General features: G+C 41.3%; 2 protein-coding genes across 3 annotated transcripts; both read right to left on the bottom strand.

Moving 5' to 3' along the window:
* Positions 1-30,655: 30,655 nt before the first annotated feature.
* Positions 30,656-35,527, bottom strand: LOC120439094 (P2Y purinoceptor 14-like). Of its 2 annotated transcripts, none has more exons than XM_039609795.1 (4): positions 35,471-35,527; positions 32,286-32,400; positions 31,916-32,175; positions 30,656-31,718 (listed from the first exon to the last, which is right to left on the bottom strand). In XM_039609795.1, the coding sequence occupies exons 2-4, from the start codon at positions 32,388-32,390 to the stop codon at positions 31,052-31,054; spliced, it is 1,032 nt and encodes a 343-aa protein (XP_039465729.1). In that variant the 5' UTR covers positions 32,391-32,400; positions 35,471-35,527; the 3' UTR covers positions 30,656-31,051. The 2 variants fall into 2 exon arrangements, with proteins under 2 accessions (XP_039465729.1, XP_039465728.1); XM_039609794.1 differs by having other exon boundaries at positions 32,286-32,415; positions 35,471-35,510.
* A 22,513-nt stretch (positions 35,528-58,040) lies between these two features.
* On the bottom strand, positions 58,041-69,199 carry LOC120434533 (P2Y purinoceptor 14-like). Its single transcript, XM_039602763.1, has 5 exons — positions 69,151-69,199; positions 59,253-59,366; positions 58,893-59,152; positions 58,618-58,699; positions 58,041-58,565 (listed from the first exon to the last, which is right to left on the bottom strand). Exons 2-5 carry the CDS (start codon positions 59,337-59,339, stop codon positions 58,041-58,043), a joined length of 954 nt encoding a protein of 317 aa, XP_039458697.1. The 5' UTR covers positions 59,340-59,366; positions 69,151-69,199.
* Between the last annotated feature and the right edge of the window lie 2,890 nt (positions 69,200-72,089).

The raw sequence follows: 72,089 nt of genomic DNA, 5'->3' as shown, positions 1-72,089 counted from the left end.
GCTACTTCACCTGTCCCTCCTGCACTTTCCTGCTCATTGTGTCAGATGTTTAGTTACCCCGGCCTCCTTTAGCAGTAATGATACCTGTAACAAATGTAGCATATTTGCAGCTCTGGAGGCCAGGATTACTGAATTGAGACTCGGCCGCACCCTTCATTCACCCGTAGCTAGCCAGGCCCCTGTAGCTGGTGCAGCCGAAGATAGCGAGGCCCCGCTAGCTGTTCCCCGGCAGACCCCAAGCGGCTGGGGAAAGAGGGCGGCTGGGTGACGGTGAAGAGGAAGCATAGTCTTAAACAGAAGCCCCAGGTACACCACCAACCTGTTCATGTGTCTAACCATTTTTCCCCACTCGGCGACACACCGCCGGGGTCAAACTCTGGTAATTGGTGATTCTGTTCTCAGACATGTGAAGCTAGAGACACCGGCAACCATAGTCAATTGTCTTCCAGGGGCAAGAGCAGGCGACATTGAAGGAAATTTAAAACTGCTGGCTAAGGGTAAACGTAAATACAGTAAGATCATAATTCACATCGGCAGTAATGACACCCGTTACGCCAATCGGAGGTCACTAAAATCAATATTGAATTGGTGTGTAACTTTGCCAAAACAATGTCGGACTCTGTAGTTTTCTCTGGTCCCTCCCCCAATCAGACCAGGAGTGACATGTTTAGCCGCATGTTCTCCTTAAATTGCTGGCTGTCTGAGTGGTGTCCCAGAAACGATGTGGGCTTCATAGATAATTGGCAAACCTTCTGGAGGAAACCTGGTCTTGTTAGGAGAGACGGCATCCATCCCACTTTGGATGGAGCAGCTCTCATTTCTAGAAATATGGACCAATTTATTAAACCCCCCAAAATATGACTATCCAGAGTTGGGACCAGGAAGCAGAGTTGCAGTCTTACACGCCTCTCTGCAGCTTCTCTCCTCCTGCTACCCCCCCAAAAACCCATCTCCATTAAGACTGTGTCAGCTCCCAAACAGACAAAAAACAAACCAAAACCCAACAATAAACAACTTAAACATAAAAAAATCACAAAGAAAGAACAATACAGTATCCACATCTGAACCAAAGAGTAAAACAGTGAAATGTGGATTATTAAATATTAGGTCTCTCTCCTCCAAGTCTCTGTTAGTACATGACTTAATAATTGATCAACAAATCGATTTACTCTGCCTTACAGAAACCTGGTTGCAGCAGGATGAGTATGTTAGTTTAAATGAATCAACACCCCCCGAGTCATTCTTTTTTTTTTTTTTTTTTTTTTTTTTTTTTGCCTGTCCCATTTGGTTCTTAAGTCATTGTGAATTGTTGTCTGAAGACCAACAAGGATACCAAATGGATTTATTTTGCCAAATGGATCATCATGGCATTGCCGTATTGGTCCATTTGATCAAACTTTGTTGTTATTATTTATTTTCTTTTCAGTTGTTACAGATGGGACAGACATGACTGGGGGATAGGAAAGGGAGAAAGAAAGAGAGGAAGGAAAAGAAAAAACAGAAGGGAAAAGGGACAGTGAGAAAGGGCACTTACAAAGACAAAGAGAAAGGAAAAAAAAAATCTCCTGGATCACCTGTTGAGAGAAAAAGAAGAGAAGACAAGCAAAAAAAACCAAACAAAAACAAAGCAACATACTAAACACAACACCATCACGTTAATCTAGCTAAGTGTGAACAGCAGTAAATACTAAATATTGAAAGTTGTTGTGCAGCACGCAGGACAGACAGCGCACAATGTGCTTTGAAGTAGCAGCTAAGAAAGGTGTAGTTTATGTCTACGAACAGTGAACACCCGTGTGCACACCTGTGTGGATCAACAAGCTTGTATACAAAAGGTTTCCCCATGTAACAGTCTGCTAGAGGGTGTGGAGGCCCATAGCCCCGTCCCCCAGGGCATGAAGCAGGCATGGAGGAGATCCAGGCTCCAGACATCCAGAGGCCCCAGAGTGCGAGAGCCCAAGGAGTACCACCGAGGGGCATCCGTGCCACCTTCCTGGGAAGGGCTGAGGAGATCCCCAGACGAGGGGTCACCCAGTAGCCACGGAGCAGAAGCCAGAGGGGTTGCACCGGCGTGCCCGCCGGCTCTGCCGGCAGCCAGCTGTGCCAGAGTGAACCGAGTTGCAGGCCCTGAGGCCGGAGGCCCGAGGGCCCCCTTTGCCCCGGAAGAGGCCTGACCGAGCGACAGGCACCAGGCCCCGCCAAGTAGCCACCGGGAGTGAGCTGGTGCATACCTGAGCGCCCAGCCCCGGACACCAAGAACCACCAATGCACCAACCCCTGAGGGCATCAGTTACCAGCAGGGAGTGTGGTGAGGGGAGATAGGCCTCCACACTTGGAGGGCCTGGGAGTACCCAGGGAGGTGGAGTGTAAGACCCGACCTGACATATAGACACAGACAAACAGGCACACACAGACATAAACATGCTTTCCCACCCTCATGCACACATATACAAACACTCAGCACTCACCCAACGTAGGGACAGACATACATAGACATGTACACACAATCATACTCCCCAAACATACCCCCGAGTCATTCTAACTACCAGAAATCTCGAAGCACAGGCCGAGGGGGCGGTGTGGCAGCAATTTTTCACACCAGTCTATTAATTAACGAAAGACCAAGACAGACTTTTAATTCATTTGAAAGCCTGATGCTTAGCCTCGTCCACCCCAGCTGTAAAACTCAGAAACCAGTCTTACTTGTAATCATCTATCGTCCACCTGGGCCTTACACAGAGTTTCTCTCTGATTTCTCAGACTTTTTATCTGATTTAGTGCTCAGCTCAGATAAAATAATTATTGTGGGGTATTTTAACATCCATGTAGATGCTAAAAATGACAGCCTCAACATCGCATTTAATCTGTTATTAGACTCAATTGGCTTCTCTCAGAATGTAAAAGAACCCACCCACCACTTTAATCACACTCTAAATGGTAAATGGCCTGTATTTATATAGCGCCTTTGTAGTCCCTAAGGACCCCAAAGCGCTTTACATATGCAGTCATCCACCCATTCACACACACATTCACACACTGGTGATGGCAAGCTACGTTGTAGCCACAGCCACCCTGGGGCGCACTGACAGAGGCGAGGCTGCCGGACACTGGCGCCACCGGGCCCTCTGACCACCACCAGTAGGCGTAGGGTGAAGTGTCTTGCTCAAGGACACAACGACCGAGACTGTCCGAGCCGGGGCTCGAACCGGCAACCTTCCGATTACAAGGCGATTACAAGGCGAACTCCCAACTCTTGAGCCACGATCGCCCCACTCTAGATCTTGTTTTAACATATGGCATAGAAACTGAACATTTAACAGTGTTTCCTGAAAACCCTCTGCTGTCTGATCATTTCCTGATAACATTTACATTTACAATAATTGATTACACAGCACTGGAGAGTAGACTTTATCAAAGTAGATGTCTTTCTGAAAGTGCTGTAACTAAGTTTAAGAATATAATCCACCCACTGTTATCATCTTCAATGCCCTGTACCAACATAGAGCAGAGCAGCTACCTGAACGGTACTCCAACAGAGGTCGATTATCTTGTTAATAATTTTACCTCCTCACTACGCATGCGACTCTGGATACTGTAGCTCCTGTGAAAACTAAGGCCTCAAATCCAAGTACCTGACTCCGTGGTATAATTCTCAAACACGTAGCCTAAAGCAGATAACTCGTAAGCTGGAGAGGAAATGGCGTGTCACAAATTTAGAGGATCATCATTTAGCCTGGAGAAATAGTTTGCTGCTTTATAAGAAAGCCCTCCGCAAAGCCAGAACATCTTACTATTCGTCACTGATTGAAGAAAATAAGAACAACCCCAGGTTTCTCTTCAGCACTGTAGCCAGGCTGACAAAAGTCAGAGCTCTGCTGAGCGAACAATCCCTTTAACGTTAACTAGTAATGACTTCATGAACTTCTTCACAAATAAAATTTTTATCATTAGAGAAACAATTACCAATAATCATCCCACAGATGTAATATTATCTACAGCTACTTTTAGTACCATCGATGTTAAGTTAGACTCTTTTTCTCCAATTGATCTTTCTGAGTTAACTTCAATAATTACTTCCTCCAAACCATCAACGTGTCTTTTAGACCCCATTCCTACAAAACTGCTCAAAGAAGTCCTGCCATTAATTAATTCTTCGATCTTAAATATGATCAACCTATCTCTAATAATCGGCTATGTACCACAGGCCTTCAAGGTGGCTGTAGTTAAACCTTTACTCAAAAAGCATCTCTAGACCCAACTGTCTTAGCTAATTATAGGCCAATCTCCAACCTTCCTTTCATATCAAAAATCCTTGAAAGAGTAGTTGACAAACAGCTAACAGATCATCTGCAGAGGAATGGCTTATTTGAAGAGTTTCAGTCAGGTTTCAGAGCTCATCACAGCACAGAAACAGCTTTAGTGAAGGTTACAAATGATCTTCTTATGGCCTCTGACAGTGGACTCATCTCTGTGCTTGTCCTGCTAGACCTTAGTGCTGCGTTTGATACTGTTGACCATAATATCCTATTAGAGCGATTAGAAGATGCTGTAGGTATTACAGGTACTGCACTGCAGTGGTTTGTATCATATCTATCTAATAGACTCCAATTTGTTCAAGTAAATGGAGAGTCCTCTTCACACACTAAGGTCAATTATGGTGTTCCACAGGGTTCAGTGCCAGGACCAATTCTATTTACATTATACATGCTTCCCCTAGGCAGCATCATTAGAAGACATAGCATAAATTTTCACTGCTATGCAGATGAGACGCAGCTCTATCTATCCATGAAGCCAAGTATCACAGACCAATTAGTTAAACTGCAGGAATGTCTTAAAGACATAAAGACCTGTATGGCCGCTAACTTTCTGCTTCTTAATTCAGATAAAACTGAGGTTATTGTACTCGGCCCTGAAAATCTTAGAAATATGGTATCTAAGCAGATTCTTACCCTGGATGGCATTACCTTGGCCTCCAGTAATGCTGTGAGGAACCTTGGAGTCATTTTTGACCAGGACATGTCCTTCAATGCACATATTAAACAAATATGTAAGACTGCTTTCTTCCATTTTGCGCAACATCTCTAAAATTAGAAATATCCTGTCTCAGAGTGACGCTGAAAAACTAGTTCATGCATTTATTACTTCCAGGCTGGACTACTGTAATTCTTTATTATCAGGATGTCCTAAAAACTCGCTGAAAAGCCTTCAGCTAATCCAAAATGCTGCAGCAAGGGTACTGACAGGGACTAGAAAGAGAGAGCATATTTCTCCTGTTTTGGCTTCCTTCATTGGCTTCCTGTTAAATCCAGAATTGAATTCAAAATCCTGCTCCTCACATACAAGGTCTTAAATAATCAGGCCCCATCTTATCTTAATGACCTTGTAGTACCATATCACCCTATTAGAGCACTTCGCCTCTCGCACTGCAGGCTTACTTGTTGTTCCTAGAGTATTTAAAAGTAGAATGGGAGGCAGAGCCTTCAGTTTTCAGGCCCCTCTTCTGGGAACCAACTTCCAGTTTGGATTCGGGAGACAGACACTATCTCTACTTTCAAGATTAGGCTTAAAACTTTCCTTTTTGCTAAAGCATATAGTTAGGGCTGGACCAGGTGACCCTGAATCCTCCCTTAGTTATGCTGCAATAGACGTAGGCTGCCGGGATTCCCACGATGCACTGAGTTTTTCCTTCCAGTCACCTTTCTCACTCACTATGTGTTAATAGACCTCTCTGCATCGAATCATATCTGTTATTAATCTCTGTCTCTCTTCCACAGCATGTCTTTTATCCTGTTTTCCTTCTCTCACCCCAACCGGTCGCAGCAGATGGCCCCGCCCCTCCCTGAGCCTGGTTCTGCTGGAGGTTTCTTCCTGTTAAAAGGGAGTTTTTCCTTCCCACTGTCGCCAAAGTGCTTGCTCATAGGGGGTCATATGATTGTTGGGTTTTTCTCTGTATTTATTATTGTGCTATCTACTGTACAATATAAAGCGCCTTGAGGCGACTTTTGTTGTGACTTGGCGCTATATAAATAAAATAGAATTGAATTGAATTGAATTGAATATAATTGAATCACGGAGCACCACTTTGAAACGCAGCCTGTCTGGCTGTTGAGAGGGGCCGGTTGTCTTTAAAGTGCTTCCAGGTAATTAAGAAGTGAGCGCAGGGTTTTATACGGTTCTGTGGTGATTGTCACAAAGTGAACAAGGTCTCATGGTTTGATGCTTATCCCATGCCCCGTGTTGACCCGGACTGTATAAGCACTGCTTGTTTTTTTATTATGCTACATTTAACCAACGCCCACTGGCAGATTCCCTTGTGTGCAGAGTCCACAGACAAAAACGTCCTTCTCTACTCTGTATGGTTCGTATCAATTCATCACACTTCTGTTTGCCTTGGTTGAAGCCCGACCATTTTCCAGCACCTCGTGGAGCGCTAGCTGCGTCCTCACACTGCATATGCTGTTCCTTACCTGGATGGTGTTGTCATTCATAGTGATACCTCGGTGGATCATGTGCAGTGGTTGGTCACAGTCCCGGAGTCCACGAGGCAGGCAGGGCTGATGGCAAACCCAAAGAAGTGTGTGGTTGGATGGAGGGAGGTATAGAGTTTGGGTACTAGTGATGTGTCGGTCACGAACGAAATGGCTCTTAGAGCCTGATCTTTGACGTGAACGACGCGTGCTGGCTCCTTATCACGAGCCGTGGGTTTTTTTTGCTTTTTGGTTTTTTTTCCTCTCACCCTCTCTCTCGCACTTTTTTTCAGCTTCACTCCGCATGCAAGCCTTGTGCTTTGCACTGGGAAGAGGGGGGGAGGGGCGGTAGTTACACTCGCAGTAGCACAGGAACAGAGCGGGAGGGAGAGAGAGAGAAAGAGAGCCAGGGACAACAACGTCACATTAGAAAGGTATAGTAATCATCCACAACTATTTTCAGTTGCGGATGATAAAGGATTCAGAAAGTTTATTCATGCAGGCCCATATGACAGAGAATGTGCATCTTCTTTTTGTTTTCATATTTAAATTTATATTTAATTGTGTTGTGGTTTGCAGTGTTTTGTGTTGTTTCACTTTAAATTTGTTTAAAAGGAAAAAGCTGAAAATTTAAATAGTTAAAAATTGAAATGTGAATAGTTGGTTTTTGTATTGTATGATTTATTTATTACATTTTATGTGGAGTGAATAAATAAAAGTATATTTACAGTGGCCCCTAGAGACAAAGCACATACAAACTTCAAAACAGTTACAAACTCCAAAACACGTAAAAACTCAGAAGCAGGTAAAAACTCCAAAACATGTACAAAAGACAACAGAAGTGCTCCAGGATGCTAGGCGCAGTGTTGAGCTTTTGTTTTTAAATTATTTTAATATATATGAGTGCTTGTGTATAAATACACAAACAATACACATATGCTTTCAATTGTGTAATTTAAGTGATCTAGGTAGCTCTGTTTTGGAATTTCAGTTAACGCTAGAAATGTGTTTTGGAGTTTGTACGTACTTTGGCTCTACGGGCCACCGCATATATTTATATATAAACATATATAAATAAAACCACTTTTTTTACATTAGTAATTCCTTTTGTGCATAATTTTATAGTGTTGTTAGTAATAAAAGAATTAAAGGAACAAAACAACCTGAAGAGCCGGTTTGGAGCCGAAAGAGCCGGTTCTCTAAAAAGAGCCGGAAATCCCATCACTATTGGGTACAATTTGGGAGGTGGGCAGGTGCATCCACACATGGATAGAAAAAACAGCCATTGCATCCTTACCAGACAGGATATTTCTAATTTTAAATATATTGCAGAAATGGAAGAAAGCAAGCTTAAACATTTCCTTAATATTTCCATTGAAAGACAAGTCCTGGTCAAAATGACTGTAAGATTCCTCATAGTGTTACTGGAGGCCAAGGTATCGCATCCAGAAGACGATGAAATCCTTATTTGTTGATAAAATTGTCACAGAGCTTCCCCCATCCATTACTAAAGAGTCACATCAAACTTATCCCATTCTTGGTTGCTTTAATGAACATTTTTTGTTGTCACAGTTTGATACTGATGATTTCTTGTGAACACTCCTTTAGTATGAACCCAGTGACAGTACCTGGGCCGGTTGTAGACAGGCATATATGAGGGGGCAGACAGAAATGTAAAGGGGGCACCTGGTGGCAATGGAAGCAAGAACAGTGTGGGGGTTGGGTGGGTGCTCTGGATTAGGGGCAGTGTTGGGGAGTAATGGAATAGATGTACCGGCATTACGTATTTAAAACACAAAATATGAGTAACTGTATTCCGTTCAGTCCGATATTACACTCTTAAATCTTACTACTTATTCCTGCATCTTTCAAGGTCTTACAAAGCTTCAAATCATGTGCCAACTATTGAATTAGTCATTGACGACTTTGATAGTCGACGTAATAGTGACTAGTCAACTAATCATGACACCCCTACTCTGGAGAACTGTTTTTGTCATTTAATTGGACTGCACTTTATCAGGCCTCCACCTTATGACCTGACCAACTTGGGTGTCTCACCTGAAGACTAAGCTTCTGCTGGTCTAGCACGCAAACCCCCCAACCACGTTAAGGTGGCAATCCCTCAGGTAGAAAACATAAAAGCACCAAATCAAAAAATAAATTAAAATATTGCTCATCAGATTCTAACAACTAAAAACATGACAGGAGAACAATGCAAACTAAAACGACATAATAATTTCACAGTCTTTAATTAGGGGTATAACGTGGCATGAGATCGTATAATAATCTCACAATTCCCCCTTTGATCTCTTTTTAAAGAGATCACTTACACCTTATAAGCCAGTTTTGCGAGGTCCAATTCTTCTTACCCCTATGGCCCTCTGTCCCCCTTTAACGGATGGACCTTATGTGGGATGACCTCTGTGTTTGGGCAATTCAAATCCAAGAAAAACTATATTTACAACAACAACAGTAGTTACAGATGACACTCCCATCATTCTCCCACAGCTTTATTTTGGTGCTACAGTTTTCCCCAACCTCATCTTGATGCTACCTTGTACCTTTCCCACGTACTCAGACTAGAACTTCTGTCCGAGGAGCTTTTAACCTTTATTTTTTTGCTGCAGCTACGAGTTTCTTCCAGTCGGGTGATTCTCTGCTCCTCTTCGAACCTCCTTGGTCTGGTGTTCCTGGATTTCTGCCAACCCCTTTCGTGGTTATTAGTGTGCTTATGGGATCCATCCTCTTGAGGTGACTAGCCGGAGCCCAAACGGCATGACACTTGACCCCAGTTGCTGTCTTGGCAGTCTCTGTGTCTGTCTCTGCTGCGAAGGGTCCTTGTATCTCCGTGACCTCGTCTGGTGTCTGTTCCTTCCTCTGTAAGGCAGAAAACCAAAACACCTCTCTCCCTAGCCTTAATAATCTAATGTTGTTATCCATTGTTCTTCCAGTGATTCAAATTTGGTTTAGAATATCATGTTCAGGACTCTCTGATCCAGGGACTTATTCTAATCATATCTACATGTGTAAGCATGTGTGCATTCACCCCTCTGCTTATGACCTTCAGAAGACTGAGTGTCAACTCTTATTTGCAATGTGTGTATGAAAATGATTATAACCGCTTGTTTAAGTAAAAGAAATCAAAAACAAATTTTACCATTTTCAATTCTAATTCAATTCTTTCCCTCCTTTTCACAAAAGAAAATATGTTTCATTCAGCCTGCTGTCCCACGGTTTCCTCTCCAGTGGCATTTTATCTTCTAAACTCTATTCAGTTTATTTCAATCATTAATGCTTAAACATGAAATGATGATTTATGCTTCTCACTGGTTCTCACGAAAAAGTCTGGGAACCTCTGGGTCATAATCTTAAGTTTTACCATACCTAAATTATTAAACACACAAATAAAGTCATTGAAACCATTGTTTCATGTTAAAACTCGACTTCCCCCTTTTTGACACACTGCCATGTGTCAATTCACCGGAGCTAGAAATTAAAGGAAAAGGTTAGTGACATCATATCTCAGAAAACATCAGAAATTCTCCTCTCGAGTATTGTTGCTCTAGCCCTGCTGCCCTGCGTTAGGGAATGAAATCAGTTTAATTATCATGTTAGATCTGTTGAACTCCTGGCTCCGCCCAGAGCCTGCATCCGCAAAACTGCCTAGAAACAAAACCTGTGTGTTAATATGAAGTTCACATTTGCAACTCTGTTTTTCCCTCACTGACCACCGCAGGAGAATTTATGTCTTGATTCAGCCATGAATCCAGCTCACCTGATTCATCACTGAGCCCAACCTTCACTGGCATTTGATAGTGTGGCACTGCATCTTCTTCCCTTAATGTCACTGTTTTCAATCTTTTACTTAGAGTCCTTTAACATGAGATAGACCGCGTCCACAACAAGTCAATACAGCTGTAAATATGGCCAATTATCAAGCGTTTATTTTAATGCATCCTTTAGCCAACCACTCACCTAGAGGATCTTAAATCCCAGAAAATTCCTTCTCCTCATTTAATAAAGTCTGTCATCCTTCCATGTCCTGGTAACTGGCCCATCCGGAGCTGTATCACTTTGAAATGTACATCCAACAAGCCGAACCACACCTTGGTCACACCAACCCTTTTTCCACCCTGAGGATGTCCAACGCCATCCTAGTCTGGACTGTCAAAGTTGACTTTAACGCTTACTGTTCTGACATTCCTGTTTATTACATTCCCTGGTCAGATTAGCCAATGTCTGCCCACTAGTATAAACATAATCAACATGGTCAACATTTTATTGGGTGTTATTTCAAAATATTATAGATTCAAACCCTCCACCCCTGTGGGGTTTGCCAAATTATGTTTATCTAGAACTCCTCTCCATCTCTAAGTTTTTCGAGAATTTTATACTTAGTGTCAAATTTTAGGAATTTGATCATAAGTGACATTTATGGTGTTATCACCCCCATCGGGGCTTACTTTTCCCACTTTTGGTGATATTCCTTGAATATTTGCAATTACCAAGTGGGTGCTATAGGAAACAAAAGCTCAGGACAGAACAACTATCAGTCATGTGCTTCATGCAAAATTTGCATATATTTTGATTTCATATTGATCCTCTGAGTGTAACGGTACATTTTAATTTATCAAAGCTAAACACAGTGGTTTTTTCTTCATTGTTTTACTCTTCTTCTTTGCAGTACTACATCCTAGTGTAACAGAGTTAAAAATACATCTGGAAAAAAATTTACTTACCTGGTCTTAATTATTATTTTAAGTGTGAATTTATCATTTTTGTTGTATTTTATTTTGGAAACCCAGAAACCAGATCTCGCTCTGGCGTCTGAAGCTGCTAAGGCTTCCGTTCCTCACAAAGCGTGTTTGCACTGTGAGGGTAAGTTCTGTAATGAAAGGCTCTGAAATTATTATGGTTTTTGGCGTAAATGTTGACACATAAGTTGTACATGTCGATGTATATAGGTTTGTATTAATTAGTGATGGGTAGATGAGGCCAAATAATGTTGTTCCAGGTTCAACATTGCAAGTGACCAATCACCTTCTGCTGACGTCATCCACGACCTCGAAAAAAACAAATGCCTTAAAAAAATCTACTTCACTTGCGAGAAGACAAACCGCCTCTGTAAGGACAATATGTATAATGCTTACCATTTATTAAAGGAAAGTATCCTGAAATGCAAAGAATTCCAGAAGAGGTTTCTCTTCTTGCAAGTGAAGTAGATTTTTTTAAGGTGGTATTTTTCAAAGGCACAAAAGGGGGACGTCACAACAATGTGATTGGTCACTTTTATTACATTTATTACGATGATGTAGGAACAACACCCACATGAGGATATCAGATCGTCCGTGTCGGACACAGTGTTGCTGTGTTGCTCCATACTGACACCTGCTGGACCTTAAATATTTTTTTAATTACTTGATTGTTTGTTTGTTTGTGTTTTTTTACACCATTTCCCCAGCTTTGGAAAACTCACAGGCACAGATGAAGCTGGGGTACACAAAAACTGTAAAGCCAGGTGGAAAAGGTTCTGATAAGACGTCTTCCTATTCCTCCAGTACGTTAAAGGATCCTCTGATCTTGGAATGTTTCTCTTCGACACTCTCCAAAATCATGAAACACATTATAAATAAAAATGATGATAAAGCTGTTCAGTGTCAATATAGGCTGACCTGTGTTCATTCTAAGTGTGTTTGTCTCCTCATTTTCATGTTTGGCTCTGCCATGCCTGAACACTGAGGAGGTGCTTTTGTTTGTGTAAGAAATGCAGAAAATGAAATAAATAATTTACACTGCAGGTCACATTGCTGTTTTCCCCATTCTGATAGATTACACTGAAACAAAGACAGTCAAACTATTTGCAGTTAAAAGATCAAAATGATCCCACACAGCAGAAACTTTCCTTTTTCTTTCGGGCTCCATTTTGTTATGGAGAGATGTGTATTTTTATTTATCTTTGCGAGAGTAATTTTGTGGGGGGGTTTTGGTGGCGACTCATTCTTTTGACAGATACGGATGCGGTACCTTTTAAACACAGTTTGGCGCGTTGGCAATGAGCGATACAGCAGCTGTATCGATCACGTGACAGTCTTAAAGCGACGCACGCACCGATACAGGCTTCACTCTGTGAGCTTGGTACATGCGCCGGTGCGTCAGTATTGCTGGCCCCATCACTAGTATTGATGTTAGAATGTTACTGCATAACCGAAACAAAGGCTGGTTGCTGTTAAACAGTGTTTCTGCCGTATTTATACTCTTTGGCAGTAAGCTTTTGCCGGCCCCCTAGTGGTTGCTGCGCATAGCTGGAAATGTGTTTGGACTTACTGTTTTTCTGTGCTTTTTGTGACGTTTGTTTTACATTGTAGGAGCTACAATTGCGAGTACCACCAGAAGACACATGTTAAGTGTGTTCTATGTCTTCTGCGGGGACGTGCACTTGTTAACGGTCATTTTGTCTGTAAAGCTCAAGCATGTGAAAGTGTAGTGCTCTACCATAATTTGTCCACTAGAGGGAAATGTTTAGCCGCTGATACTTCTGTTATCCTGTTATTTTGATTATACGGTATTTTTATGGGTTATAAGATTTCTTTTTGTATACAAGTTCAGTGTGACAGACTGTAAAATAGGAGAAATTATTATTTTCGATCTTTTCTTTATCAAGTAGTAAAATGTAAGTCTGTCAACACAAGGCGTATTTGCACTGTGAGGAATAAATCGTGAAAAGCCAACCTTTCTGAGCGTCTGTGATTTATGAAGAACTGGAAGTGTTACACTAGCACATGCCCCTGTCGGTTGTATTCTACTTTTTAATTATTGACTATTTTAAGGGAGAACCTAAATCACATGGACCAGTGTTTATTATTACATATCTCTATTTTGAACATGACGAATCTACCCTTCCCCTTTTATTCATAAATATTGTTAAAGTTTTGGCTATTTTCCTCTATAAAATGTAATCAACTTTTACAGTGGCCTGCTATGGTTAATAGTAACATATTCCAGTCATGAGTGATTTCAAACGTTTTCTCCACTGTAGCATTTGGTATTCCCAACAATATAATCTGATACCTTAATCAAAACACAGCCAATAAAACACAATTTCCTTAATGCAAACATCAGTAACTTAAAATTAGCAGCCAAAGGGTTCAGTCTGCAGTTCCACACTCTCATGTGAAGCTACAGTCTCCCCCTCCGGTCTCTCTTGTCCTCCTGCTCCTGCAAAAACAAAACAAAACAATACATCCACCCTTTTCTTACCGGCTGGGTGAATTGTTTGTCGACATTTACTAATCCTAAGGTCGGTGCAGTTTTTGTCTCAGTATCAAGTCAGTCAAAACTTTTAGTCTACATCGTCAGTCCATCATTGTCCAGTCGCATGCTTTCAATCACACACATCCATACCAGGTATTGCTGATAATGGAGTCTCACGCACAACCTATTCGAGTATCCATTAACAGCAAGATCACATCATCATTTCAAAGGAAAACACTTCCCTGTTATTTTGGACTGGATTGACTCGCTGCAATCCTTTTAGACTCAGGACCATGTCATGTGATCAGTGTCCCATATAAGTGAATTTCTCCAAAACCCATTATAATCATGGAGAAACACAGTTTGCGACTGCTTCCAGTAAGAATATTTCATAACTTTAAATTTCAGGCCTGGTTTAAAGAGCTGATTCTTAAATCATGAACTCACAAAATAATAATAATAACAACTTCTGTATTTGGATGTTTGTGTGCAGCATTTTGCGTATCAGCATAAGCATTTGTTAGCAAAGCATTCTTCATTGCACAAGCGTGTGCATGTGTATGTTGTGTGTGGATCACTTCTCAGTGAATCAGCATTTTGATATAGGTGTGTGTGTCATTTCTCACTCAATCAACGAGTGCACAGGTATTTATGTATGTATTGTGTGTTTCACTTCCAGCTGAATCAGTGTGGGTGTAGACTTCAATTCAATTTTATTTATATAGCGCCAAATCACAACAAAAGTCACCTCAAGGCGCTTCATAGATACAGAGAAAAACCCAACAATCATATGACCCCCTATGAGCAAGCACTATGGCGACAGTGGGAAGGAAAAACTCCCTTTTAACAGGAAGAAACCTCCAGCAGAACCAGGCTCAGGGAGGGGCGGGGCCATCTGCTGCGACCGGTTGGGGTGAGAGAAGGAAAACAGGATAAAAGACATGCTGTGGAAGAGAGACAGAGATTAATAACAGATATGATTCAATGCAGAGAGGTCTGTTAACACATAGTGAGTGAGAAAGGTGACTGGAAAGGAAAAACTCAATGCATCATGGGAATCCCTGGCAGCCTACGTCTATTGCAGCACAACTAAGGGAGGATTCAGGGTCACCTGGTCCAGCCCTAACTATATGCTTTAGCAAAAAGGAAAGTTTTAATTCTAATCTTAAAAGTAGAGATAGTGTCTGTCTCCCGAATCCAAACTGGAAGCTGGTTCCACAGAAGAGGGGCCTGAAAACTGAAGGCTCTCCCTCCCATTCTACTTTTAAATACTCTAGGAACAACAAGTAGTTCTGCAGAGCGAGAGCGAAGTGCTCTAATAGGGTGATATGGTACTAGAAGATGGGGCCTGATTATTTAAGATCTTGTATGCGAGGAGCAGGATTTTGAATTCAATTCTGGATTTAACAGGAAGCCAAAACAGGAGAAATATGCTCTCTCTTTCTAGTCCCTGTCAGGACTCTTGCTGCAGCATTTTGGATTAACTGAAGGCTTTTCAGGGAGTTTTTAGTACATCCTGATAATAACGCCTTCGATGCTTGTTCCTTCCTGGGAACACGGCGGGTCTGAGCCCGCGCTGGAATGGTAGTGCTGGGCAGGATGGCTGCTGTGTTTGCTTCAGATTACTCCTCACCCCCCACCCGACCCTGTGGCTTGTCATGTGTTCCATAATGTTGTGCTGTGGACATTTATGTGCTTTTTTGTGCAGAGGAGTTTTTTTTTTCCTGTTCTCATGCTGTCCTCCCAGGAGCCCAGCATGAGTAGAGGTCTCTTTTTTTCCTCTTGCACTTTCCCATTGTAGTGTATATTTCAGTGTTTCTTTTTCCCTTTCTTTTTTCTACTGATCTCCGACCTGTATCCCTATGTGATATCTGTGTTGTGTGTGTAAGGTCGGGGGGGGGGGGGTCCTATTTCACTGCAGGGCAACCTGTACGTGGCGAATAAAACCTTGATTGATTGATTGAATTACAGTAGTCCAGCCTGGAAGTAATAAATGCATGAACTAGTTTTTCAGCGTCACTAAGAGACAGTGTGTGTGTAAAAACCATATGTGTGGGTCAGTACTATGTGGTGGAGGTGATACGGTCTCTCAATCACACCACCACATAGTACTGACCCACACATATGGTTTTTACACACACATTGGACATTCTGGACATTTGTTTACTGCACAACTACACTGTGGGGTCATCAAATCAAATCACTCTATCATAAGACACTTAAATATGTGGATTGCACAACCCTGGACATTGCATTTCTTTCATTACCATTTATTACTCATACAGCTGCTCTTATTGTTATGTATATTTTCTATATTGTGTATTTTGTTGTACAGTTATTTTATTTTTAACATTAATTTTTATATTTTACTTTTTTCTTTCCTGGTTAAATTTACGCTTTATTTTAATTTTCATATTAATTTCCTATCCCAGTGGTTCCCAAACTTTTTTTGCTAGGCCCCCCTTTGTTTTACATGAAAATGTCCCCCCCCCCCCCCGGCGTGTGCAAACACATCCTCCAACCACACACACCCATATTTTGCTCCATTGCAGTTTATTTCACATCTCAAACATTTAGTAAACAATTAAGCAAATACAAGTAATCTGCAATAAATGACAGGTGGTAAGAAAGTAACTACTGACTCTTTTAAGCTACGTCAGCACCTACACGGGTATTTTTGAACATGCAGCTGTTTCGTCCACACGTAAACGGCGTTTCGAATCACCGAAAACGGAGATTGTTTAAAACTCCTTTTTTGCGTTTACGTGTGGCCGAGGAATACAGAGTTCGTCACGCAACGTCAAAGGTATGTGCCTTTTTTCACGTCACGCTGTCCGCCACGTTATTGTTTACATGAGATGAATTGCAGAATGGCAGATAGAGACAAAATACTGTTTCTGTTAATCTGACTATCTGCAGGTTTTACACGCTTACATACATATGAGATTTTTCATCAAAATCAAGACAGGCCTTCACCAGCAATTTCAGTGAGTAGACTTTAATTTTATCATATCCAATTTGGCACACTTCGGATAAAATCAACAGGTCGTGCCTTACCTTTATGTGCCGGCTTGCCCACTCACGTCAGACCACTGGCTGGTGCCTGTCCGTTCGACCACCTCGGACCGTCCAAACTTCCAACTTCCACCCCAATACCACAGGACGAGCCCCCAAACTGTTACGGATTCAAATATTGGGTATGGATACAAGAGGAAAACCAAAATAACAACACTGGTCCGGCCGGGTTGAGTCAAATGACGATTTTAATGAATGCACGCGTGGGAGATGGACACTGTACGCAGACAGCATCAGATCTCACCTCAAAAACCACACAACAACTGTTTTATGAAAATCAGGGTATTAGAACACCCCCTCATGCGTAAAGCAAGTACAATACAATCAATGTTGACAGTTTTTGACACAACAAAGGAACATTCTCTTCTTCTCGAGGACAGGCACTTATCTCCTGGAGCCAACTGTCCCTTATGGAGACGCAACATTGCAGCTACAAGGCTTCACAGATTGTTAAGGCGATCGGTGTGTAATGCTCTGAATCAATCATGTAATATTTAATGAATGTTATTTAATCAACTGTCGCCACTTAAAACCTAACAAAAGATATAACGGAATAAAGATCATAAAAGAATAACATGATATCAGTGTTATGTAAGCGCGTGCGGCCTTCATGCTCGAAGTCACTCCACTCCATAGATCAGCCAGACATCGCGCTGACTGTAGCTTTTAACCCTTATTAACTTGAGCACAACTCTATAATGAGCAACAAACTGCAATATGTATAAAAATGATCATGGTTACACCTGCAATGAAAGATCATATGATTATCCTGGCACCTGTAAATAGAAGATCAACCTGAGGTTATCACAATCACTGTAATACAAATGTTAATGTAATGTCAATAGCTTCAATAAATGTTTAATGCAATGCTGGTTATATGATTCTGAAATAATAATAATGCTGATGCTAAAATAAAAAGTAAAACACCCCTTTTTATCCCACAACACGCAGTTACTGTCCCTCCATTTAGAAAGGCAGAGGCGTCACGGTGTGATTATTTTACGTGTAGTTATTTTTTTCCTGTGTAATAATAGTCAACATTGCTATCAATACATAAAAAAAAAATGCCTCTCTGTGCAAAATGGGTTTAAAAACAAACAACTGTGGGATACTGTTTGTCCGTGATTTGAACCGGGGGAACAAATCGTGGCAGGATCAGCCTGATATTATTTGTATCCCGCTGTAACATTACTGTATAAAGAGCTAACATCTCCAAAATGTCAGGAGTAGTTAGTCATTACAACAAGTGTTTGTAAACTAAAAATCATGAATGTGGGATACTGTTTGTCCGTGATGTGAACAGCCCCGACAAAGGGAAAACCTATAGACTATGTGCACGTTAGCATATGCTACTTCCGGTGCGGAAACTCCTGTGGCGAGCTTTGTTTCCGGTGTCCTATTCGCACCTTGTTTACAGTCCAAAACAAGTTAAGCAAATGAATGAATCAAGCGGCGATTTACATTTCTATAGATGTTTTGGGCATTTACCCAATATATCTGTAAATGATGTTCATCGACTTGTCGATATTTTTCCCCCGCACCTCAGAGCAAAAGAGAAAAGGGATTCAAATGTTATATTTCTCAGCTGTCCCTCGTTTATCACGGGTGTTATGTTCTAAAAATAACTAGAGATAGGTGAAATCAAGTAGCCAATTTTATTTTTTGACGGTGCAAAACCTTTCGCGGACATCGTGGACATACAGTACTGCAGAGTCACACTGCTAGCGATCGATGCAGCGATTCTGTACTGTACAGGAGAGACGTCACGGAGGAGATCGTCTGCAGTGATCAAGACGCAGGACACAATGTGACGTAAAAAAAAAATAAGCATGCAAACTTGCACTAAAAAATCCGTGAAACAGCGAGGTGAAAGGTGAACCGCGTTATAGCGAGGGACCTCCGTAATTTTGAAGGTAAGTCACAACATACCCTTCGTAAATACTAATGTATAGAAACCCTTACCAGCAATCATTCATTTTTTGTGTGGCTTTTTTTCACGGTTTGTTAACATGCTGTGTAGGTGTGTACTTGACTAGCTGATATCGACATAACAGGGAAACATCTGGTTTGACTATTCTTCACCTGTAGTTTGAATGCTGAACATTTGCCTGTTTAAATCATAAGACCAGTCACTATACAGAGATGTGCTTCTGAATGTGGACGATGTGTCTTCTGATTTTGTAATGCAGTTCTGCTTGTGTTGAGTGATGTAAACAACTGATCGATCTAAACTCTTTAAACGTCAAAATTGATCGTTAGATTTTTATGACACAACAGTGGTGAGTGTTCCCACCTTCTCCTATTTGTAACTTAACGCGATCCTTCTGTTTTCGAGTTTTGGACATGATTTTGAAGTATATCTTCGCAGTAGCGATTGACCGCAAAGTATAGCTACTGGAAATATACAACCCCACATCCGGTCTCAAACCAGGAAGTTAGCATTTTCTCGTGCACAGGGTCTATTATGCAGGGGAGGCCTACCTTGGCACTTGTGCAGGTGAAACCAAAGGGCAGATGACTGTGTATGTGACAAATACAATTTGAATTTGAATTTGAATCAAAAAACTGAGCACTGTGAACTATGTTGCTAGCACAACAGACTGCTGGTCTGCCAGACAGCACAGCTACTTAGGAGTGACTTGTCATTGGATAGATGACATCTCTTTAGAAAGGCATTCTGCTGCACTGGCTTGTATACGTATTAAAGGTTCACACACATCTGATGTTCTTGCTGCAACATTAGAAGAAATCCATTCAGAGTATCACATCAGAGAAAAAGTGACCCGGACGAAAACAGACAGTGGTTCAAACTTCTTGAAGGCTTTTTGATTATATGGTGAGGAGAAAGAGGAAGAAACAACCAATTGGCAGGAGGACAGTGGGTCTATCCTTGATGATGCAGAAGAAGACAGTGAGTTAGAGGTGGAGTATCAAGATGTGTTTGCCGTTTTGGATGACAACACAGGTCTGGAGTACCAGCTTCAAAGGGACCAAACCGCCTTGTAATCGGAAGGTTGCCGGTTCAAGCCCCGGCTCGGACAGTCTCGGTCGTTGTGTCCTTGGGCAAGACACTTCACCTACCGCCTACTGGTGTTGGCCAGAAGGGCCGATGGCGCGATATGGCAGCCTCGCTTCTGTCAGTCTGCCCCAGGGCAGCTGTGGCTACAACTGTAGCTTGCCTCCACCTGTGTGTGAATGGGTGGATGACTGGGTATGTAAAGCGCTTTGGGGTCCTTAGGCGGGGCTAGTAAAAGCGCTATACAAATACAGGCCATTTGCCATTTACCATAACTGTTGTACATTACTCTAAAATCATCGCTGTGAGAGTGACTTTAAGATCACAACCTGATTGAAAACATAAGTATTATTGTCCCCCAAAATAGCTCTAATATATTAAGAGAATACAGCAAATGAGAACACAGGATGGCCCAAAAATGTCCGTTAATATGAGAGCATCTTGTTTTATTGGAGCAGTAAAGTACCATAACAAAGAATAAGTGCACCTATGTAAGAACAAGTATCACTGCTATGGAGTTTTTCATGTTTTACATACAGACTCAAGACTTTTTGATTTAAACACTGGTGAGTTAGAACCCTCTCTTTACAACACTTGTTTCATTTTTCCATCAAACATTTCTTTCAGTCGTCTGTGTTTATCAGTGCTATGTGTGACTCATTTTTATTCAATAACCACAAAGTACAAAAATGCAAGATTAAACATTTTATTATAGATAAAAAGATAATTAATTACACATTCATACAATGAGCAAGGTTTCTATAAAAATTACACACAGTGTAAGAAAAACATTATAACATACAAATAAATGTTTCATGAAAATATGACATGCTTTCAAAGCATATGATTAAAGATTTTTTTTAAAGATCATGTTCTTTGATGATCACATTACATGTGCCACAAAAGTATAATATACTTAGAAAAGTGTTCACAAAAGAGCTGTTTTAAGTGTCAGAATGGATGTGATGAGGGGACCAGAAACACTGGATCACAGGGCAGCTGGTGAGGATTTGCGTATTTTTCTAGTGTCTGCAGAACTGTCTTGGTGGTTTCAAAAACTGCACTCTTCATTCATCAGAAGGCCGTAAATTTGGCTCCTTGGTCAGATCAAAACCGTCCCCCAGGCTCTCAGTGGAGAAGCGAGAGCCTGTGTCTCTTAAATGATTTTATAGAGTCTGGGAGGTGTTCGAGATCGTGGCCGGGGGTCATCCTGTGAGTCAGAGAAATTGTCATTTTACACACTCTGGCTGCTGTGTGAAGACGCAGTTTTACTTTTCTCTGGGATCCTTCTGAGTGTGTGATAGTCTCACGCTCAGGTTGCACATTTGTAAAACTAATTTTCCTTTTTATCTAAATTTTCCTTTTTTGAAAGGAAGTGGACTATTTCTCTCACCTGATTGTGTTTTAGGGAAAAAGCTGCTAATAGACAGTTAGTTAGTGTGTTTTGTATTTGTTGTTGGTTTATTTCTCGAACACAATGAAATATTTTTAAGAGTCCACTGAGCAAAGTAGCATACATGATGGATACTACACTATAAAACAGTGAGAAGTAAAACTCATCGTCTTATCAGTCGGCTGAGGTCCTTCAACATCTGTCGGACAATTCTCAGGATTTTCTGTGAGTCTGTTGTGGTCAGTGCAATCCTCCATGCTGTTGCATGCTGGGGGGAGGGTCAGATTGAGGGTCACAGATGCCAACAGACTGAATGAACTCATCTGCGAGGCCAGCAATGTTGTGGGGATGGAGCTGGACTCAGTTAGGGTGGTGTCTGAGAGGCAGATGTTGTCCTAGATAAGGACGATGGTGGATAATACTTTACCGGAAGTACTCCAAGAGGTGAGAAGCGTGACTAATTGAATCCAGATGCATGACGAATTGCATTCGGTGTGAAAAAAGACTTACCTGTTCACAAAAGTTTATTTAGCAGCATACGCAAAGATATTACACATAAAAAACACACGGAAACAGTGGAAATCTTTTTTTTTTTTTTTTTTTGCAGTCAAACACTTTTTGCCAAAACACCGTCTACAAGCCAGTCACGGATCCCGGAACAGCCAGTGGTTTCCTGACTAAGGTTCGGAGGCAACAACCGGCAGATACTCGTTTATTCTTCCACCCACACCGAGAAGGATCAGATATAAACCCACCCACGCGTCCTGCTTACTGACCTGGGCTCCTGAGGAGGTGGTGGAGGCTCTAGCAGGCTGCTGCTCCAGCTCCTGGTTCTCCTGCATCACTACAGTGTGAATCCACCAGCAGCGCACTCGGTCTGTGGCAGGAAAGCACACCGGACAGTTGATATCTCCTGCGCGTTCTCGCAAACTCACCAAAAAGCGCGTGCCGGAGAATTAAGAGCCGCCCGTTCAAGTGATAAAGTCGCAGATCTCGCGGTGTTTGCTCACCGACACAAAGGCATTTTTATGACAGCAGCACTGCACTCTAAGATGTTTAAACAGGATAAAAATCAGCATACTTTATTAATGCCTCAGGAAATTAAGTTTAAGATTTCACAGACTGGAGGTTCAGGTTCAGAACTTGTTTTTAATGAAATATTGAATCAACATAAAAAAAAATAATCCAAGCAAAGCTCAAAATCTGCAAATTCTCCTCACAGACAATGTGTGCATATCGAGAAAAGACATAAAAATCCCACATCTGCTCTCAAATAGATCAAGTGATCATAAAACCAGGTTACAGTTAAAAGGCAAAAATCAAAACTTTAATCATATTAAATCAGAAGGTAAACCAGTGCACAAAATTATCAGAAAAGGGAGGGCAATCCTCCTGGCACTTAACAGCGTACACTATGTTACTCTGTTTGTGTCGTTGTGTGATTTACTGAGGTCAGATGGCCCAGGATATGAGTGGACGTTAAGGTTTCTGGGAAGGGATCTCAAAACTGGATTATAGATGGCAGACAGCTGGTGTCGTAAACCACCGCCTCTCTGTCTCTCATTGGCATCCTCGAAAGAGTAACCTTTGACCTTTAGATGCAGATGGGCCGCTGAATCTTGTCCCATGAAGGAGGCTCTTCTATGTTGTGCCATTTGTTTATGAAGTGGCTGTTTAGTCTCTCCAAACCAAGGGAGACCAAGAACTAGATCAAAAAAAGTAATTGTGTCAAGACTGAATGTACTTCTGTGCTTACCAACTGTTTGGGAAGTCCTCGTCCAAACTGATTTTATGGTTCATTAATGTCAACTCAGGGAACTCCTGTTGTGACCTCCCCTCTGTGAAAACACACACACACACACACACACACACACATCTATATATATATATATATATATACACATATATACATACACACACACACACACACACACATAGTATGTACTGTATATTTTGGACTAAGGAGCTTGGAAAGAAAAGCGTCTGGACTTCTTGAGTTGCTTGAAGACGTTTCACCTGTCATCCGAGAAGCTTCTTCAGACCTGGATGACTGAGAACCTTCACAGACATATACTGTATATTTTGCTTTCAATCAAACCAACGAGCAAAACATTTTTGAACACTGACCTGTATTTTTCAAAACACTATACAATTGGAAGTTGTAACAGCAGTCCAGATTATACATGAGTCATCTGAATGCATCTCTTCCAAAATTTCACAAACATCTGCTGGATCCTGAACTCAACATTCTAGAGCCTATGAAAATGTTAACACTGAATTTTCTACGAATACTGGCCCAAAGGTAAAAGGTGAGAATTCCTCGGGTAAAATCGTATTTTTTTTCTTTTTCTTTTTCGACAGTTGCCCGGGGCGGCATCGTGGTGGAGGGCAGCATCACGGGCATCGGCAAAAACCAAAACAGACAAAAAAAATTGCTCGTACTTATGCTGCCTCGATGTCATGCCAGTGCATATTGGGAATGGCATAGGCACCGATCGGCTTTCTGTCGCCCATTCTATCGACTTATAATTTGCACCGATGTTTTTTCGAAATTCTATAAGCGAAAAGTGAGCGTGAGAGCCCTCGGTGCGCCTGCTCGCTGCTGAAGTCAAAGTAAACTTTATTGTCATCTCCGCTACATACAGACCAGTATATAGAGAGACGAGACGACGAGGCTCCAGTTACAGCAGTGCAAGTAAACAAACAATAAATATAAGAAGAGTAAGAAAATAAATATATACTTCAGGACCAGGGGTAAAGGGATCAATAACAATTTAAAATTTATATTTATTTGATGATTTAAAGTGGGCAGCACGGTGGCACGGTGGTTAGCACTGTTGCCGCACAGCAAGAAGGTCCACCATAAGGCCGGGGTCTTTCTGTGTGGAGTTTGCATGTTCTCCCTGTGTTTGCGTGGGTTCCCTCCGGGTACTCCGGCTTCCTCCCACCGTCCAAAGACATGCAGTTTGAGGGGATAGGTTAATTGGATAATCCAAATTGTCACTAGGTGTGAATGTGAGCGTGAATGGTTGTCTGTCCCTGTGTGTTGGCCCTGCGACAGACTGGCGACCTGTCCATGGTGTACCCCGCCTCTCGCCCTATGACAGCTGGGATAGGCTCCAGCGCCCCCCGCGACCCTGGAAAGGATGAGCGGAAGCGAATGGATGGATGGATGGATGTATGATTTAAAGTCTCACACACAACCCGTCAAAAGGGGAGGGGTCGGCTGCTTCCAAATAGAGCACATTTCAATCATAATGATGTAAATCCAAGCTCATTCATGATTTGAATCCTGGGTTGTGTGAAATCCCAGAAATGCACCCTAGACAAAGTGAATCTGTGAGCTAAGGTGGAGGTCTATCAGGTTATGTTGTGGTGATCCTCGAGTTGGGGGATGGGTGTTCATGCTGGAGTGCAAAATTAAAACCAAGATGGACAAGAAAAAGTTCAAAGCCATCAGGTGCTCAGTTTGGAAAAAAGAGAAAAGAAGAGGAGAAACAAGCAAAACATACAGGTAAGCTGATGTGTCATTGGATAATGACGGGTCATCCTGAAACAATCAGAATCAGAATACTTTATTAATCCCTAAGGAAATAATGTGGATTACAGTTGCTCCAAGAAGAAATGGTAAAAATAGTAACAGTAACAGACTAAACTCGAAACAATACATTATGTTACAGATTTTAATAATAATCAGTTTTCAATTGTTGATTAGTCCTGTTCTCATTGTATGACGAATTATGACGGCTGTTTGTGTTTCTCTGGTGAAATTCAGTATGGTTCTGACTAGAGATGGCACGATACCACTTTTTTATGTCCGATACCGATATCATAAATTTGGATATCTGCCGATACCGATATGAATCCGATATAGTGTGTTTTTTAATCGATAAAACTGTTTTTTTAATATCTTGCTGCATTTTGTATAACTTCATCCTCAAGTTTAAATAAACAACAACACTAAAGCTATTCTGTTTTACCTGTATGTAAAAAATACACTGCACCCAAAATATTTCATAGCTCAGCAACACTGATCAATCTAATAAACTTAAACCTACTCCATCCTCCCTATTCTGGTATTTTAAAGAGTACTTAGCAGAAATATTAAGCAACCTAACTAATAGGGTTGCAAACTCCCAGCAAAAAAAAAAATAGGGAACCACCCCCCACCCTCCACCTCATGATGCTTAATGATGTAATCAACTTAAATTTGATGCTGTGTGAAAAAAAAATGCACAGAATTAAATTATTTTTCAAGACTAATTAAATAGATTCAACATCTTTCTTCAACAGAATTGCAGACTGCACAGATGGTACTTTCCCAAAGGAAAAAGTACTATAGCTTACTAGGGTATATTAGACTTAACAGTTACTATATACAGTAATGGACTTCTATACATTTTACATCAGATTAAAACTTTGGGTGTAAGATTCAGATAATTATTTATTACACTCAACAGAAACCGCATTACTTAAAGTCTCCAGTGACATTACGATGTCAGCTGACTCTGGAGCATCCTCAGTCATGGTTTTGTTGGACTTGACATCTGCCTTTGACACTATTGACCATACCATCCTGATTAACAGGCTCCGGGACATAGTCGGTGTGTCCGGTCTTGCTCTGGAGTGGTTTCGGTCGTACCTCTCCAACAGATCTTTTAGTGTTTTTGCGAATCGGTTTATGTCACATTCTAAGGATCTGACATGTGGGGTACCGCAGGGTTCAGTTCTGGGTCCTATTCTTTTTCTTTTGTACATGTTACCTCTAGGACTTATAATTAGGCAGTTCCCTGAGGTGTCTTATCACTTCTATGCGGATGATATCCAGCTCTATTGCTCTTTTAAGCCGATGGAAGTCCATAAACTGTCCTCTTTAATTAATTGTTTAGCTTCCATTGAACAGTGGCTTGGTGACAACTACTTACAGTTGAACTCTGAGAAGTCAGAAACATTAATTATTGCCCCCGACAACCAGATATCTCTAATCAAACAGCATCTTGGTTCTCTTGGCTCATCTGTTCACTTGAACCTCAGGTACCTTGGTGTGATCTTTGATTCTGCCATGTCCCTAGAACAACACTCTCGACAGTTAATTAGGAATTGCCTTTTTCAGCTAAGAAACATCTCCAAACTGCGAACTTTGCTGTCTAAATCTGAGTTAGAAATGGTTATTCATGCTTTTATTTCATCACGCTTAGATTATTGTAACAGCCTTTTTCTTTGTTTGAGCAAAAGGAATCTTGAGCGTCTCCAGTTAGTCCTAAATGCTGCTGCAAGGCTTTTAACCAAGACACGAAAAAGAGAGCACATTACACCAGTGCTACGTTCATTACACTGGCTTCCAGTACATTTTAGAATTCATTTTAAAATCTTGGTACTGACTTTTAAAGCTTTGAATTGTGATGCCCCTGCCTACATTTCCGATCTTTTAGAATCCCACACTCCCTCTCGCAGCCTGAGATCTTCTAATCAAAGGCTGTTGGTCGTCCCACGAACTCGTTTTAAGACTAGAGGTGATAGATCTTTTAGAGCTGTGGCCCCCAGGTTGTGGAATGCCCTCCCTCCATCTTTACGTTGTCTTGATTGTATTTATTCTTTTAAAAAGCAGCTTAAGACTCATTTATTTAGATTGGCTTTTAATTAGATTTGTGCTGTATGTTTGATTATTAATGTATTTTAATGTATTTTATGTATTTCTGTCTTATATTACTGTGAAGCACTTTGTGGTTTTTATCCTGTGAAAAGTGCTATATAAATAAATTGAATTGAATTGAATTGAAAAGTACTATAGCTTACTAGGGTATATTAGACTTAACAGTTACTATATACAGTAATGGACTTCTATACATTTTACATCAGATTAAAACTTTGGGTGTAAGATTCAGATAATTATTTATTAAAAGCGAGACATTTTAAATGAGAATAAGAAAGAAAAGTATGTCTTTGTGCCCCCTTTTCCCTGTTAATGCCCTATCAGCCCCCCTGGCTAAACTTTGCTAGATCCGCCCCTGCACAGTTACCAGCCGTCAGCTATGTAGAAAACGATCCTGGAGTAGAAAGTAATATTAAATAAATTCTAACAACAGCTTATCAAGCTTAAACGTGCTGCTGTTGTTCAGCTGCTGGTTTCCTCTTTCTGGTGCAAAGTGGGCCAAAAACAAAGAAGAGAGACGGACTCGCGACAGAAAAGCCGATCAGCTGATCATTAAGCAGTTTCATGAAGTAGCGGCAGGAGAGGGAGAGAGAATGACAGGCAGTCGCTCCATATATCGGTTGTTAAGCTTAACAGGGGAACGCTTTACAAACATTCAGAGATGAACTTACACACTTGCTTTACTTCTCTCTGGGATAACTTCCTCGGAGATGAAATGCTGGTTTGGTAGGGAGGCTACAAATACACACAGCCACTCTATAACGTGAGCGCACTGCTCCGACGGTTATGAGGCGAGTTACGCCTTGTCGCAAGTTTTGTGAGGTGTTTTTTTTTTATATTTAATGGATCGGATTACATTTTTAATTTCTCACCGATATCCGATCCAGTAATTTAGGTCAGTATCGGACCGATACCGATACGTAATATCGGATCGGTCCATCTCTAGTTCTGACAACATTTTTATGTTACATGTTAGGACCGCCACTGCTGGGCTGTGTTGAACAAAGTGAGATAGCGCCATTTAAATTAAAAAACAAATATTGGTCTGTTAAATGACTGGCAGCTAGACCATCGCTGGGGACTCTGTAGTGGTAAGAGGCTTAAAAACAGACGATCTATACTGTCAACAAACAACTCTTCATCTGCATTTTTTCAGAATAAATTTCTTTCTATTTTGTGCACCGGAGTACACCGATTTACAGATGAAACTCGAAAAGTGGGATAAATCAACACACACACACACACACACACACACACACACACACACACACACACACACACACAGGATGGAGATGATAACTTGACATTCGTTAGGGAGGAGCTCACTGAGTGTAAGTATAGAAAGGAGGAATTCCTGTTTCTCATTCATGTAAAGTAAAATAAATCTTAATCCAGTATTGTAAAAAGAACAAAATAGCCCTCAGTTTTTGCCAAAAAATGTTTACATTTGTAGGTGAAAATGGTTCTCAAGACCTCTACTCACAAACTGCTGCGATCATTCTGTCTCTCTTTACAGCCGAATGCACTCTGATCTCCACTGACTCATCAGAAAATCTGCTGAACTTTCCTCAACCATGCCCCCCAGCTACGACCCCCTCGCTGTCTGGACAAACATAAATCTTTTTTCACACTGGATGCAATTCTTCAAGCGTCTGGATTCAGTTAGTCATGCTTCTCACCTCTTGGAGTACTTCCGGTAAAGTATTATCCACCATTGTCCTTATCTTCGACAACATCTGCCTCTCAGACACCACCCTGAGTCCAGCTCCATCCCCACAACATTGCTGGCCTCGCAGATGAGTTCATTTAGTCTGTTGGCATCTGTGACCCTCAACCTGACCCTCCCCCCAGCATGCAACAGCATGGAGGATTGCACTGACCACAACAGACTCACAGAAAATCCTGAGAATTGTCTGACAGATGTTGAAGGACCTCAGCCGACTGATAAGTTGATGATGATTGAGTTTTAGTTCTCTCTGTTTTATAGTGCAGTATCCATCATGTATGCTACTTTGCTCAGTGGACTCTTAAAATATTTCATTGTGTTCGTGAAATAAACCAACAACAAATACAAAACCCACTAACTAACTATCTATTAGCAGTTTTTTCCCTAAAACACAATCAGGTGAGAGAAATAGTCCACTTTGTGAATGCTGAAGGAGATTTCTTCCATCTTATTAGTAAAAAAGGTTGTTCTTAGTTAAACCTGTGCTTTTGTAACATTGAGGATGGGAAGAGCTGGAGGCTGCATCCCTGGATGGAAAACTTTATTACATTTTATTTACATTTGTTTAATTCAAAAAAGGAAAATCAGAATCAAAGTTAGATTTACAAATGCGCAACCTGAGCGTGAGACTATCACACACTCAGAAGGATCCCAGAGAAAAGTAAAACTGCGTCTTCACACAGCAGCCAGAGTGTGAAAAATGACAATTTCTCTGACTCACAGGATGACCCCCGGCCACGATCTCGAACACCTCCCAGACTCTATAAAATCATTTAAGAGACACAGGCTCTCGCTTCTCCACTGAGAGCCTGGGGGATGGTTTTGATCTGACCAAGGAGCCAAATTTACGGCCTTCTGATGAATGAAGAGTGCAGTTTTTGAAACCACCAAGGCAGCTCTGCAGACACTAGAAAAATACGCAAATCCGTACCAGCTGCCCTGTGATCCAGTGTTTCTGGTCCCCTCATCACATCCATTCTGACACTTAAAACAGCTCTTTTGTGAACACTTTTCTAAGTATATTATACTTTTGTGGCACATGTAATGTGATCATCAAAGAACATGATCTTTAAAAAAAATCTTTAATCATATGCTTTGAAAGCATGTCATATTTTCATGAAACATTTATTTGTATGTTATAATGTTTTTCTTACACTGTGTGTAATTTTTATAGAAACCTTGTTCATTGTATGAATGTAATTAATTATCTTTTTATCTATAATAAAATGTTTAATCTTGCATTTTTGTACTTTGTGGTTATTGAATAAAAATGAGTCACACATAGCACTGATAAACACAGACGACTGAAAGAAATGTTTGATGGAAAAATGAAACAAGTGTTGTAAAGAGAGGGTTCTAACTCACCAGTGTTTAAATCAAAAAGTCTTGAGTCTGTATGTAAAACATGAAAAACTCCATAGCAGTGATACTTGTTCTTACATAGGTGCACTTATTCTTTGTTATGGTACTTTACTGCTCCAATAAAACAAGATGCTCTCATATTAACGGACATTTTTGGGCCATCCTGTGTTCTCATTTGCTGTATTCTCTTAATATATTAGAGCTATTTTGGGGGACAATAATACTTATGTTTTCAATCAGGTTGTGATCTTAAAGTCACTCTCACAGCGATGATTTTAGAGTAATGTACAACAGTTGTAATGTCATTTAAATGTCCAAATTGCCTTTTCTCCAGTGAGGGTTGTGGTGAAAATTTAAGTTGTTCTTCTGTGTGACTGCACACTGCCGTGAGAGGACCTCTTAGTAAGCTGTACAGCTGAAGTTTCAGTTCAGGTTTATCTATACATCACCAAATTACAACAATAGGGACCTGGAAGTGAGACTGTTAGACTCACAAATGGTGCAAACTGCAGAGAAAAGCATCAGTGTGGGAGTCAAAAAAAGGGGCAGCTTGACCAGCGAGGAACAACATAACAACATATAACATATAATTGTTCGAAACAACCAAACAAAACATTAAATTTTTTTTGTTTTGTTTTGTTGTTGTTTTTAGCTCCAATGCAGAACAAACATCTGTGTTGAAAAACAGTAAAGAAGCAAACCAGCCTGCAAATCTTAGATATTTTCTTTATAAGCAAAAGCAGTAAATTCATTTCCAAGCTTTTTAGATTTTTTTTTAATCAAATGTACAGATTACTGCTGAAAGATAAAAAGCTCATCTGGATATGTGTGAATGTTAAAACTGTTTCCAGAGACAGATATTTAACGATGTGCTTTTTTTGTATGAATCTGACCACACACTGGTTCACTTTGTTCATGCTAAAGGTGAGTGCTAGCAACATAAACACTGATACTGTGTTTTTGTGCTGAGTTCAGCCTCATGTTGATATCTAAGCACAGAAGAACGTCCTGTGGTTCATGAGGACGGGGATCCATGACACTGGTTTCACTAATCTGACTCTCAAAACAAAAGCAAATCTCGTCATTTTATAAAATGCTGTACGTTGCCTTACAGATCACTGCCCTGCAACACTGGTGTTGATGTAGTGATGTCCAGCTGCTCCCTGCTGCTCTCGCTCTCCTCATTTGCTTGTTGGATGTTGGTCCTCCTGGACGCCTTTCTCACCCGAGCTCGAAAAGTCTTACAGAGGAAAAAGTAAACAACAGGGTCCAGGCAGACGTTGAAAACTGACACCATAGCAGCCACCTCCTGCAGGTTGTACAACACTGCACTCACAGAGCAGCTGGTCCACAGAAAAGTAAAGGGAAGTCGAACCAGGTGATAGGGGACAAAACAAACACAGAAGATGCTGACAAGCACCAACATGTTTCTGCGAGACTTCACCAGCTTTTCAGAGCCAGAGGAGGCCAGCTGCCTCTGCTGTGCCTGCAACACCCTGCGGGAGATGCTGTAGTAGAAGAAGACCAGGGATATGAAGACTAAGAGGACAATGATTGCAGAGAAGGTGTGGAGGATTTTGTACAGCAGGCTGACTGATGAACTAAAGGAATCAACACAGTAATTAGTGGTCAAAGGTTGCTTGGAGCTGATAAAAAAGCTGATAAAAGTGATTGTTGGAGCCAGGAGAATAACCCAGGTGATGACAGAGATGATTCTCGCAGTTCGTACTGTTTGCGGGATGTGAGTTCCTGAAGGATGTACGATTTTCCGATACCTGAAGACAGAAGAGGAAGGAGGCAGAATACAACTTCACTAATCAGTCACAAATGTGCCAAATCTGCAAAGGTCAATATTGAGCCAGAAAAAGGTACATTCATGCTTTTGTTAGGAGCACAGGGTGTGTACTTAACCATTTAATCTAGTTTTTACGCTGTCATGAACAACAGTCTGAAATCAGTAAAGGTTTCTTACCTGTTGGCAGCGATGTACCCCATAAATATGATGCTGGTGTACATGTTGAGGAAAAAAGCAGAAGCTCCAACTGTGCAGTGGAGCAGCTGAACCATGGGAGAGCTGCTGTTATAGTGGATTATGCGCAGTGGCAGAGAGAGGCAGAGAAGGAAGTCAGCAGCTGTCAGGTTCTTCAGGTAGACCATCAAGCTGCTTGATGCCTGCTGCTGAGCTTGGCAACAGTAAAACTTCATGATGAAGCCATTGAGGAGTAAACCCACCTGAAGCGACACAGAGAGGACAGGACTTTGGTAGATGCACAGAGAACCTTGAACCAGTTCCTTAAAACCCCCCCCCCAAAAACCCCACAATCTGAACATTTGAAACTTACCAGAAACACCAGACTGTAGACCAGCGTAATGAAAGGGTTGACTGATGTGTCGACATTACCACAGGACTGGTTCGAAGGCACTGTTTCATTTTTGGGGTGAACCATGTTTCTGGTGCTGGAAATAAAAACACTTTAAAAAAAATAGTGTTTTAAACTGAATTTATAGGTTCATTTTTTAAAATGATTCACTATTAGTTTGTTGTGTTAAATTAATGTTGGACCAATTTTAAATATTGTGCTAGAGGTTATATACAGTCTGCAGTTGTGGAAGGAAGCACACATCTGTTGTGAGAGTTGATGTTTTTAAGGTTGTTATTTGTGCTTAGAGACATAATCATTTTTGCTTAGAGATATATATTCATTTATATGCTGATAAAATATCTTATTAGGTCTGATAAGGATTCTGTGTACAGTCTGTGCACCATCAGATGAGAGGAAGCAGCCGCGGCATTACGATTTCCATTATAGCTTTAAACCAGACTGTTCTGTTCTATTAAAATGCAAGATTTCACACCTTTCAACCTTCATTTGAGATATGATCTATTGCAAGTTTCTTTTTTTGTAGTTTAGCAAGATGCTTACTTCTGCTTTTTGAGCATAGCTCAAACACACACGTTAAGTTCATTGAAAGGTCGTATGTCTATGTATGGTATGGCTGGAAACACACAGACACACATAGACCTACACACATTCTGTACATTAGTACCTTAGTTGTGGAAGGAAGCATTCATTAGTAAAGATAAGTCAACCCTCTCATGAATCTTATGACAATCCATTAAGCACAAGCTGAAGCAGTGAGCTGTAGGCAGAACCTGGACTCATCTCTGATCATAATGTTTCTCTAAATGTTCATGTTCCAGTGCACATGGTACTGACACCAGGCCTGACGGTGAAGGGCAGTCATGGCAGGCCTCCTGGACTAGGGATGGGTATCGAAAACCGGTTCTTGTTGAGAACCGGTTCCCACTGTTTCAATTCCTTGGAATCGTTTGCCATTTTTGCAAACGATTCCCTTATCGATTCCAGTCGCCCCGAATGATGTCACCACGTTGCGGCGCGTCGGAGCGTACCTGGCAGGAAACACACGCGCCTAAGCGGCTCAAACGCTTAAAAGTTTGTTTATACTTTACGAGCGGATGACAACAGGGCAACTTGCAATACTTGCAAAGTAGATATTTCATTAAGGGAGGAAACACTACGAATATGCAAAAGCATTTGCTCACAAAACACGCGATGAACTTAAATGAATGTCGTGTTTTTAATTCCGCTCCGGACTCGTGAATCTCAACCCAGCAGCAGCGGTAACGTTTGGACGTCATCTCCGTTAATCGCGGCAGGTAAATAATCAACTAACAGTGCATATTATGTTAGCGCGATCTGCTTTATTACAAAACCTGCCATTACTGTGCATTTAGGTGACTGTGATGAGACAGACAGAGTCTGGCTGGCGCTCGCTGGCAGTTGTCGCTGCAGTCCACCGGTAGCGTCTCTTTTCAGGCCCGAATGTCACCGAGCAGTGACTAGTTTGTGGTCAAAACCTTGCAGCCATTTGCCACAGCAGATGGTAAGTGAATGTGTTTAATTGTAGGCAGGGACATTACAGGATATTCTTGTGTAATTGCTACAGAATAATTTATGTTATACTTTGTTATTGCTACAGAAGAATATTTATTTTATTATTTTACATTTACAATTTTCCCCAGGGACCCTGTGACACCCCATTGAAGAGCCATAGGCTGGATCTCTTAAGATCTCACTGTTGGGTGTGTAAGGCCATGTTACTCCTAAATTTCTATCTTGTTGAAAGAGAAGATATAAAACAGAATTCTAAGCTAATCGACCTTAGTGTTCTCCTTTTTAAAAACTAAGAATCGATAAGAGAATCGATAAAGAATCAAATCGTTAAACAGAATCGAAAATGGAATCGGAATCGTTAAAATCTTATCAATACCCATCCCTATCCTGGACTCCAATGAGCTTGGATATCGAGTTAAAGGAATTTACTCAGATTGCCTGCAAGTTTATATATTTGAATGTTTTGTTTTGCTGTTTTAATTCCTTTAAAGAATGAAATGTGCAATATAAAAAAAATTGACTTTGACATTGAAATTATCACGATGACTGTGTGGCAGGCAGAGCTAGGCCCCAATAGCAGGACTTGGAAACAAAGGAGTGAATTAAAAGAGGTAGCTTTACTTTAACACTGAACACTAAAGTACAAACATACAAAACTAAAAAAACTAGAAACTAGAAACACTTAAATACAGGCAGGATAACGAGAGGGTTTGAAACGAGAGGGTACAGACTGGGACCAGAGAGAAACTAATTACTTGGAACAGATGAACTTTGAGGTTGAATGCTCACTTAACTAAATGTCCAAGTATTTTTTATCATGATGTTGGATTGACATCTCTTGAACGCTGAACTCATTGATTGTTTTTGCTCCACATGTCAGGAACTATTAAAAATAATAAGTGTCATTTTTTAAAATCAACAGAAGCACAAAAGATGTGAGTCTGAGAATCCAGCTGGACTCACCTGTATTTAACTTATCCCTCTGCAGTTTTTTGTGATGATGAAAAGTTACTTTAGTCGTTGTGTCTTCCTGGTTAAATGTTATAATTGTAAACCATAAAAGACACAGTGCAGCTCTAACCTCAACCCTGTTGTGTTTCCTGTTTGTGACCACTGAAAGTGCTGCACAGAAAACTCAGACACATAACTTCCTGATTAGTTGTTAAAAGTAAGTTAGAATTTAAATTTTTGCAAGTGATTAAGCCTTGGTGGTTTAATGGCATCACTGTAAATCAGAAAACACACAATGATTGATTGTCTCTTGTAACCTGACTTGCTGATAACTTGTGTTAAACAGGTTTTATATTGTGCTGAAAAAGTATTTGACCCCTTACTGATTATTTTCTGAATATATTGATGTGTTAATCACAGTATGTGCTCAACAACGTCATCATGTTTGAGTGTAAGCTTGTTTGTCCATGCATCTGGCACCAGGACACCACGAACCTTAGTCAATAAGAGATTTGCAATCGTATGTTCAGATTAGCTTCTAAAACACTAACCCGATTACTTTTGTTCCTTAGGTCAGGACTGGTTTAAAATTATCTTATTTAGTTTTTCTATTAGTAGAAGTATTAAAGATGTGAGAATCAGACACCATCAGGACTCACCTCCGGTTCTGCTGCGAGGAGGAAAAGTTGCTTCAGCCGTTCTCAGTGTGATGGTACCACTGTAACTAAGGAAATACACAGTGACATCACTGCTGCCCTGCACACTGGCCTATTTCCTCTTTGTCTTCACTGTTAAACTGTCACGACATGTTTCCAATAGAGACGAGTCATTCTCTGATCAGCTGCTGCTACACTTCTTATTTGAGCACTGACTCACTTTATTGCCACTGATTGATTTTTTACTAATGTCCTTCACCTCCTCATCACTACAGCTAACACGAGACAGCACCTGAAGCCAATTCAGATTTCATCTGAAACAAGTGTCATGAATCCCAAGACTTTCTGAACAACTCAAATATTTCCTCAGCTCAAAGGTCAATTGATTGATGGTGCTGGCCAATGGATCCAATGAGACTGATGCAAATCTGGGTTCAGTTTTTAAAGAAACTTCAGTGTACTATGTGGATCAATAAGGATCAAACCACTGACCTTTTGATTGGTAGATGACACGCTCTGCCTCTTGACCCACAGCTGCCTTAAATGCTAGTATCAGAGTAATAGAATAGAATAGAATAGAATAGAATAGAATAGCTTTTTATTGTCACTGTTACAAGAACAGTGAAAGGCAGTTTGGCATCTCTCCATGTGTGTGAAGTACACAATAGCGCAAGTATTTACACAATGACAAATTTACATTTACACAAGAAAGATATGTACAAGTTATACATACACCTGCAAACATACACGCACATACATACATATATGTATATATACATATTTGCATCCGTACATGCATACACACACATATTTCCACATACACGCTTACATCTATATACATACACATACATGCCATCTAACTAGCAGGTGCATTGAGAGGTGCAGTGTGATCAGTGATATTGCACATTGAGTGTGTGTGTGTGTGAGGGGGGGTGATATTGCACATTGAGTGGGGGGGTGCTGTTGGAACTATACTAAATAATGTTATAATAAATACAGTTTAAAGAGGTAGGGGTGTTGGTTGCATTGAAGTATAAACAGAAATACGATTTATAAATAAGGTGTAATGTCCATGAGTGTTGGCAGTGCAGTTATCCTCCAATCAGGGAGTTTGACAGCCTGTGGGTAAAAACTTCTGTTGAGTCTGTTTGTCTTCGACCTGATGGACCTGTAGCATTTACCAGAGGGAAGGGGGGAAAAAAGTGAGTGTCCAAGGTGCAAGGGGTCTTTGATGATGATGCTGGCTTTCTGCTGAAGTCTGCCAGTATAGATGTCTCTGAGGGGGGTTAGTGAAGTGCCGATTGCCCGCTCTGCTGCCCTCACCACCCGCTGCAGGTTCCTCTTGTCCTCCGCGGTGCAGCAGTTGAACCAGAGTGTGCAGCAGTAAGTCAGAAGGCTCTCAGTGGTGGAGTGGTAGAAGTTTACTAGCAGTCTTTGGGGTAATTGGGCCTGACGTAGTTTCCTGAGGAAGTACAGCCTTTGTTGTGCTTTCCCTACCTGGTGGGAGATGTTTGTGGACCAGGTAAGGTCGGCCGAGATGTGGACTCCGAGGAACTTAAAGCTTTCTACCCTTTCTACCTCCTCCCCATCAATGTAGAGGGTAGAGTGCTCAGATCGCTTTGTTCTTCTGAAGTCGATTACCATCTCCTTGGTCTTGGCTGTGTTCAGATGCAGGTTGTTGTCGTCACACCATTGCTTCAGATGCTGAACCTCCTCTCTGTAGGCTGAATCATCGTTGTTGTCGATCAGTCCTATGACAGTGGTGTCATCAGCAAATTTTATAATGGTGTTACTGGTGTGGATTGGTGAACAGTCATGGGTGAAAAGTGAGTATAAGAGGGGACTGAGGACACACCCTGTGGGACACCCACATTCAGAATGAGGGTGGAGGAGGTGTGCTCTCCCATTCTTACGTTCTGGGGTCTGTTGCTCAGGAAGTCCAGTATCCAGCTGCACAGTGAGCTGCTGAGTCCTAAGTTGCTTAGTTTATTAACCAGTTTGTGGGGTTGAACTGTATTGAAGGCAGAGCTGAAGTCCACAAATAGCATTCTCACATAGGTGTTACTACAGTCCAGGTGTGTGAGGGCTGTGTGAAGAGCTGTTATTATGGCGTCCTCTGTCGACCTGTTTGCCCTGTATGCAAACTGGTATGGATCGAGGTCTGCAGGGATGGCAGCTTTAATCTGTGACATGATGAGCTGTTCAAACATTTGGCAATTATGGGTGTTAAAGCAACTGGACGATAGTCATTCAAGCAGCTCACTGTGTTCTTCTTGGGCACTGGAACGATGGTGGCTGACTTAAGGCAGGATGGTACTACAGACTGTAGCAGTGAGAGGTTGAAGATGGTGGTGAAAACCTCTGCTAGTTGGCCTGCACATGCTTTAAGCACTCTACCGGCTACACCGTCAGGACCAGCTGCTTTCCTCGCATTGACTCTGCGCAGTGTGGCTCTGACCTGGTGCTGCTCCAGCTGGATGGGAGCATCGTCCCTCTCTGTAATGGCAGGATGGGTGATGGTGTCCCTGTTTTCTTGGTCAAAGCGGGCGAAGAAATGGTTTAGGGTGTCAGGTAAGGTGATGTCTGGGGAGTTGGTTTGTGTGCAACTGTCTTTGTAGCCAGTGAGTGTCTTGATCCCCTGCCACATGTTTCTGGAGTTCTTTGTGTTAAAGTGTTCCTCGATGCGCTGTTTGTATTTGCGCTTGGCTTCTTTTATGCCTTTAACCAGAGATTGGCGTGCCTCTTTGTAGACTTGTTGGTCTCCTGATTTGAAGGCGCTGTCACGTGCTCTTAGCAGGGCTCTCACCTCACTGTTGAGCCATGGCTTCTGGTTTGGGAACACTTTAACAGTCTTTGTTGTTGTTACGCTCTCAGTACAGAAGCTGATGTATGAGAGTACGGCAGATGTGTGGCCCTCCAAGTCTGATCCTTCTGCAAATACACTCCAAATACACAGCTGCTCTACAATATACTGTGTGCAGTAAAGAATAAAACACAAATACTGTATGTGATGCAAATTATGAGATATTAGCCTTACAGATAAAAATAAATCCCAACAGTCTCCAACTCCAGTCCTTGAGAGCTACTGTCCTGCAGCTTTTAGATGTATCCCTACTCCAACACAGCTGAATCAGATGGTTGAATTACTTCTTCAGCGTGCCATCAAATGTGAAACCAAGCCTTTCATTTGATTCAGGTGTATTGGAACAAGAATGCATCTAAAAGCTGCAGGACAGCGCTTCTCATCTCATTCTAATCTTCTCATCCTCCTCCTCTGCATGATTGGTCAGGTTATAGGTGACACGTTCACAATGCATATCTAGAAGTCAGTCAATTCAACTTACAACAAACAAAATATATAAGAAAAAATAACAACTATTTGGACTCTTAAATGTATATAATTTGTTATTCAACCAAGAAAACCTTGTCTGAAATAATTTTTATCCTTATTAATGAGACTTTCATTAATCAAGTTATCTTTGTCCTCTTTACTTTTTGGGGTTTTTTGCTGCACTCATTTTATCCAGTTGTCAGGAACTACACCCTCCCTCACATTTCAAAATTGGTATGGCCCAGATCTGACCCACACAATGTGCTTACACATGGCCAACATACCGCAAAGAATGACCGCCCTTTGGTGGCTCAGATCTGGTTTGCCAGACCTTGCCCACATCTGGATGACATACCACTTACCATGCCAGAAGTCAGCCACCAGTGCCAGTTTGACACCTGTCTGCTTTGTGGGCTTCTGGCACTTAACAGTGTACACTATATTACTATGTTTGTGCCAGGGAACCTGATCCAGAACAATTTTGGTCTCATGTAGTTATAAGGTTGGGGAAACCACATGAGACTGAAGAAGTCACTTGTATAAATGATGATGTTTCTTCAACTGAAAACAGCATGTCCAGATGAACAGTATCAACTTTTTTGCAATCCTTTAACTTGTTAAAGGTCCCACCAATCAGGTCCCTTCACTAGTGAGTATCATAGGGAGCAGATCCCACATTTTGTCTGAGGTAATTCTGTCACTTCACTGGCCCTCACCTTTACCATCACGAGTCAAACAACTGAAAACCACTGAGCTAAAAGGTGACAGGAGCTCAGATGAATAAAGAATCAGAATCAGAAATACTTTATTAATCCTGAATTAAATTATAGGTTACAGCAGGCAGCATGCTGGTTGGCGCATGCGCACTCACAAAGGAATCCTCCGACCAAACATACTTACACAAACATCACATTGGGGAGACAGGTCAGAGAGGTAGGCTGATAAAGAAAAACAATGAAAATACATAACATGAGGTAAAAGGAGGAGATAAAAGCTCCACCCAGACTGAGCTCCTGATGGGAGAACAGTTTGAGGACAGAAAAAAAAACACCTAAGCACAAAAGCAGTCTTAATATACCATAGAAGCACGTTACAAGCAACCGGGGTGGGTAAGGGGTGAGAGTAAGCCGGTGTAGACAGCAGATCCGGTCCTGCAGCATATGCTGGGCCCAGACCTGCCATCTGACCTGGAGATAAGCATTCAAAGGCATTTGGAATCCAGAATGGGGGACATGGGCACAAAGAGTTTAAACAAAGTCTGTTATGGTTTTTTTTTTTTTTGTTCAGCTCCAGCCTTGAGGCCACAGCTGGCGTTGATGTGGTAGCTGCATGAAATGATGGTGGTTTTCCTTTAGTGGGAACAACTGCATATCAATTTCACACTTGGTCTAAGAGTCCATCACTGGTCTCTCAATCTCCCGTTGGAGAGCCATGAGCTTCTCCAAGATGTTATCCAATTTTCGCTCAAAGATTTTAGTCTGAGTGTTCAGGACAGCCTCGAGCTTCGCTAAAATCTTATCCCTGCTGCATACAATGAGCACATTTTGAGAATTCACGACTCACCCCATCGTTTCAATCACAGCGGGCAGCCTTGTGGGGTTTTGAACAGTCGTTTCCACTTTCTTCAATTTCTGATAAGCCAGGGCCAAGCCAGCTCCGATCAGCAAGAACCCTGTTATCATGGTTCCAGAAAGGTAGATGTCTTCAATGTCCTTGATTGACAGTCCCGCCAGGCACGCAACCCTCCAGCTTCTCCACCCGTCCATCGTGTATCCGGCAGGGAATGTCCCTCCAGGACACTCAGGCTCACCCGAGCCCAGGCTTGCCATCACCAGTGTGTGAATGTGTGTGTGAATGGGTGGATGACTGGTTGTGTAAAGTGCTTTGGGGTCCTTAAGGACTAGTAAAAAAGCGCTATACAAATTCAGACCATTTACCATTTACCAGGCTTCTTGTTGAGAAGAGGGTGTCAGTTGCATTCAGGGACCAGTTGATCAAATCAATAATTCCTCTTTTAGGTTTTACAAAACAGACTGTGAGAGTCTTCGAGATTCCAGATTTTAGGAAATGTAGAACGAAAGGAAGGATCCAGTTTAGATCTCAAAACCCATTTATTTTGAACAAAGGCCACCTTGTTTCTACCTCAGTAGCTTGTTTTATTTTGTGCATGTGCGCGCACACACACACACACACACACACACACACACACACACACACACACACACACACACAAAAGAGGGACAATGGATCTCCAAGGCCGAGGTCCATTGACAAAGGACCCCCTATTGATCCGCTACCTAATCAGATGAGCCAAGGTGTGAAAATGGGTGTAGGTCACTTGGGTGAGCTCATTGTGAAACCTAGTCCGTTGTTCCTCTTGGGGGATACTCCCACAGGGCTTTAATCTGGGACTCTCCACCATTTGACCCTAGAACTTAAGAAGCTTCTCGGATGAGAGGTGAAACATCTTCAAGCAACTTAAAGAAGTCCAGATGCTTTTCTTTCCAAGCTCCTCATACTACGATGACCTGGATGACTGAGAACCTTCACAGACATAACTATATAGATATAACACATCCTTATTGCTGATTTGAACGTGTATGTTTAAACATTCTGATTTATAAACATCAGATTCAGATGTGTAAATATCAAAACATGTAACCACCAAATGGGTACATAACTAGCTCTAAAACCCTTGTAAACACCTCTTTGTGCAACAAATTACATTAAAATTTTCCTCTGCACTTTACACACTGTTAAAAATAAATACTGCCTCCATTAACAGTTACTATTAGTGGTAAAATCTTATTGATCCCCAATGAAGTTAGTTTTGTATGATCTGTTTCCTCAAAGTCTCTACACAGTCTCTAATCAGTACACACTTTCACTGTGTGCTGTAACATACGAATTAAGGCATGTTGCATCACTTGTTATTTCTTTCCAGTTGTAACTCTCGGTGCTGTCCACTGATTTTATTGAGCTAACTAAACAGCAAATGGCTTTCATTTCTATTGTCAAAACGAATATATAAACTACACATCTGAGTCTAAAATAAAAGGTTGAAAAGAAGATACAGCAGTCTCCTTTAAGTCTTCGTCATCACCTGATTGCTATTTCAGTACTTCCCCCTCAGTGTTTATGTAGGAAGATGAGCTGTGGCTAGAAACCACAAAGTAGAAACTGCAAAACACTCACTGAAGATAATATTCTGTTATCACTTTGAGACACAAATAGAGACACTCACTTATTTTGTCATTGAGCCTCGTTTTGACTGAGTTGTTTATTTTTGTCATGAAACAGGCAGGCAGGGGGAAAGAGCTAAATGTAGAACTCAAAACACATGGATGAACTGAAGGAGGCTGCTTTATTGCAGTGGCACAGATTATACAAAACCAAACCAAAATCTAGAAACTGGAAACTAATAACAAAACACTGGGAAACTAGGGATGGCAATTTTAGGGAGCACAACAGAAGAAATCCACACAGCATGAGTCTGTGAAGGTTCTCAGTCATCCAGGTCATCGTAGTCTAAGGAGCTTGGAAAGAAAAGTGTCTGGACTTCTTTGAGTTGCTTGAAGACATTTCACCTCTTCAGCTTCTTCAGTTCTAAGGGTCAAATTTAAACCCAGTGGGAATATCCCCCAAAGAGGGACAAAGGACCCGCTGATGATCCGCTACCTAATCACATGAGTAAAGGTGTGAAAACAGGTGTAGCTCACAATCAACCAGGGTTTCGGGTGAGCTCATTGTGAAAACTGGCCCCACCCTATCATGTGATTTCCTGAGGTCAGATGGCCCAGGATGTGAGTGGGCGTTAAGGCGTCTGGGGAGGGATCTCAAAACTGGATTATAGATGGCAGTCAGTTGGTGTCGTAAACCACCGCCTCTGTTCAAAGATGGTCGCTCACAGTGGATGTAAATGGCTTCTTTCACTCCTCTTTCAAACCATCTGTCCTCTCTGTCCAAAATGTGAACATTGGCATCCTCGAAAGAGTGACCTTTGACCTTTAGATGCAGATGAACTGCTGAGTCTTGTCCTGTGGAGGTGGCTCTTCTATGTTGTGCCATGCGCTTGTGAAGTGGCTGTTTGGTCTCTCCGATGTAGAGGTCTGGGCATTCCTCACTGCACTGTACAGCAAACACCACATTGTTAAGTCTGTGTTTAGAGGTTTTGTCTTTCGGGTGAACCAGTTTCTGTCTGAGTGTGTTGCTGGGTCTGAAGTACACTGGGATGTCGTGCTTGGAGAAAACTCTCCTGAGTTTCTCTGATACACCGGCTACATAGGGGATGACAATGTTGTTGCGTCTGTCTTTCTTATCCTCCCTCGCTGGTGTCTGATCTTCTTTTCTGTGCCTCTTTGTTGACTTTATAAACGCCCAATTAGGATAGCCACATGTTTTAAGTGCTTCCTTTACATGTGTGTGTTCCTTCTTTTTTCCTTCAGGCTTAGAGGGAACATGTTCTGCCCGGTGGTGTAGGGTCCTGATTACTCCAAGTCTGTGTTCCAGAGGGTGATGGGAGTCAAAGAGGAGGTACTGGTCCGTGTGTGTGGGCTTCCGGTAAACTTCAATGTTGAGGTTGCCATTCTCTTCAATGTGCACAGCGCAGTCCAGGAAAGGCAAACAGTTATCCTTTGTGTCTTCCCTGGTGAACTTAATGTTTTTATCCATGGCGTTAATGTGAGCAGTGTAGGATTTCACTTCTTGCGTTTTGATTTTGACCCAGGTGTTGTCTACATATCTGTACAAGTGGCTGGGTCCTTTTGTCCCTCTTTGGGGGGTTACTCCCATGGGGTTTAAATCTGGGACTCTCCACCATTTGACCCTAGAACTGAAGAATCTTCTCGGATGAGAGGTGAAACATCTTCAAGCAACTTAAAGAAGTCCAGACGCTTTTCTTTCCAAGCTTCTTAGACTACACAGCATGAGGTGACGACACAACACTGAAAGAGAGAAACACAGGGCCAAAATACACTGAGGGATGACGAGGGAAAGGGAAACAGGAGGAGAGCACAGCTGGGACAGATCACACTTGACAAGACTAAGGGGAGGTAAGGCTAGAGACACAGACATGAGACAAGGTATCATCAAAGTAAAATGACATGAACACAAGGGGAGAACAGAGAACACCTAAAGACTGGAAGAAAAATAATAAACAATAAAAATAATAATAAAAAATAACAACCCCCCCCAGAAAACTCTAAAAAATCAATAAACACAAAACATAAACATGGAGTCACCAGACTCCGGACCATGATAATTTTAAGATTTTATCACACCACCTTCACTATGTAATTAAAGGTCTTGACTTTACTTTCAAAATTTTAATGAGATGACTTACCCTATGAACTACAACTATCAGATTCCATTTCACCACAACAGTCCAGTACAGATCTGTAACAATACTAATTCATGAGTTAAAAACAAGTCAGTACAACAGTGCTATGCTATGCTAGAAAGTATGTTTGAGTTATGATGAGACTGCTTAGTGCTCAGGAATATAAATCAGTGTGTCACAAAATGGCTATGTACAGGCAAGAAAGGACCTAATCACAGACTCAAACTCAAAGGAACACAACTTTATTGCTGAATGGCAAAACGATGCAAAACCATACAAGGAAATAATCAACTAAACACACTAAAAAGACACCGGGACACACAGCCATGAATGAGGGAGATCACGACAACATACGTAGGAAGACACAGACACATGGGAAGCAAAACAAGATACGCGGAACATGGAAACATGAGACCTTCACAGTAAAACAGGAAACTGAAGAACATGACACAGGAGTGGAGGAGAGGCAGACGAGGGGGAGCGAGGGAATACAAAGGAGCATGAGGGAATGAGAGAGGAGATGAGTGAGACATGGCGGATTGGGGAAATAAATATGGAATAAATCACAAGGAGGGGAAACAAGGCACAAAAACACACATAAGCCCAAGCAGATACACACCGAAGGAGACACAGAGGGCAAAGACACGAGGGGAAATCCAATAAACAAATCTAAACAGAACCGCCAATAGAATAACTCTAGACTAACACAGAGGACTTAAACATAAATAATGACGCAAAATGACAAAAACACAGAAAAACACAGAAAAACTCAAACTGCTGGGTCATCGACCCAGGACAGCGAGACAGTGTAGTACAACTTTTTGATCAGATTTAATTAAAATTAAGTTGTCTGTCTTTAGTCCCACAGAACCCCTATACAGGAAGTTGATTTAGGCTCTCTGATTAAAAAGCCCTAATCTCTGATCCTCTGAGTCTTATCCAGTAGATCATGCAGGGTTCAGTTGGAGCTGATGTGGGCTAGGGGACTCGCCCAGTACTAACTATCTGAGAATGGTCCAGGTACCTTTAATCCTAACCCTTATGCTAGGGTAACTATAAGAGCTATTTGCACCATCCATCCATCCATCCATCCAGCCATCCATCCATCCATCTTCTTAGGCACTTGGAAGGTTACCTTTCGCCTTACTATGGGACGTCTCGGGATGTGACAAATTGCTGGGATGTTACGCTTTCGGAATGAGAATGGTCTCAGAATAATACTCGGACTTTTATCTTTACTGTTTCATGAAAGGTTAAAAAGCGAATGCCCACAATTTATACTTTAAATGCACTCCTCTCCCTGATCTTCCCTGCTTAGTTCTTATGTCCTTGTCTAAGGGAAGAAGAAGATCTGAGACAACGAGATGGGGTGGTGATGTTAACCAGATCAGAGAGATATGAAGGAGAGAGATGATGAATAGCTTTAAATGCGTACAAGAGTATTTTGAAATTGACCGGGAGCCAATGAAGCTGCTGCAGAACAGGAGTGATGTGGTGGATAGAAGGGGTCCTGGTGATGATACGGGCAGCAGAATTCTGGATGCGTTGAAGCTTATGGATGGATTTTTGAGTAAGACCAAAAAGAAGTGAATTACAATAATCAATCCGGGAAGTAACAAGGCTATGGACAAGAATGGCAGTGGCATGTGAGGTGAGAAAAGGACGGAGACGATTAATGTTGCGCAATTGAAAATATGCAGACCGAGTGACATTATTAATGTGTGAATTGAAAGATAAAGTACTGTCGAGGATGACACCCAAACTTTTCACAGAGGAAGAAATGGAGACCAAGTAGTTATTGATAGTAATAGAGAAACTGTTGGTTCTGGATAATGTTGATTTAGTGCCTACTAAGAGGAGCTCGGATTTATTACTATTGAGTTTAAGAAAATTAGAAGAGAACCATGAATTTAGTTCAGCTAAGCAGAGGGTGAGGGAGGATGGGGGAAGAGCAGAATCAGGTTTAGTGGACAGATAAAGCTGGGTGTCATCGGCATAACAGTGAAAATGGATATTGTATTTACGGAAAATATGTCCAAGCGGTAGAAGGTAGATAATGAAAAGAAGGGGCCCCAGGACAGATCCCTGGGGCACACCAGTGGTCAGAGGAAAGGGCTGAGAAGTAAAGGATTTGAGTTGAATGAACTGAGTGCGATCAGACAGGTATGATTTAAACCAGGCTAGTGGAGTATGGGAGAGACCGATGGAGGCTAGCCTACTGAGAAGAATTAAAGCTATACAACATCCGTTAACAGTAAGCTAAAGAGACGTATCACTCTTTGTCTTTTAGTTTCTCTAAATCTGTCCTTCTGTATCTTTTCCTAGACTAATATTGGAAGAAGTGTATAAATGAAACTTGTGGGAATACCCTGGTGAGCACTAGCATAGATGTTCACTGAGTATGCTTTTGCTTCCTTGCAAGTAAATTAAGCATGCTGGAACTTTTTACTCTGTGTTTCTCACTTCATAAAGGAATTATTCTTAAAATTAACCATCTAACACGGCAACAATGAGCAGATGAAAAAGACAAAAAATCCCAAATCAATTCACAGGTTGGACTTTGGTTCCCCCTTTTACTGTCTCTGTGAACCTCTTAGAGATCTTCTAAACTGCTCATCTCACAGAAGACAAATCAAGACCCTCACTGGATGTCAAATCTTAATACTAGGGCTATCCATTCAAGTTGATCTTTAATCATATGATGTTCACTGCCATCTTATCTATCCTTCATCTATCTGGCTTGCAAAATTTAACAAAAGGTTTTTACTTTTTTAACAGCAAAAAGTTCATTTTAATATGTGTTAAAAAAAAAAAAACCCACATAAACACTGGTGGTGTCTGTGGGAGAATGTTTGTGGTAGGTTGAGCTTTGGACTTTGGATCAATAAGCCTCAAAAACCTCAAATGACTCTCAAAAAACCCAACAAAGTTTTCTTTACAATTCACTGGTTTGGTTTGTTGTTGAGATAATGATGTCCAGCTGCTACTCACTTTCCTCATTTGCTTGTTGGATGTTGGTCCTCCTGAATGCCATTCTCACCTGAGTATGAAAAGTCTTACAGAGGAAAAAGTAAACAAGAGGGTCCAGACAGACGTTGAAAGCTGCAACCATGGTGGTCACCTCCTGCAGGTAGTACAACGCTGGACCCACAGAACAGCTGCTCCACAGAAAAGCTGAGGGTAGTCGAACCAGGTAAAATGGGGCAAAACAAACACAAAAGATGCTGACCAGCACCAACATGTTCCTGCGAGACTTCAAGAGCTTCTCTGAGCCAGAGGAGGCCAGCTGCCTCTGGTGTGCCTGCAACACCCTGTGGGAGATGCTGTAGTAGAAGAAGACCAGGGATATGAAGACCACGAGGAAAGTAACAACACACAAAGCCTGAATGATTTTGAAGGACATGGTGACCAGTGGACTAAAGATGAGAACACAGCGGCTGATACTAGAAGGCAGAGATTTATGAGTGATGAAAAACAGGATGATGAAAATAATTCCTGTAGTCACGAGAAAAATCCAGGTGATCATGGAGATGATGCGGGCAGTCCGCACTGTCTGCAGGACACGAGTTCGTGAAGGATCAACAATCTTCAGATACCTGAGAGAGAAGAGGAAGGAGGCAGTAGACAACTTCACTGATCAGTCACAGTGCTGTCAAACCTTCAGAAATCATTCATGCTTCCATCAGGAGTGCATGGTTTGTAGTCAACAACACTATCATGAACTGCAGTCTGAAATCAGTAAAGGTTTCTTACCTGTTGGCAGCGATGTACCCCATGAATATGATGCTGGCACACATGTTGAGGTAGAAGGCAGAGGCTCCAAAGCTGCAGTAGAGCTGCCAAATGATCATAGATCTGCTTCTATAGTGGCCGATGCGCAGTGGCAGAGAGAGACAGAGCAGAAAGTCGGCAGCTGTCAGGTTTTTCAGGAAGACCTTCAAGCTGCTCGATGCCTGCTGCTGAGCTTGACAACAGTAGAACTTTATGACGAAGCCATTGAGAGGTAGACCCACCTGAACATGACACAGAGATGATGGAAAGAAGACTTTGGTACATGCACCTTCAGACTCAACAGGAACAGTTCATGAAAACTTCAACCAGTGTATAACAGAGCACAGTCTGAAGATTTGACACTTACAACAAACAGCAGACTGTAGACCACCATAAAGAAAGTGCTGGCTGATGTGTCGACAGCATCACAGGTCTGGTTGGAAGGTGAAGTCTCATATTTTGGATCAACCATGTTTCCAGATCTGAAAAATAAACCTACTTCAGAGATCTACCTCTTTGCAAGAAACTGTATATAATTGCTAGTTTAATCTTTGAAAGGATCCACCTTCATGGTCCCTTAGTTCGAGATAAATCAAAGTCAAACCAATTTTAAATATTGTGTTGAGATCAACTACATGTGTCTTTGAGACAGTAATTTTGACCCCCAGTAACACTGTAAGAAAACTTGGAGTCACTCATGATCGGCGTTGGGCAAGTAATTAATTATAATTACTAGTTACTTCTTCAAAAAAGTAACTGAGTTAGTAACTGAGTTACGATATTCTAAAAGTAATTAATTACTTGAAAAGTAACTATTGTGTTACTTTTAAAAAAACTTTAACCCTCTGGGGTCCAGGGTGTAATTGGCCATTTTTAACTACTTTTGATTTTCCCTCCACATTTCACCTTTAAAAACTATTTACTTTGCCTTGTTTGGTATCATTCTTTTCAGCACAACCTCACGTGCCTGAATTTACAGTTATGTTTTCATTTTGACATACTGTATTAACACAATTGATCTAAAATCAGACAAAAAACAAAAAATCAATGTAGAAAAAGTTACAATTTTACTGTAACAACCACAAACATGTTTAATGAATCATATTTCAAAAATTTAAATGCAAAAATAAATTGTCAATTTTAAAATCCTATGCACAAGTTTTGCAAACAATAAAGTTATTTGCAGCCATTTACCTTTTACCCTTTTTTAAAATAACCATTTCAAACTATTTACAGAACAATCAGCTGCTCTGCATTCAATAAGATGCCACACAAATTATTTGTGCCACTCCAAAAAATAATTTCTGTCCACTACAAAGGAGAACATCACAGCCTGATACCTGCAGGTCTGACAGCAGCAGGTGTATCACTCCTTTCTCTACCTGGAGACAGCAGTCGCCTCATTGTTCTGACACACAACACAAAACTATCCACAACACTACACACTAACTACACAAGACAACACATTAACTACACACTCCAAACATGCTAAACGTCACAAATCTCTCACATCTCAAAACTGCTCTCTCTTTCTCTCTCTCTCTCTCTCTCCCTAAAACTTCCCCCTTTTCCTAAACAACCAAATGTCATGTCGCCATATCATTTTTTGATTGGTCTAAGTGGTGCATTTTTCCACCAACATGAATGGGCTTTTTTTTGTTTTTATTTTTTTTATTATTTGCTCATAAGCAGAGAGTGCTTGCTAGCGCTGTCCTTAGACAGTAAATGTGACGGAACTATTGAGGAAAAACACGCGTATATATTGTTTATCATGACTCTGGTTTTACATGGCCTATCAACACAATTTATAAACTGGTATATATCACCTTGCCCCCTTAGCTCCAGGTGTTGTACCAAAAAGTGATCGTGATTACCGTCCGCGGGAGCGCCACAGCTCCTTAAAGCTGTAGCGCCCAGATAATTTACAGCTACTTCAGTGCAATTGATATAAGGTGCAGTAAGCTGAACACAGCTTCAACCGTCTGTTTGTTGAAAAACAGTTGCGCGACCACACCGCATTTTCTTGTTAGTAACGGTAACGGCGTTGTAATGATAGGAATAGTAATTAGTTAGATTACTCGTTACTGAAAAAAGTAATGCCGTTACTTGTAACCAGAGATGGGCAGTAACGCGTTACAAGTAACATTACAAGTAACGCGTTACTGTAATCCGAATACTTTTTTCAGGTAAGGAGTAATGTAAGGGATTACTATTGCAAAAACGGTAATTAGATTACCGTTACTTTCCCGTAGGAATGCTGCGTTACTGTGTTACTAAAACCGTGAGTTTTTTGCGAGAATGTCTCATGACAGTGACGTAAGCGAGTGCGACGTTCGTGACAACAGCTGTCTGCAGATCAACAATGGATAATATATCGAGTTCGGGAGAGAGTATGAGCGTGCAGCGTTTAAAGTGTGGAAGTACTGACCTTACTTTGAGTTTGATTCCATAAAAAGTGACAAAAACATTAGTGTCCGTTGTGCGTGGGAAGAAAACTTCTTTTTACAGCTAAAACCCCCTAAACTTCCGAGCAAGCACCGAGTGCACTACGACGTAATGTGAAACTCAGAGAGAAACTCGCGGATTCTTCAACTGACCGCTGCGGCACACCTGCACCAGGGCAAACCTCCGCCTGCCCCACTCCTGCTTTACAGGTGAAAATAGAGCAACAGGACCGCTAGTGTTTGACTTTATTTATTTTCTGCTGTGTTTCACTTGCATCTATTTGAAAGAGTGAGTGTAAACACAAAAAAAAAATATTTTATTTTATATGCTGGAATGTGCAGAAAATAGGTTTAAATGTTAAACAAATTTCTTCCAGTCAGAGAATGTTGCATATAATTTAATTTTTCCTTGATGCATAAAGTTAAAAGATTAAAACTAATAAAACAAGTTTTAAAAAGAGACTTTTCCATTTGATTACATTTTGTATGATGGATTATGCAGAAAAAGTAGAATTGGGCTGAAAGATCTATCGCTTTATCACCTATTCAGGGTGTAAATCGTGTTTTTAAAAAGTAACTAAGTAACTTAGTAAGTAAGTAATTAATTACTTTTGAAAATAAGTAATCAGTAAAGTAACGGGATTACTTTTTTGGGGAAGTAATCAGTAATTAGTTATTGATTACTTTTTTCAAGTAACTTGACCAACACTGCTTGTAACGCCCTTATTCCCATCACTGCTCATGATCATATGTCCTGACCATTATACAGTTTTTTTCACATATGAGATAGAAGCTCACTGGAGATAAACAACAATTTATTGTCACACTGAATTTAAAATCACTGATTAAACTAACCTCGTGCATTTCTTTGGATTATAGCTAGGAAGCCAGAGTAACCAGCACAGACACCGGGAGATCATGCTTACTATATACCAGGGGTCGGCAACCTTAGGCACGCATGCCGAAGTTGGCACGCAAAGGGTTAACTGATGGCACGACCATAGCTGGACTGGCCATCGGGCATACCGGGCATTTGCTCAGTGGCCTGATGATTTTTTTTTTGTAATGGTATAAACAATGAAAGGTGGTGGATTGGCCAGATGCTGATCAGTGTGTAAAAATAACTCAGTTGTTTGGTGGTGGCTATGGTGTAGCTTCCACAGATTCAGTAACATTAGCAAGTGGTGGAGGTCAGCGGGTGCATGACAGAAACGGGAGGCAGGAGGAGAGACCCGAGGCAGCCGACGGTGTTCCAGATTAAGATAAGATAAGATAAGATAAGATAAGATGAGACTTTATTGATCCCACGACGGGGAAATTTTTGCATCACCTCAGCTCAGGTACAGATATCAGAAGGAAATACAAAGAAAATACAAATAAGTACAATCAATGAAAAAAGTAAGATAATACACTATATACAATGGTAGCATACACAGTATGTGATTATGGATATGGTTGGAAATATGGAAGACATAAACTATATCGCTTGATATAGCTATTGTACCACTACTATTCCTATTTATAGACATGTACACACACACATGTACACACTAAATATACATATGTATACATATACATACATATATACCTGCACGTGTCCATACACATGGAAGGTCCATGATTAACTGGATTTGGTCGAACAGATGTGTGGCAGACTTGAGTTTCAGGAGCTGCTACCGACAAACCAGCAAATAAACACCAAATGTGTCATCTGTGACACTTGTGAGGTTATCTCAAACACACATTGATCACATTGAGTAGAGGCTGAGTGGCTGCACTTACCCCTGGTACATCCAAATCTACCCACAAACATGTTGAAAGGTGCAATGGCAGCAATTGGATTGTCAACACTAAAAACAATCATTAAGCAAAGACAACAGGCATCTCTTTTTATCATGTTTATTTGGCATGCACAACATTTGCAGTTGCCTTCTCTACAGGGGAAATCCATGAACACTCTATGGTACCAATTTGCACAGAAGGGACATTCAATCTGCAGGAAAAATTAGATTGTCAGAGTCATTCATCTGACGTCAGGCTGTTGAGTGAAGCAATTAAACATATTCAAATGTGCAGGTACTGTAGATTTCTGTACAAAAGCCTAATCTGTGAATCAGTCTATGTTTTCATGCATCCTTTAGGTGCTCCAGTCTCTTTAAAGTGCAAAGGCATGCAGGTTACCTGAACTATACATTTTTTGTTGGTGCATCAAATTGACATTTAACCCAGTGATGTTTAAGTAACCCATTCAAGGTGTTTCCGTCTTAGGTATCGATTTGGTTATCTTACGCACTGATCAGTTTCTGCACCTGAGCTTCTGGGTCAGATATAAACCAAGTTTAGGTGGAGTTTATTTTCGTTATGCTGACTTTTTACAGTCAGTTACAATAACTCGTACTGTGTGCTAGCTAGCATGATGGAGTTTATATACAGCTGGGTGGGTGCTATGATGTTACTCATGTTGAACTTTATTTTACTCATAAGGTTAGTTAGTAGATTTTCCAACCGTCCCGTAAAAAGACGGAATCGTCTCACATTCAGAGAAAATATTACGTGTTTCGTGTTGAGCTGAAAAGGAACACAGTTTTTCCCGGACTTCAGCTAGAATGAAAAAAGACACAAAGCTGGAGTTATTCTTTCGTTACACTGCACAGCTGCCTCTTCTCTCATTCTCTCCTCTCCCTCTCCTTTTGCTACTTCAATCACGAAATTGATCAATAATCAGCTGATCGGCTTTTCTCTCTTGTTTGTTTATCGCCCACTTTGTGCCAGAAAGAGGAAACCGCCGGATGTCGCGCTAAACAACAGCAGCAAGTTTAAGCTTGATCAGCTGTTGTTAGAATTTATTAATTTCTAGTATCAGCTGATGTTTGCTGGAGCCACAGCTGTAAAGCTGCTGGTCATGATATCGGTTTGGTTATCTGGTGAGAGGGAAACATGAAAATGAAACCAGGAGATGTCCTTACTGAATCATCAGAGCTGAACAGGTGATGGAGAAACAGGTTTACCTTTTAGGTCACATGGATGAGTTGAAGGGAAGTTATGAACTGTTTCTGAGAGACCAATAACACCAGGATCCTTTTTTTTTTTAATGTAGCTGACAGCTAGTAACTGTGCAGGGGCGGGTCTAGCAAAGGTTTGCCAGGGGGCCAGGTAGGGCATTAACAGGGAAAGGGAGGCACAAAGAAGTACTTTTCTTTCTTATTATCATTTAAAATATCTAGCTTTTAATAAATAATTATCTGAATCTTGCGAACAAAGTTTTTATCTGACATAAAATGTATAGAAATCATACATATAACAACAAGACAGTGTACATCACTGTCACAACAGCATCTGTTTTCCTTCAAAGGCTTTATGGCTTTAATACCTGGTGGGCTGGTCTCTAGTCAAAATGCCCGGGCCGATTTTTCTGTCCCAGTCCAGCCCTGGGCACGACACGCAGTGAATTAATCTGAGAAGGTGCATTAAAAAATAAATGGCCGTGCCAGCTGTGCACATCGCAAATTAGCTTGCATAGACAGCTGTGCCGCTTCCTAATGATGGTATCTTAGCTAACAACCCCAACTACCAGATTCAAGTGATGAGTGTCCTCAGGTAGCCGTCTGAATGCTGGACACTCTGAGACCTGTGTCTCTGAGTGGGAGACCAGAGATCACATTAACATGTGTATTAGCAAACATGTCATATTGGCCTAGTTTCTTTTTCTTATCACTGTAGTGAGGAGACAATAAATAGCATTTGCGTTTTCTGTTGTACAGTTAATTTGCTGTTATGGATAAAACAAGTCTTTTTTTTGTTTCAAAATAGCTGATAACTATTTGATGATAGCTGCCAACATCTGCAAACAAATATAATTCTATAAAGTCGTTCTATATAGTGTGTAACTGTTAATATAGAGCATTATTAAATTTATGTCTAATGCAGTCACATGGCACATTGACTTCTGAGGAAATTTTAAATGGCACTCGTCATCAGAAAGATTGCCTACCCTTGCTATATACAGAATGACCCGAGACTGGATTTGAACCCAGAACCTTCTTGCTGTGCGGTGTTAACCCCTGCATGCTGTCCTCCTTCACTATTCACTATTCACCACATTGCAAACAATCTAATCTTTAACTCTTTATTTCTCCCTACTTTTCTGAATTAATAATTTGGACTTCTACATCTTGTCTCCTTTCACAGTTGCTCTGAATAAAATTATTTGATTGCTGAGTAACATCATGCGGGATGTGTTACAACACACATGGTCGGTTTGCGTGTTTTTCTGTAAATCTGAGAAACCAGCTGGACTCACCTGTATTTGAAGTATCTCTCTGTACTTTTCTGAGAGCATGAAAAGCGTCTTTAGTCGTTATGTCTTTGTGGTTTCATGGTATCATTGTAAATCAGAAAACACACTGTGACTGCAGCGCTACCGTAAACTCTGATGCATTTCCTGTTTGCTATCACTGACATTGGTGCACAGAAAAGTCACACATAGCTTGCTGATTAGTTGCGATAAACAGGTTGTATGCTTTGAAAAACTATGTAGACAGCAATTTTGATGAACCTACTGAGTGTTTTCTTTAGTTCAATTAAATTAAATTCACAACAACAGTTGTCTAATGATGTTTTCTATGTAATGCACCGTACAGTCTTGCTGCTGAATATAATGCTTAGAAAAAGGTATTTGATGCCTGAGAATATTTTCTGAATATAATGATGTGCTAATCACAGTTTATTTTCAAATATAAATATATCGTCATGTTTGAGCATAAGGTTCTTCATCAGTTCACCTGACGCCAGGACACCATGGGCCTCAGCCAGTAAGACATCTGTCAGCATGTATTCAGATTAACTTAATGTTCACTCACAGAATCCACCTTAATATTTTGTCTTTTCAGTCAAGACTGGTTAAAAGTGGTTTTATTCAGTGTCTGTTGTATCACGAGAAGTACAAAAGATTTGAGGATCAAAAATGAACATGACTCACCTCTGATTTTGTAGCTTTTTGTGAGAAGGAAAAGTTGCTTTAGTCGTTCTCACGGTGTGATGGTATCACTGTAGATCAGGAAATGTACAGTGACCACATTGTTGCTCTCCCCACTGACGTATTTCCTGTTTCTTTTCACTGTTAAACTGTCACAAGTTATTTCCCAGATAGATATGTGTTTGCTACACTTATTCTTTGAACTTTGACTCAGTTACTTTATTACCATTGACTGATTTTCATTTGAAAATCTGAAACTTCAACATGCAGGCTGAAATACCTAAGGATCAAACCACTGACACTGAGGTGATTGGTAGATGATCCACCCTAACTCCTGAGCCACAGCTCACCCAAAATCCCAGCAGAATTACAATCTCTTGTATTTAGTTTTATTGTATTGTATTTTGTATATTTATTTTTCCCAGAAGAAATGGATGAAGAGAGGATTTTATCAAGCTTTTCCTAATTTTTATGACTAAAAGTTTTCTCTGTCATCATTGGTCCAGCTTTACACCCAATATCATTAAAACCAAACTCTTCAACTTTGACTAAAAGGAATGATTGGTGTCTTTTGCTTGAATTGAACCAACTTAACAGCTGTCAACACCGAGAATGTCTATTGTCAAAAACAACATGCCTCCTCTTCTGCTTCTCCCTGTAAGGGTTGCGAAGGAAACTACAGCCTATCCCAGCTACCATAGAGTTAGAGGCAGACTCATTCTAAGTGAGAAAAATTTTCTTCAATTGAAAACGATGGAGGCCTATCTACTGCAACCATACTCGCTGCCGTTGGCTGATGCCCTTAGCCGTTGGTGCATTGGTGGATCTCAGTGTCCGGGGCTGGGTGCTCAAGTATGTACCGGCTCATTCTCTGTGGCTGCTTGGCAGGGCCTGGTGCCAGTGGCTTAGTTGGGCCCCTCCAGGGGGTGGGGAACCTTCCCAGGAGGAACTATTGCACCTTTGCCTCACTGTAAATAAATCCACTGTCTTCTTCAAAGGAGTCCTGCATACGAGTCCTGTTTTTCCTCACCAACCATGACAATATCAGTGCAGGGACGGGGTAGCTCTTTCCAACTTGCTGGGAAAGACACATGACACGTGAGATTAACAAAAAGTCATTGCATGGTTGCATCTACCCACCCTGCCACAGCAATCCAATAAAATGCCAAGGTCGGCACATTGGCCTTGGCTGCACCACTGAGAACCACCAACGGCCAGACACCATATAATCACTGGGACAGGAGAGAGACCATAGAAGTGAAAAAGGTGCAGGATGTAGGGTACTGACAGTACAGTTCCCACCCGGGACCCCTGGAACCACACCAACCAATAAGTCTTACAAACCATATTCTGGCGAATATTTGATTTTTAGTTGAATGACAATTTTTTATTTTGTGTGACATCAGCAGGTTGTGAGTGCACCTCACAGTCCCAAATTAAGTGACTCATCAGTCAGATTTGCCCACACCACTATCTTGCACTATTCTGTACTGCACTGTTCGACTCTGCATGTGTATTGTACTTATTCTATGTACTAATGTATTTATTCTCTTTTCTATTCTTACTTATCTCTGTTCAAGTACAATGCTTTTGTACTTATATTTAGTTTATCTATTCTGTGCTCTGTATAGTTATAAATATGTATAATTTAATTTTTAATTTTTCAATTTTAGTTTTACAGTTTGCACCTTTGATCCAGGAGGACAATATTTTGTCCCACTGCATACTTGAGTAAATATTGACAATAAAACTCGACTTGACTTGACCACACCAACCTCAAAACATTTGTCTTTAATTAAGCCAAAAACGTGAAGCACACGCTTATTTTTACATTACATAACACAACTTTGACATATTTGTGGAAAAACTCTAAAGTAGGAAAATGGGTTATATAAATGTTGTTGTTATTTATTCATAAGCAAAATAATTCAGTCATTGTCTTTTCTTTAATTTTCATTATGAACTGTACAAATTACTGCTGAACGGGATAAAAGTTCCTCTTTACATTTAAATTCGGGGAAGGGAGGGAAATGGAAACAGATAGGGAACACAAGCAGTAGACTTGAGACAGAGGGAAGCAAAACTGAACCCACTGAACACAGGGTGCAAAATAAAACAGGAAACACACTGAGCATGAGACTAAGACACACAGCTTGACACTGGGTTCGTTGAAGAAATAGACATGGATTCACATGACATAGAGGGGAGAAGAGGAAAGAAACACAAGGAGGAGAAGCATGGTAACAAAAGAGAGAGACAGAAAGATAGGACACGACTAGGAGCTGGAGGGCAAAGAAGACACACAGATAGAGAGGGAGCGAAGGACACATAGATGAAGACAAAGGTAACCTAATAAACAACAATAAACAAAAGCAAATAAACTAAAAATTCGCAAACATACTCAGCAACGTAAAATGTAATACTAAATTGTATAAAACTAAATCATTGAATCATGTGAGCCAAAGATCCAGAACCATATGAACAACATTTGAATTTGACCACAGAATGGTTCAGTTCATTCATACTAAATCAGCCTTTGGGCTCATTCCTGAAAACTAGAAACATAAACACTGATGCCGTCTCAGTGGAAATGTTTCTGTGTTGACTTTAGCTTTGTTTGGATTTCTGACTTGTGGTTTGCGAGGATAAAGGTCCATGACACTGATTTTATCAACTTGTAAACAAAATTGAAATCTAAATGTACATTTTCACAACTAACTGGTTGAAGTCACTGGTTCTAATGTAATGATGTCCAGCTTGTCCCTCCTGCTCTCATTCTCCTTGTTTCTAGTTGTATGTTGGGCTCTCGCCTTTCTGACCTTGTCCCAAAAAGTGTTACTGAGGAAAAAGTAAACAAGAGGGTCCAGGCAGATGTTGAAAACTGACACCATGGTGGTCACCTCCTTCAGGTAGAACAATACTGGACCTACGGAGTCATTGCTCCACAGAAACACAAAGGGAAGACGAACCAGGTGATAGGGGACAAAGCAAACACAGAAGATGCTGACCAGCACCAACATGTTTCTGCGAGACTTCAGCAGCTTCTCAGTGCCAGAGGAGGCCAGCTGTGTCTGCTGTGCCTGCAACACCCTGCGGGAGATGCTGTAGTAGAAGAAGACCAGGGATATGAAGACCAAGAGGAAGATGAAGGCAGAGAAGGTGTGGAGAATTCTGAACAACAGGCTGACTGATGGAGTAAACAGGTGAACGCAGCGGCTAGGATTAAAGGTCAGAGGTTTCTGGGAGCTGAAAAAATGATAACATAGACGACTGTTGGAGCCAGGAGAAAACCCAGGTGATGACAGAGATGATTCGTGCAGTTTGCACTGTCTGCAGCATGTGAGTTCCTGAAGGATGGATGATCCTTAGATACCTGGAGAGAGACGAGAAAGAGAAGGCAGAATACAACTTCACTAATCAGTCACAAAGGTGCCTAATCTGAAGAAGTCAGTTAAGTCAAAACATACATTCATGCTTTTGTCAGGAGCACATTGTAGTGGTTAACCACTCAATCTAGTTTTTACATTATCGTTAACTACAGCCTTAAATAAGTAAAGGTTCCTTACCTGTTGGCAGCGATGTACCCCATGAATAGTATACTGGCATACATGTTAATGAATAAGGCAGAAGCTCCAAAGCTGCAGTACAGCCTACGAATGATGGGAGAGCTGCTGGCATAGTAGGTAATGCGGAGTGGCAGACAGAGGCAGAGCAGGAAGTCAGCAGCTGTCAGGTTCTTCAGGTAGACCATCAAGCTGTTGGATACCCTAGGCCAATCTCGACAAAGATAGACCTTCAATGTAAAGCCATTGAGGAGTAAACCCACCTGAAAATAAACAGAGTGGAAGGAAAAGAAAAGGATTGGTACATACACCGGCACATAAACCAATTTCTAACAGAGCACAATTGGATAATTTGAAACTTACTAGGAACACCAGACTGTAGACCGCCATAAAGTATGGGTTAATGGATGTCTCGTCAACATCATAGGTCTGGTCCAAAGATGATGTCATGTTTTGGGGGCAACCATGGATCTGGCACTGAAAATAAATCCAGTTCATCTTTGAAATGATTCACCTCCACAGTCTCTTGGTTTGTTGTATTAAATAAATGTTGGATTCATTGCCAAGAAGCACTGTTACAACAAAGAAATAGTCAACCAAACACAAATTTATCCACTTTTTGTGTAAAGTTTATATATATTTATATGTTTTACTTTGCTGTTTTCATTGTCTTAAAGAAATGTGAAATCATATTGTTTCCTATGTTTTTGTTGCTTTTGGCAAGCAAATTAAGTTTACATGTAACAAAATGCGCTATATAAATAAAATGACTTTGGCTTTAAAAGCGCTTCATATCGGGGTAGGTCTGTGAGTCAGCAGTTTGAGTTTATTTTGCATTTTTGATTCCTTATGTTAATTGACCCCTGTGTATTGGCTCCGTTTCATACCAGCGTGTCCCAGCCTTGATAAGAAAGTATAGCTGTATTAGTTATTTCCTAACAAAACGTCAGGGATTTTTTGTCTAAAAAGAAAACAGGTTCTTAACAAGCAAGTTTTTGCACAAGAAAATTAAGCTCATTCTAGGAATATATATCTAATTTTTTCTTAATAAGATATTTCAGCTCAAATTGAAGTTTATTTACAGGTTACAGACTACACTGCAAAAACAGCTCTGCTTGAAATAAACCAAGTATTCTTAAATCAGACAAAATTGTCTTGTTGTTAGCCAAGCAACTTTTGCTTATGTGGTGGATCATAATTTGGTGGATCATAATTTTGATTAGTTTTGGAGTTGTACATCTCTGTTCCTTACATTTCATGTCATGTCTTTATTAATGTTTTATTTGTTGCTTTGACTGTTTTCGAATAGAATATGCAGTGGGAATGTAGAGGGAGATAAGTAGTGAAAGTTTTGCCTGGGTTGATTGTGCGTCGATCCATTGTTAATGCCTCAGGGCTCCAGTAGGTGGGTTCGCGCGCCTCCTTCACTCTCACTCAGACAAGTGAGAGTGAGAGCTGCGTGTCAGGAGGAGGAGACGGTAGAGCATGTAATACTGCGGTGCAAGGGTTATGATGTGGAGAGAAAAGTTCTGCAGAATAGATTGAGGGAGCGGGGAATTGGGGAATTTAATCTGAAGAGTGTGTTGGAGGGTAGTAGGGCACAGGTGAGGGACTTGGTGGGGTTTTTGAAGGCTATAGGTGTGTATGAAAGAGTGTGAGGGTTTTTTTTTTTGTTTTTGTTTTTTTGTTTTTTTGTTTTGTTTTGTTGTTTTTTTTGTTTTTTGTTTTTTTTGTTTTGTTTTTTGATACAGATTGTAAGCTCACTGTCTGATCCATACTCCGGAACAGTAGGAGGCGGTAATGCTCCTTTTACGTTGGTTGCCAACCGCCGTTAAAAACAAAGAAGAAGAAGAAGAGAAGAGAGCTGCGTGTCTGTGCCGTTCTTTCACCTCTCCTCACCATTTCCCCTGTTTAAGGTAACTGCCTTGCACAGAACTGTATAAATGTGTGTTACTGTTGATTATTACGTTGTTATCATTGTTCAAGATGTGAATTGCGGACTGTTTTTGGCTGAGAAGTTCCAGTTAAACGCTGTTGCCGTGTATGCTAGTTTTCGCTAGTACTCCGCCATGTTGTGTGAATATTTTTCTGTTACTGTCTGTATAGGTTTTTTTCCAGTGTTAAAGTTAATGTTGTCCAAAGTATTTTTATAAACTCAATACAGACGAGTGAGAGTGAGAGCTGTGTGTCTGTGCCATTCTTTCACCTCTCCTCACTATTTCCCCTGTTTAAGGGCACAACATTTGGAGGCACCGCTGGGATGATTGATTTGAGGACCATCCCTGACCTGTAAGAGAAATCCTCTCGTTGATCATCCCCCCCAGACGACCCAGGTATCAGAAAGGAGCATAGCGAAGCAGCAGAGGCATTGCTAGACCTACGTTGGTGTCTGTATCCTGAAGTGAAAAAGTGACCACTAGGGGGCAGTAAAAGCCAACTAAGTCTGATCATTTCTCAGCTGACTGCTTGTACTAACTCCTCTGACAACATGGAGTCTGAATTAGAAAAGCTAGAGCTGGAGATTAAAGGAACACTGTATCAACTGACCTTAGAGCAGCTGATTAAATTATGTGATGTACTTCAAATTTCCGGACCAGGAAAAGAGTTTGTGATTAATAAAACGCGCAGTCAGCTAGTCTCACATTTAGTTAAGCACCTTGAACGAACAGAGCTGGCTACCCGAGAGGACGAAGGTATGTCAGAACTTCTTAATGTCCAGGACATTATAAGTGACATACAAATGGATAAAAAACAAAGTGTGAATGAAAGACTGGACCCAGCTGTTCAGGACCAGGAAAGTAGCCAGGAGGAGATAGAGACATTAAGACTGCTCTTACAACAAAAAGAGGGTGAAATGCATGGCTTAATGAGAAATAGCATGAATCCTGCCTTAAGTCCTCGCACCCCAGTGAGAAACATTGTTCCAACAGCACCAAACAGTTCCATGTGGCGGAAAGATTTTAAGATATCAGGCCAAATAGGAGAGCCGGGGCAAAAAGACAGGCTGACATTTTCCAGTCTGGCCAGACAAATTGAAAGCGGGATCAATAGAGGCTACCCAGAATCAGAAATCACTGATGCTGTAATTCGTGCTATCACGCCAGGCTTGCAGCTAAGGAGTTATCTTGAAGGAAAAGAAAACCTCACATCACCTGCTCTTAGGAGAATCCTCAGGTCTCATTACCAGGAGAAAGGTGCCACAGAGTTATACAAACAACTTACCTCTGAGGTTCAGAGTAGTAAAGAGACACCCCAAAATTTCTTGATCAGGACAATGGACTTGAGACAGAAAATCCTGTTTGCTTCTCAGGAGGTTGAGTCCAGTCTAAAGTATGATCCAGCACTAGTCCAGAGCCTTTTCATGCATACTGTCCTGACTGGTCTTCAGAATGACAATATTAAAAGTGACCTGCAACCTTACCTCCTGCAAACAAATACTTCAGATGAGTTGTTGCTCGAGAAGGTAAATATCGCAGTCGCAAATGAAAAGGAAAGACAGGACAAAAAGAAACACGCCGCTCCATCACGAGTAACAGCTGTAAATACTGTCCAGTCTAATGATCCCCCAGTGGGAAAGAGAAGCACAGCCCAAGAGAAACCAGCTCCTCTACCCCCTGATCTTCTAACAGAAATAAAGGAAATGCGTGCTGACATGGTACTGCTGAAAGACTTGAGGGCTGAAGTTTCCCAAATCAGAGAAACCATTCAAAAGACAACCGCAGCACCTCAGCAGCCTTTCCCCATTAAGGCTGAACAAAACTGCATGCCATTTTACCACCAGCACCCTCCTGCAGCAGCACAGGAATACCACTCAGCACATGGACCTGGGCATGTGCATGGGACAGCACAGTTTCAACAAAGATTTGCACCACAGCGATATTATCCCTCACCACGTCACCGCCCCAGATGTTTTGCATGTGTGCAGGCAGGTGAGGAATATTGTCAGCATTGTTTTAGGTGTGGGAGTAGTGAGCATTTCCGTGCAGGTTGTAAAGCACCTAGACTGACCAAATCAGATAAAGGGAGCCCTTTAAACTAAGGGAGGTTGCTCCCACGGGACATGGGGCAACCGACAGCATTGAAAAGTCCCAATATTGTGCTAACTGTGAAGGAAAGGAAGAAAATATGAAGTTAAAGTGTTGTTCTGTTTGTAAAATAACATTGTATTGCTCAAAAGACTGTCAAGAGACACACTGGTCTGTGCACAAAAGATACTGTAAGCCATATACATGTTCATCTATTAAGAAACAGGAAACACAGTCAAGTTGCAAACCAAAGTGTAGGAAAAGAAGTAATTCAGTGAAGACGCCTACTGTAAAAGAGCTTGTAGGAGAGAAATGTCTCATTCAGTGCTTTCTGCACAACCAAAGAATCCAGGCACTTTGGGACACAGGTTCACAAATTTGTGCTGTAGATGCGGCCTGAAACAGACCCATTTGCCTGATGTCCAACTAAGAGATATAGCAGAACTAGTAGACCCACTTGAACCACTGCAACTTGAAGCAGCCAATGGGACGGAAATACCATATATTGGTTGGCTCGAGGTAAGCTTCAGACTTACTGCTAATGATGAAGATCTGCTAATACCTGTGTTAGTATTAAAAGGCAACCAACAGTCATGCCCCATAACTGGCTTTAATGTGATTTCACACCTAGTTGCAAACAGAGTACAGGATCAGACAAACAATAAGAATAAAGAGAAACTCATGAAAGCAGTAAAAGTAGCTTTTCCTCACCTCAGAAAGAGTAGGGCAAGAGCTTTTGTTAATGCAGTGACAGTGGGACAGCCATGTGAGCACAGTGTAAGAACAACAAATGAGAGAGTTGAAGTGCCTAAACACAGCTCCATCCAAATCGAGTGTCGAGTGCAAGCCCCACCTTTCAAAGAAGATAGAACCCTGATCTTCGAGCCTCATGAGAACCCACAGTGGCCTGAAGGACTCGAGTTCTGTGATACCCTTGTTTTAGTAAAGACTGGTATGACACCAAAATTGTCATTAGTGTACAAAATCCCACTAGCCATGACATCACACTGCCAAGTAGGACTGTTATTGGAACTGTGCAGTCTGTTGCGTCAATATATCCTGCTAATGTATTCAAAACTGACTGCCTTCCTACTGCATCAGTCTGTCCCATCCAGGCTAAGAGCTCAGGTGAGAACACACCTAAAAGTGCACAATGGGACCCACCTGTCGATTTGACTCACCTGAATGACCACCAGAGACAAGCTGTTAGTCAGATGTTAAGAGAAGAATCAGAGTCATTCTCTAAATCTGATGATGACATAGGCTGTGTTGAAAACTTGCAAATGAACATTTCATTGAAAGATAATGAGCCAGTCACACGGACTTATCTCTCTGTACCAAAACCTTTGTATCAGGAAATGAAAATCTACCTACAGGACCTAATAGCTCAGGGGTGGGTGGAAAAATCCAACTCATCTTACTCCTCTCCAGTAGTCTGTGTGAGAAAAAAGGACGGTACACTGCGCTTGTGTATTGACTACCGAGAGCTGAATAGGAAGACTCACCCAGACCGCCACCCCATCCCCAGAGTACAAGACATCATGGACAACTTAGGTGGCAACACTCTCTTTTCTCTACTGGACCAGGGTAAAGCATACCACCAGGGGTTCATGGGCAAAGACAGTAAACACCTGACAGCTTTTGTGACCCCCTGGGGCCTGTATGAGTGGGTCAGAATCCCATTTGGACTGATGAATGCTCCGGCAGCATTTCAACGCTGCATGGAGGAGTGCTTAGAAGGGTTAAGGGATGAAATATGTGTGCCTTACCTTGATGATGTCCTTGTCTTTAGCAGAACGTTTGAGGATCATGTTGAGGATGTCAGGAAAGTGCTGCGCCGACTCAGGGAGTACGGAATCAAACTCAAACCAAGGAAGTGCGACCTGTTCAGGACAGAAGTGAGGTACCTTGGCAGGATTGTGTCAGCAGAGGGAAGCAGGATAGACCCCGCAGACACCGCTGCTGTAACAGCTTTGAAAAACAAACGGCCAGGTACTGTTGGTGAACTAAGAGCAATGTTGGGCCTATTAAGTTATTACAGACAATACATCAAGGATTTTGCCAGAATTGCAAATCCTCTGTATGACTTGCTCAAGGGACCTGCAGATGCTGAGACCCAGCGAAACACAAGATTAAAGTGGCAAACAAAGCGAAACAGGTGTAGTGTCCCTTCGAGCACACCTATTGAGTGGACCGACATGCACCAATTAGCACTGGAACAGCTGATAGACTGTCTAACTCAGCCCCCTGTTCTAGGCTTTCCAGAATTTTCACAGCCGTTCACCCTCCACACTGATGCGTCAAACCAGGGATTAGGTGCCGTGTTGTACCAAAAGCAGAATGGAAAGCTTCGTGTGATTGCTTATGGTTCCCGCACTTTAACTGCAGCTGAGAAGAATTACCATCTGCATTCAGGCAAGTTAGAGTTTCTTGCTCTCAAGTGGGCTGTCACAGAAAAATTCCGTGATTACCTATATTATGCACCATTCTTCACCGTGTACACCGACAATAATCCGCTTACCTATGTACTGTCCACTGCCAAATTGAATGCAACAGGGTGTCGATTGGTAGCAGAACTGGCAGATTTCCACTTCACAATTAAATATCGCCCCGGTAAGGAAAATGTGGATGCAGACAGCCTCTCAAGGATGCCAGTAGACATGGAAACGTTTATGAATGAATGCACAGAGGAAATGGCATACGATGTAATTGGAGCAACCACAAAGGCAGTGGAAAGGCAGGATGACTCCAATGTGTCATGGTCCATGGGTGTCTCAGTCAGGTGTTCAGCCATGGCCACAGATGTTTCCATCATTCCACTGACAAAAGGCCAGATCAAACAGGACCAGAGAAGTGATCCGACTATTGGACCTGTAATTCAGTGCAAACTAGCACAGGAAAAACCATCACGTTCAGAACTAAGAAAACTCAGCCCACAGATCATATGTCTCCTGAGGGAGTGGGACAAATTGGAGATGGATGGCAATGGGATCTTGCACAGAAAAACAGTAAACAGAAAACAGTTGGTCCTACCAGAAATACACAAAAGTACTGTACTAAAGGAGCTACATGATGAAATGGGCCATCAAGGTGTAGAGAGAACATTGTCACTGATACGGGACCGGTTTTACTGGCCTTATATGCAACGGGAAGTAGAGGAATATGTGACCAGAAGGTGTGTTTGCATAAAACAGAAGAAGCCGTGTCATGAGAGCAGAGCACCACTGACTAATATTGTCACTACTCAACCATTTGAACTTGTCTCAATTGATTTCCTGCACCTTGACAAGTGCAAAGGGGTTATGAATACATCCTTGTAGTCATTGACCATTTCACACGCCGCCCAAGCGTATGCCACAACTTCAAATCAGGTAAAACGGCTGCAGACAAAATCTTTAATGACTATGCTTTAAGATTTGGCTTTCCAGCACGAATACATCATGATCAAGGTGCTGAATTTGAAAATCATCTGTTTGCACAACTGAAAAACTACTGTGGAGTTGCTGGGTCCAGGACTACTCCCTACCATCCCCAAGGGAACGGACAGGTGGAGCGGTTTAATAGGACACTACTCCAGATGCTGAAAACACTCTCAGAGAGTCAGAAAACTAACTGGAAGGACTCGCTTAACAAACTGATTTATGCCTATAATTGTACCCGCAGCGAGGTAACTGGATTTTCCCCTTTTTACTTGTTATACGGACGCTCCCCACGATTGCCAATCGACATGCTGTTCAGCTTGACCTCAGAACAAGGAGATGGCAATCATCATGACTACATGGTAAAATGGAAACAAGGCATGGAAGAAGCATATGAGATCACCAGAGAAAACGCTCATAAAGCAGCTGGAAGAAGTAAAAGACATGATAGCAAGGTGAAGAGCTTAGTATTAGAGCCAGGTGATCGTGTTTTAATAAGGAACATGACACCTCGAGGAGGTCCAGGCAAGCTGAGGAACCACTGGGAGGATGTGGTTTACACAGTCGTTTGTCAGGTCAGCAGACATATCCCAGTTTATGAACTCAGACCTGAGAAAGCAAAAGGGAGATCAAGAATATTGCATCGCAATCTTCTTCTGCCATGTGACCATCTGCCTGTTGAAACTGAAGTGCGACCACGAACAAGAAAAAGAGCTGTGGAGACAAGTGAGGAAGTGGAACAAGCTGAGGAAGAGGATGACGATGATGAGTACTATCCAGTGTCATCTCAGCAGCCATTTGAGCCACTTTACCCTCCGACACTGAATCCTATGAGCACTGATGAACCAGCCAAACACCTTCAAACAGTGGAAAACATGTCATCTGAGCCAGAGAATGAACATGAAGTACTGAACCAATGTGAACAACTACCTGACCAAGAGGAAAATTATGTGGAGGAACCATCAGTGGAGGAACCTGTTCCTGTACCTGTTCCAGACAAACACAGCAGGACCAGTGAGCAAGAGCATCAGCGACCGAGTAGAGAGCGCAAGCCACCAAAGATCTTCACATATGATCGGCTTGGTTCACCAGCTTGTTATAACCTGAGAACACCATCACATCATACACACTTCATGGTTCCACGGACTGTTCAGGCATACTGCCACTGATAACTGTATGGACTTGGGTGAAAAGAAACATTGTGATCACACACGAAACACATTACTGAACAGAGACAATGTACTTACACTCCACACCAACCACAAGTAAATGGACTGTTTAACACAGAATTCATATTCAAAGTGACTTGACATTGAACTGATTCATATTGTGCTTGCAGCTTAACACACACATCCAGAGCACACCACATGGCTACAGCCACTTATATCACTTTCATGGACATATGTCAAAAGAGAGAGTGACTGCTATGACAAGCTGCACTAAAAGGACTTTGTATACAAGCCAGCAGCAGACTGTGTTAATGTAACTGCATGGTCACTGTAATTCATACAGACTGTATGAGAACACTGAAAGACTTTGGGTAATAACCCACACTAAAGAATGTATGAAAAGAGTTCCAGCTTGTGAAACTATTTTTGTAGAGTACATATAAGGTACAAGAAACAGTTATAGTATGCACTGGTTTATTGTATGTGGTTTTGGTGATATTAATGGTCATAACTCCACGTTTGTGCTAAATGTTAAACATTTGGATGTTGAGGACAACATCTATTCTGAGGGGGAGTATGTGGTGGATCATAATTTGGTGGATCATAATTTTGATTAGTTTTGGAGTTGTACATCTCTGTTCCTTACATTTCATGTCATGTCTTTATTAATGTTTTATTTGTTGCTTTGACTGTTTTCGAATAGAATATGCAGTGGGAATGTAGAGGGAGATAAGTAGTGAAAGTTTTGCCTGGGTTGATTGTGCGTCGATCCATTGTTAATGCCTCAGGGCTCCAGTAGGTGGGTTCGCGCGCCTCCTTCACTCACTACAGACGAGTGAGAGTGAGAGCTGCGTGTCTGTGCCGTTCTTTCACCTCTCCTCACCATTTCCCCTGTTTAAGGTAACTGCCATGCACAGAACTGTATAAATGTGTGTTACTGTTGATTATTACGTTGTTATCATTGTTCAAGATGTGAATTGCGGACTGTTTTTGGCTGAGAAGCTCCAGTTAAACGCTGTTGCTGTGTATGCTAGTTTTCGCTAGTACTCCGCCATGTTGTGTGAATATTTTTCTGTTACTGTCTGTATAGGTTTTTGTCCAGTGTTAAAGTTAATGTTGTCCAAAGTATTTTTATAAACTCAATACAGACGTTTAAGGGCACAACACTTACCCCCATTGGCAGATTGTATTTTCTCAAAACAAGACAATTTTGTCAGATTTAAGACTATTTGCTTTATTTCAAGTAGAGCTGTTTTTGCACTGTAGGAATATTTTAACAGGTGGTCACAGACTGTTTCTCTCTATATTCTCTATATATGCTGGTTTCTTTGAGACAGTACGTGCAGACCATTCAAGTTAAGTTCCACTGACAGATGAAACCAGCAAAATTAGTGCCATGGATCATAATGAATGTTCTTAAACATTATCAACATATTTAAGGTTGTTCGTCAGTGCACTTGGCACCAGGACATCCTCAGCCTTAGTCAAAGGAACATTTGTAATCATATATTCACATTAGTTTCCTGAACACTGGCAGAAGCAAGCTGATTATTTTTGTCCTTTAAGTGAGGATGGTTTAAAAACATCTATTTTTTTCTTAACAGTAGAAGGATTAAAGATGTGAGAATGAGAAAGTATCAGGACTCACCTCTGGTTCTGCAGCTTCCCGTGAAAAAGCTCTAAAGCTGCTTTGTCTATTCTCAGAGTGATGCTGTGACTGTAGATCAGGAAATATACAGTGACTTCACACTGCACACTGACTTAGTTCCTCTTTGTCTTCACTGTTAAACTGTCAGAACATATTTCCACTACAGATGAGTCATTTTCTGATCAGCTATTGCTACACTTCTTATTTTAGCACTGACTAACTTTATTACCACTGATTGATTTTTTATTAATGTCCTTCATCACTTCATCACCACAGCTAACATAAGACAGCAACTTCAGCCAATTTAAATTACACTAGTGAAACTAGTGAAGCGAGATCGATCAACTGCAGATCAGACAACAAACGACGGAGGCTCCAGAAAAGTGCAATCAAACGATGAGTTTATTGACAACAATCATCAGCATATGGCTTATTTGCTCTGATAAAAATACACTGGGTTCTGGTTTTATAGCATAGAGGTTCACACCCCCACATACACGTCAATACAGGTCAAAAATACATTGTGTACAGTCATTGTTTACAGACAAGGGTACATCTTGTACATCTCTAATAACTGTAAACAGACATATAACTTCTCTTTTTGATAACACCTTCCTTTTAAGGTAATAACTTCAAGCTTCAGGGCCTCTAAGGGCTAATAATTGACCCTCGTCCTCAATCTCTAAGTAGACAGAATTGCAGCAGGTCTCAAAAAGAAGCAGAAGACACTTGGGCCTTCGCTCAGGCCTGCTACTAGATTTATGTGTATTGTAAGCATGCATGCAATTAACCTGCTATGTTCTCATCTTCCCTCAACATGTATCACCTGGACACTCTCACCAGTGAAGCTTATAACCCTCTTGGATAGAACATCAACTCTAAACAAGCACAGATATGCAATGTGTATAAACTAAACTAAACCTGTGAATAGAAAGGTCAATGTGATGACAAACATATTCAATGCAATATGAACCCTGTAAACAATATTACTGTTAAAATAATACTGTAAACCATGTTATTAATGCATTCATCATAAGGCAGATTATATGATAGCAATAAAAGAATCTCTGAATCCCAACACTAGTGCCATGGATCTGCAAAAAAATATGCAGATGTTTTAGCATTAGGGATAATGGTATTCACTGGCATATGTTAGTGTATTGTCATTTTGAGTTTTCTCGTTTTGTTTAAAAGGTAACAGATAAACTCAAAAGTGCCACTGACACCACTTACAGTCTCCTGTCTCTTTCAGACAATCACCCTATGTTCCCTCCTCTTCTTTAGGCAAAATCCAAAAATGTCCTTCCACATTCCTCTTCCTAACACTACACCTACCAAACACCTCTTCAGCTGCAATCCTCAAAGTCTAAAGTTGCCTTCAGCACGATAAGTGTTGCCACGTAAGCATGAGCCCTGGTACAGGAGTAGAAGTAAAAACAGGAGGCAAAGAAGTCACAAACACTCTTTTTGGGGAAATTCATCTTTTCAAGCTGTTACAACATCATCCTTTGTATAACCTGTGACGCTCTGAGCCACTGCACTGATGTATGATTTGAAAGACCAAGACTATCATACACTCGTCTCACACTGTGCACATGCTGGGCGATATTTCTGCTACAGGCAGAATGATAGTTGCACTAGACTGGTGATGTTGCAACGAGCTTGACAGAGTGGCAAAGTGGAAGTGATCTAAAGCTTGGATTAGTCACCAAAAACTTGGGAACCAGACAGATGTGTAACTATAGATGTTTCTTATTGAACTTACACATGAGCCTCATTTGTTCAGACTTTTGAGGAAGCACAAATGGTGAAACAGCAGGAGGAAGTAGCTGGTGTGTTGCAACATATGAGAAACATACAAAAACTCTAAGACATAAAAATGTTTTTAAAAGACGAGCTGACACACAGAAAAACAAAACAAAACATGTCCTTAAAGTCAACTCTGAGTTTGATTCAAAAATCTGTGTGGCTGATTAAGAGCAGTTGAGGTGTTCTTTTTCCTCTTGTATACAGACATTGACCATCCAGTGGTGACTGATTTAATGCATGTGCTGCTGAAGACTTTAAAAGACTTTATAAGGATTTAGTGAGTAAACTAACCACACTCAATATGTGTGAGGTCGAAAAAAGCCCTTAAGAGGCAATAAATGCATACATGGGAGGTCACATTGGTCACTACAGTGCACCGGCCATATTGTTCAAGGGTAGCGACCTGCAACTCCCAGTGCGTGTAAGTTGGTGGAACCTGAGGTTTATACAGATTATCAAACGGTTTGGTTTGTTGCAACCCTGGAATTAAGACGGAAAAAGACGGAATCGTCTCTCATTCAGAGAAAATATTACGTGTTTCGTATTGAGCTGAAAAGGAACACAGTTTGTCCAGTACTTCAGCTAGAATGAAAAAAGACACAAAGCTGGAGTTATTCTTTCGTTACGCTGCACAGCTGCCTCTTCTCTCATTCTCTCCTCTCCCTCTCCTTTCGCTACTTCAATCACGAAACTGATCAATGATCAGCTGATTGGCTTTTCTCTCTTGTTTGTTTATCGCCCACTTTGTGCCAGAAAGAGGAAACCGCCGGATGTCGCGCTAAACAACAGCAGCAAGTTTAAGCTTGATCAGCTGTTGTTAGAATTTATTTAATATTAATTTCTAGTATCAGCTGATGTTTGCTGGAGCCACAGCTGTAAAGCTGCTGGTCATGATATCGGTTTGTATATCTGGTGAGAGGGAAACATGCAGATGAAACCAGGAGATGTCCTTACTGAATCATCAGAGCTGAACAGGTGATGGAGAAACAGGTTTACCTTTTAGGTGACATGAATGACTTGAAGGGAAGTTATGAACTGTTTCTGAGAGACAAATAACACCAGGATCAGTAGCTGACAGCTAGTAACTGTGCAGAGGCGGATCTAGCAAATTTTTGCCAGGGGGGCCAGGT

This window comes from Oreochromis aureus, linkage group 3 (assembly GCF_013358895.1).
Source record: "Oreochromis aureus strain Israel breed Guangdong linkage group 3, ZZ_aureus, whole genome shotgun sequence".
Classification (NCBI taxonomy): Eukaryota; Metazoa; Chordata; class Actinopteri; order Cichliformes; family Cichlidae; genus Oreochromis; species Oreochromis aureus.
The sequence above is the reverse complement of the archived record's forward strand: the minus strand, read 5'-3'. Positions and strand labels throughout refer to the sequence as shown.

Bases quoted from the DNA above. Each gene is read 5' to 3' on its own strand.
- LOC120434533 (XM_039602763.1), bottom strand. From the start codon at position 59,339: ATGACATCATCTTTGGACCAGACCTATGATGTTGACGAGACATCCATT. The intron at 58,700-58,892 runs GTAAGGAACCTT...GTCTCTCTCCAG, and splicing joins GGGTACATCGCTGCCAACAG to GTATCTAAGGATCATCCATC. The intron at 58,566-58,617 runs GTTTTCTCCTGG...TTCAGCTCCCAG, and splicing joins TCATCTCTGTCATCACCTGG to AAACCTCTGACCTTTAATCC.
- LOC120439094 (XM_039609795.1), bottom strand. From the start codon at position 32,390: ATGGTTCACCCCAAAAATGAAACAGTGCCTTCGAACCAGTCCTGTGGT. The intron at 32,176-32,285 runs GTAAGTTTCAAA...GTGTCGCTTCAG, and splicing joins TCTACAGTCTGGTGTTTCTG to GTGGGTTTACTCCTCAATGG. The intron at 31,719-31,915 runs GTAAGAAACCTT...TTCTGTCTTCAG, and splicing joins GGGTACATCGCTGCCAACAG to GTATCGGAAAATCGTACATC.